Here is a 71882-nt window from a genome sequence, read left to right on the forward strand (position 1 = left end):
TAGGGGTTTCGGTAATTACCGATGAAACCTACGGTAATTTTTCCAGCAAGTATAAATTGATTACCGTAAGTTTCATCGGTAATTACTAAAGGCCTACAGTAATCAAATTGTTTTGCCAATTTGAGAACTTTTGGGGTTTTTCTCCTTAGGATCATTTAAGAATCCATATTTTGCATGTTTTTGCATTTAACACATATTAGGGGACTTATGGGGGCCATAAAATTGGTAAAATATGATTACCACAAGGGTTTTGGTAATTACCGATGAAACCTAATGTTTGAAGCAAAAACAAATTGAATGTTTTCACTTATATAATGTCATTTTTTCTCTTACTTTGTCAGCAGTTATCATTAATAATGGTACATTTAGCATGTTCTTGGTTGAAACACACATGATTGAAGTTGTCGGGTGGAATTGTGGTGATTCTTTTACGACGGTGTACAAATGTCAATTACCGACGATGCATCAGTCATTACCAGTGGGCAATAATATCATCCGTGCAACAGTAAGAAACCTACAAAAAACTGAACCAGAAAATTGAACATAGAATGATATGCTATCAACACAATACAACAGATGACTTTGCCAACAAAAGAACACATAAAACCAACATCTATTATGCCAAAACACATGTTACGCGGTTGAGCTACTAATTGCATTCCTTACTACATTGCATAACACACGCATACTGCATAACATGCCCCTATTATCTTAATATAGCGTAGAGCGATTTATGGTCCTTCGGTTGAATGGTGCTGTTGGTTGGTAGTGCTATCAAGTGGTACGGCGGCCGAGCATGATCGGCTGCTGTGACCAATCTGTTTTCACCTCCTGCATCTATATTGATGATGATGCTCTCCTTGAGATTGAATCCTCTTCTTTCTTGGTCTTCCTGACTATTTCTAATCTTAGGTGGAAGTACAAACTGGTTTATGATATTATCTGGAGCATGCCACTGACATTTATCTCCAAGTGGATATATGGTTTCCAAATATGCGTCACGGAGTGAGTCAACTAAGTAATGCGCCGAGCAAAGGATATATGGAGAAATATGTCAATGCTTACATGCTGCAATTGCATGGACATAAGGAAATCCATCAATGTCAAATTTCTTGCATGAGCACGTCTTATTTTCTAAGTTGACTACTCCAATGAACACGCCATGGCCAACAACTTGAAACTCATATAAGTTCAATGGAATAACACGTAAGCCTCTGCCATTATTTGAACGCTCATGCATGATATTTTTCAACCAATTAGTAACAGGAGTTTGTATTGTAGCTGCGTTAGTTCGACGTTTATACCACCACTTTTACAAGACATAACGAATGTGATTTAGTAATGGCAAAACAAGTTTATCCCTAGCATCAAAAAGCACAGAGTTCATTCTCTCTGCGATGTTAGTGGTCATTATGTTGTATCTATTGTCCGGAAAATATGATTTAGCCCATTTTGCAGGATTTGTATCCTTGAGATATTGTACAACTTCAATACTAACCCCTTCTAAAAGCTGCATGGCCTTATCAAAATCCTCAACAATATATGCTCTAGCTGCATCATTAAAAGTTGATATAATCGCATTGACATTACCTTTAAACTTCTTAGCATGCAAATTTATACCAAGATGAAATGTACAGTGGCCATGGTGATTATTAGGGAAAACTGTACGTATCGCTTTTGCAATGCTCTTATGTCTATCTGATATAAAAGCTATATTCGGATCATCCCCAAACGCTTCTTTAAATCTCTCAAAAACCACATGTAAGCCGCATCCATCTCCCCAAGGCCTATTCCATAAGCAAGTGGATAAATTTGATTGTTCCCTTCCAAACATGATGCAATATATAACAAACCTCTATATCTATTCTTCAGCGTAGTCCCATCGACAACTACAACTCTCCGCATATGCTGAAACCCTCTGATGCTAGCTCCAAGTGCCATGAAAACAATATAAAAATCTGTTTTGATCATAAGTTTCAATTCGAGTAAATGTGCTTGGATTTTTGCTCTTCAAAACGTGATTCCATAAAGGAAGTTTTGCATATGACTCTTCCAGCGTGCCCCACAAACCTGATAGTGCAACTTCCTTGGCGGCCCATGCTTTATTGTAGCTTATGTTTACTCCGTAATTAGAGTGAATGTCATGCATGATATATCGAGGTTTGTATTGCCATGAAATCCCATCAAACGTTGGCTGGATGATGTTTCCGATAACTGAACTTGTTGCTTGATGATAATCCCTTTTCATGATATTTAAAGAGCAAATATGCTCATCCTTGAAGGCCCTAATCATGAAGGCCTCTGTATTATCACCATGTAGCTTGGTAGCATGCAATCACCACATGCAATTGTCGTTTATATATACAACCTCATATCGGACCCTATCTAACTTCTTGACCTTGAATTCAAAATTTCTCCTTAGTGCATAAAGACTAAGCTTCTTCTGTAGCGCATTCTTACTCGAAAAGAGTTGGTTCATTTAAATGATTTCATGGACATTGACAGATGAGAAGCGGCTATGTTCAGCCATGGATGCGGTAGAATCCTATCCAATGTCCAAATGGTTTTCGGTATAAGGAGAAGCAAGCACATCATTATTCACATTACCAATTGGACTATTACCATAAGGTGAATCACCATGTCGACTATCACTAGCTGAAAGTCCCGAATGTTGGGTCCAACAAATGTCACGTAACCCATTTTCACTACGATCAGTGTTGACCTCAACCTCAAATTGTTCATCTTTATCATAATTATGTCCATGATATTCATTCATATCATTAATGTCGAAGCACTCATTATCATAATCATGTTCCACAGATTGCACATCGTTTTCACAAATTTAATTTTCAGAGAATCCAGGTTGAGTTTTTGGCACATGAAGTTCGATTGTTGGGGACTGCATGTCAGCATCAGAGGTACATATAGCTATCTCTGGAACTGCAGATAGTGGGGAAACAGTCATAAATCCTGAACTTGTAGGTATGCTATTCACAACACATCCAGCAGTATTAATACTCTGTGGAACCCTGGATAACACATCAACAATAAATGGAGATCTGTCTTGAGGTCTGTGTGAACTATGCTCTTCTATAAAACTTTGTAGGTCTTCCTCATTTTCCACAACCTACAGCTTACATGACAAACATACATAGTATATAAACTTGAAGATTAATCGATGTTGTGTAGAATCTAAGTTGAGAATGTTGTAGACAACATCTTCAAGTTCTGCCAACGTACAATTCCTTTTGATACGTATAATCTTTGTTCTTTGATATTGGTATCTCCAAGTACCTTTAGAACATAAACTCCATGTTCCATCATAGAACAGTAGAATTGAAATTTGTGACATTGAGCACAAAGGGTTTACCAATTCAAAACATAATAAGTATCTCCTTGTCACAAGTTTGTGGTAATTCTTGAGGTCGTATGACTAAAAATTATTGCAATCGTAGAATCTTTGCTGGAAGGTTTAACTATAGTCCTGAAGCAAAAGTAATGAAAAAGTACAAATGCATTTTCAGAAAATGAGTATAGAAAATAAGCCAAACAATTATGTTTAAATGTTGCATATTAACGCCTAGTAGAATAGCTACTCCTAACAGACATAGTAGATCAAGTAGAATAAGATGTCAAGTTTGTGGCACATGTGCTAAATCATAACATAACGTTAGCTTGAATGAATGCAATGTTGACATTGTGGTGTTTTGTGGATTATTTTGTTCACGATCATAAATATAGTTACATTTAGCATGTCATTCATATACAATAACATTATCAAAGTGGACAAATTCAATTGAGGTGGTTTACTTTCAGAAAATGGAAAAAATTAAATATACCGATGGAACCGTCATTCAATTTTCCAACAAGCAAGTGTTTCGTAATTACCGATGGACCGTATGTAATGATCAAACGTTGTAATTTTCAAATGGAAATTTCTGAACCATTTATGGATTGTTTTACATAAAATCAAACTGACATAGAACTTGCACTTATATATCATGTCAAAACGTGACAAACAATGAATCCAATATAAGGGAAAAATATATACATATATGTACATATATATATATATATATATATACACATACCAAAAAATCTTTAACTCTGATCCATACAAACGTACACTTTAATTACACCCTTTTAAAGTCTATGGGCTCCACAATGAAGATTTTCAGTCTTATTGTTATCACAAAAGGTTGGGGGTATGCAAGGAGACTAAACTGAACTGAAGGTGGTATTGTGTTTTCTTCAATGGTTGGTCAGTGCGAAGAAAGGCTGAAAGGTACGTAACCAACAAAAGAGAAAGAGAGAGGGAGACACACAGGATTCATTGAATGTGGTAGCAGGGAGAGTAAGAGAGAGGGATATAAGTTAATGAGGGTAGATGAGAAATGGGAGATGGTAAAAAAATTTGTTTAAATATTTTCCACTTTATTCGACAATTAATGAGAAATGAGGGTAGATGAGAAATGGGAGATGGTAAAAAAATTTGTTTAAATATTTTCCACTTTATTCGACAGTTAATGAGAAATGAGGGTAGATGAGAAATGGGAGACTGTTCCATTTATTCTACACTTTCATATCCATTTATTTAAATATTTTCCATAAGTGCACAATTAATTCCCTCCTGACAACTCTCATTTGGACATACTACCATGGAGCCGCATTTTAAAAGAGATTGGAAGAAGCTTTCAAGTTGGGAATAGTCTACAATCTAAAACTAACTACATTTTAATGCATACCATTCAAACAAGTTCAAATGGTTAAAAACTAGAGAACCAATATTTGAGAACTCAATTACCATCTATTTAAATTCTCATCCTTTTTATTTATTGCTTTTCCACATCTCAAATAATATGGAGAATTTAATAATGAAATTGGTCCTTACACTTCATCTTGACATGAGAATCATGTACAAAAACTAAAAACTAAATATGAATTAGCAAGAGAAAAATGTACAAGTGTTTTATGAATAAAAACTAGAGAATATTACAGCTCCTACAAAAGGCTCTGTTGGTATCAATCCCAGTTTGACCCAAAGTTCCCCATCAATGTCAAAATCTTGAACACCAACTGGCATCACAATTGGTATAACGCCAAACTTTAGTGACAGCATTAAAAGCATATGGGCACCTCCACTAAAACGGAGACCGATTTTATACCTAGATGAATTTGATATCTAGATGAAATCAAACGAAATATCTGCAGTTAGTTACAATATTTAGCATACAAGTTTCAAAGAAAATAATTAAATACCTAGAGTATCCATAAAGAAGTATAAAGGTTCAAATCTAACAATTGAGGCAATAGCTCATACCCAGTAATATCCCTTGCTCTCTATGAATTGTATAGAATCAAAATCCAATCTCATAGACTGACTTGCTAAAGGATACCCAAATCTCTAAAACAGCAAAAAAACACCAATTTCAATCAATACATTGAGTAGATGGCCAACCTTCAACAAATATTAATCCAGACTGCTAGAAAAATATAAATATGAAAAAAGGACACTCAAGTCATTTTTAATTTTTTTCAAAGATAAAATAGGTATAAGAGAGTAGATAAAAAAAATTTGAAAGGGAGAAGGTATATTTCATTAACATATACATATCAATACAAAGGGGGGTATTTTTCATTAAAGCTTTCAAAATAGGGGCATTCACCCAAATTCGTTTCAAAAAATAATATCTAATTTCATACATTTTCAGGAACTAAAAGAGTCAGAAAAATATGCTAAAAGAATGTCCACAGACACATTCTATGAATTTCTTAAAGGCAAGACAAATAACATAAGATATAATTAAAAGTAACACAGGAAACATTTCCATGTCAAGTAACACATTCAAACTTATAAACATGTCAAATTCAAATAACAGTGCAAAAATTCCATCAATGGCATGGAAAATGCTATAAATGTTGGAAGCTATCTACGAATAAGTATAATGAAAGAAAAAACACTCACAAATAAAATACACACTTACCATGAAATAAAGGAATGGAAACAGAGATGCTATTGGCAGCACTGCAAACAAATTGAGAAAGACAGTCAGTCATAAACAATTAATATGCTGAGAAAATCATATAGATCATAGATCATACAAGTGGTCCCGGACATGTGTGATTCAAGCAAGAAATGAAGAAGAGATCATTTCTTAAACAAATTATATAAAAACATGGTATAAATAATATTGATCTAAGTAAAAAGTACCAAATGACAAAAAAAATCATTGTGATGCACAACTAAATTCTATTTGGAAGGGAAAACAAAAGGCAACAATAAATGTCTAATCTATTTACAGATAAAATAAAATAACTTGAAAAAAAAAAAAGGATGAAGAAGAAGAAGAAGAAACAAGGCTATACGTCGGACTTCAAAAAGGTTAACAAAACTGAATTAAAGTTAAAGATGTTTGTTGGATCTTCATTCAATCATACTTCAAAGCATGTCTATCAAAAACAGAGTGTCAAGAAGAAGGAAGAATGTGAAAATGTTTTCCATCAAATTCTTTTGCTACTTCCTTGTCAACCTCTGCCAACCTTCCAAAGTGCAGCATCAAAGTCAACCACCAATAATCTAACAAGTACAAAACATGTAGCAAAGAACAAAATACACATCATAGATGCAACAAATCAAACAAAACATCAACATGATCAACATTTAACAATGCTTTGGAATGCCAAAAACCAAAAATTAATAAAAATAAATAAATAACAAACAGTAGAAGAATAAGAAAAAGCATACCATTACACAACACAACAATCCAAATAAAAAGAAGGTCTCGAATTGGTAAACCACGTTGTATCTCTTTATACAGTTCCACCTTACAACCTAGGCAATTCTCATAGTAAACCACATTCTTCAATAGCCTCTCTCTACTCTCTTCCACCAACTTTTTTTTTTTTTAACTTACTTATTGGATTTTCAATACTCTTACAGATTTCTCGTTTATATTGAGAGATTGAGATGAATGAAACTCTATTATTACTTCACCATTAAATGGATTTTAGTAAAGCACCGACTAAGCATAGCTAATGAAGCATGGAAGACAAACACAGAGACACCTTGCTCGTCCTTTATTAAGTTCCAACTTATCTAGTGAAACTATAACAAATAACATGTGGTTCTAACTCCTAACAATGTATATAAACATATTTGTCTTTTTTTTTTTGTTTTTTTTTTTTCTCCCATCTTTGTCTATTCTAGAAAGTCATATCTAGTAAGAAAAAATTATATATATATATATATATATATCAATAATAATAATACATATTAAACACATTTTTCATTTCCTTTTTAAATATCATCATTCAATGCGTCAGCCAATCATAATTTATACAGAACCGGTGGCAGATAAGCAATGGCACCAGGCAACTAAGTAAAGCAAAGACATACATTAAATAAGTATCACATGCAACTACGTAAAGCAATAAATTAAATAAGTATCACATGCAAAACCATGACCAATGAACAGTCGAAGTTTTACCCTTATTTTGCAAGAGGTCATTTGTTCTATTTATGGAGAAACCATAAACATTACTTAAATTTAATAGCATCTAGCTACCATTTTTAGAGCTGTCAAGGAAGAACATTCATACAAATCTAAAAGACCCAAGTATCCATGCAAAACAATGTACACCTGAATGCATATAAAAATTGACACTACAGTATGCATCATATTTGCAATACCAAATGCAAATTATCAAACATGCAGGAACCTTAAGGGCAACAGATTTTGCATCATAATTAGATGCATAACCATAAGCAACTAACCATCATTACTTAATCAATTTTTCATACCAACCATAAATTTCCAATAATGGACAAAATTATTCTAAATTCCATAAAATGTTTTAGAACCTTTAGCATATATGTTGAAACATTCCTTACATAATTGCCAATGAAGAGTTCACGTTAATATTCAATTTCATTTCTACATTGTTGTTTTCCAAATAGACCTTTCGACAAAATACCAAACAAATTTTGGGTTCTTATTCAACACATATTCTGCTCATTAGCCTAAAACCACTTAAAAAAATGATTAGATAACTTCCTGGACCTTAATGTCAATGGAATAGGGTAAGCCGTAAGTCTCAATAGCTCCAGAATTGTCCATGACCCTCCAAATAGAAGTTTGAAACATCCATCTTTCAAACTAACTATTCAAAGGGCAATCTTTTCTTTTTTGGAGTGGAGGAACCGTATTACTATTACAAACCCCCAACTTTAACCAGTTCAGCAATCAAGCTCAATAGGAAAAAAACAAACTCTTGTCCTAATAAAGTTAAAATTACTTTTACATATATATATATATATATATATATATATTAATGAACAACAGACAACAAACAACAAAAACCAAATGCAACCCCTAAATCACCATAAAAGACGCTTTTGATGAGTGAGAAATAAGAGATACGAGAATCTAAACCTTTTGGTTGATGTCTTCTCTCCTGAGATAGAAGAAGAACTCCGTGTAAAGTGAACAACAGACCCAATTCCAAAAACTCCAACAGTTTCATTCACATAAAGCGATTTACAATCAGGATTTTATGTTTCCTTGGACATAAAAACAGAGGGAAAACCTCGGAAGACTCTGATTGACAAGCAAACCAATCCAAAGCTTTCGCACTGGACCGCACAACGACCTGTAGAAATCCTCACAGAATCACATATAAAATGAAAACCAAACAAAACGACATAGTATCAAAACAGCTAAATCTTATGGAATTTTTCAGTACCTAAAACCGAAAGAACCCACTGGAGGTAGAAGGAGGATTCAGCTTCAACTTCCCCACAGCATATTTGATACTCTCTAATCCCTTCTTAAGCATCAATGCCGGGGGTAGAGTACTTGTAATGCAAGTCTCCACCACAAAATCCCTGTCCTCCTTTCCTGAATCCTTGCCGATTTCCATTATCGGACCGTCAAATCGCACACTGAACACTACCTAAAACAAAAATTACAAAAGCATAAGGAAAAAAAATTATAGAAATAGCAAAAACAAAACATAACCCTAATTTTGATTCCAACTTCTCCCAAAATTAATCAGAAAAAGAAAAACACCCCACAAATGTTTTAAAAAAACCATAGAAACCACTCAAATAGAAAAGTCAAAGGAAAAATGAAGCAAACAGACCAGGCATTTTCTCAGAGAGGCCAAGTGAAACAGTAAGCTTAGGCATCTGCTTCTACCATGCAGCACCACCCTTGAGCTTCGTATACAAATCCACGTCCTCCTTCTTCACAACACCCTAATTTCGAATTCCAAGCCATCAATTTCTTTGTATGGAATTTTGATGACTAGAGAGACGAAACGGAGCTGTTTGACAAAAGGGCAACTAAGTGAAGAAAGCTTGATGAATGAGAAAAGATGAGCCAGCTTTGGGGAAAGATAATGAAAGAGAAGAGAACAATCGGGTGAAAAAAAGAAAAAAATAACATAAAAAAAAATAAAAATATTTAATTTGGATATAAGGATATTTTGAAATTATTAAAAATTGAAAGGTTAGAAAATAAAAAGATATTAAATAAAAAGATAAAAATCGTAAAATTTATCCCTTTAAGGGCATTAGGCCAAATTCCCTTTTAGGAAAATGCTTAAAGGAGAAGAAAACGCAAATGGGCTGAGCCTAAGTTAAGCTACTGGCCTTTTAATACATGGGCCTCAAAGTCCAATCATCATACAACCATGTTGCGACGCGTTAACTCCGACTTTCATTGGGCTAGGAGTTAAGTAGTGCAGTGGACAAGCCAGGTGGTTCTAGGCCTTTTTATTCAGCCTCGGCTTTGTGCATTTGGGCCTAGTTCCTGGGGCGAGCCGCAAGTGCTACGTTCGAGCTAGCAACCTCTAAATTCCAAATAGTTCTCTCTTTTTTTTCTTAGGAAAAAAAAAAAAAGATTTAATTATTATTTGCTCAATTATGGTTTGCAAAAAATTATTTGCTGCATTATTAATTTTAATTTTCAAATACTATTGTTTTTTCAAAAATTATATAATTTTTTAAAATATTATATATCATCTTAATGATGATCACTAATGAAATTCATAACTATTTAACAATTTAAATAAATCTCAAAAGGTTTATTTTTTTCAAATTAAATTTTTTAAAATAAAAAATTAATATAAAATTAAACACAAAGAATGGGTAATAGCCATGTTAGCTTTACCAAAAAAGCAAAAAAACATATATCAAATATTAACAATAGTTTTATTGGTGACTATTACCAAAGTTTTCAACAGCACAAATTTTTTTTTATAGAATATTGGCTTGATCCTTTAACGTTATTTTTTTATATATTTTAATTCACAAACTTCATTTTGTGATACAATAGTGTTTTTTAAACTATTTTGAATACAATTTTTGAAAGTTTTGAAACATGTAAATTATTATAACACCAAAAAAACGAACTTACAATGTTACACAACTCCACAAGACGTTCTTCTTCTTCCTTTTTTTTTTTGGGCTGCATATCAAGACTTGTTTGTCAAGACAACTTTATAAAGACTTCTGGCAAAAAAAAAAATGACAACTTGCATCAAATACACTGCATATTTCATAAATACATTTGATTTTACAATTCGGCCTTTAAAACTATTTTTAATATAATTTGTGACTGTTTTGAGATATAAAAATTATTATAACATGAAAATAACATATTTACGATATAGACAACTTTACCCGACTTCTGACAGGAATAACTTACATTAAATAAAAATAAAATAAAAAAACAGATTATTAAACCAAAAAAAAAAAAAAAGATAGTTCAAGTATTAAAAGTGCAAAAAAACTAAAATTCAATGACGAAAGTGCTAAAAAGAAAAATTCAAAAACCAAAATACGATTATAAATAGTTGAGAAACTACAAGAATTGATAGCTCCAATAATAAAAAACACTATTCTTTTTTTGGACAGAACAAATAATAATATTCTAACATAGAGTCTGCTGTACGTATAATTTCTTTTGGGGTATAATATAAGTGTAGAAATATTATGGGTAAGAAATAGCATACTTTGTTATTTCAGCTAAAAAAAAGTAGCAGCATACTTTGTTGTCACAGTTTTTCCACAAACGTTGAATGCACGAAACCGCGTTTTTTAAACCCTCCACACCCAAAATAATTATTTCTCATTGTGCTCAAACTCATAGAAAAAGGAGATTTGAATTTAAAGCAGAGAAAAATATAATGTGTCACAAGGACCATCCCTCACTTTGATTTTTCTAATTACCTTTTCTGGGTCCAAAAGTATCTTCCAAAACTACAAAAACTCTTCCATTTCCAAGTCCAGTTTCATCTTTCAGTAACAGACCGTGAAACCAAACTCCTCTTTTGCTTCATCCAATATGCATTAAAATAAAGGTAACAATTTTTAATCCAACACCATCAGCTTTCCATTTTTTGCATGTGCTTTTTTGATTTTTTGATGTTCCATCAAAAAATATGTCTCTGATTCATGAAGCTCAGAGCTTTTATGAAACTGAATTTAACATTATTTTCTGTAATATATGATCCTGAAAGACTAATAACTATATATATATATATATATATATATCCTATACTCCAATGTTCATGAGCTTAATACCGAATTGGGAAAGCTTGAATTATGTGTAAAATAGGTGAAAATTGTCTAAATTCTTAGCGTTTAGATCCAAAATTAAAAAGATACCCCCCCCCCCCCCAAAAAAAAAAAAAAAAGAAAAAAAAGTTTGAGTAAAAAATGATAAAAACCCAGGTTGAGTCGTAGTTTTAAAATATATGGAGAATAATGATGCAGTCGACAAAAGAATGTGACTGAATCGATTAGATGACTTCGCCATAAACAATCTTTAGAAATAAAATTAAATAAAAATAAAAAAGTATATCCGAAGCTAAATAGCAGAGGACAACGACATGGTAATTGGGTGAGGCAAAAGGGTCATCTCAATTCTCAAAGGTCAAAGTGTCTATCTGCCTACATGTATGGTTTTTTTGACCCACTCGAACTTTGCTTGGACTTACAAATTTGGAAAATCTTATTCCTTTGAATATTGAGATTAACCAATACATAGATATGTGACATATGTTCCTTTAAATATTAGTTAAGGGTAAAGTTCATTGCTTTCTCCTACAGAAGTTTGGAGTTAAAATTTTTAAAAACATCATAGATATACAGATAATAAATATTAAATAATATACATCATTACTCCAATCTTGACTATTGTGTTTGGAAAGTGGGTGAATACTTTCTGCCTATTTTCTGGATGAATACATGGCCAACAACTCATGACTTTTGTTATCAAGATGGACTAATTAAATTAGTTCATGGAAACCGCAATATAACTTGTTTGTATTGCACCGAATTCCAAATATCATATATTTTAATGTAAATATTTATATAAAATTATCTTCTTTCTTTTTTTTTTCTTTTCTTTTTTTTTTTTTGGTTATATTGGAGATAAAGAAATACAAATTCAGATCATTATCCAAAAAAAAAATAGTTATCCAATTATATGTTATTTTATTTTCGTTATTAGAGTGATTTCTTGAGTTATACATGCATAAAAACAAATTCCAAAAGAGAATTGCAATTTTGGTTTATACATGTTAAAATCTTTATCCTACCTCTGTTCTTTCAGATTTTAAGAGGCCATGTCTCATGTCCTTCAAAAACAATTCTATCTAACAATAAGTTTGAAATATGAGGGGAAAATAAATTCCAATCCATAATAATTATTTTGACTCCAATAATATAACTACTTATTGCACTTAAAAGTCAAAAGTTATCCTGGCTCCGTACCTTTTTTTTTTTTTTCACAGTAGACCAACCAAAGACAGCTTATCATGAAATGAAAAAAACAAAATAAAAATCTTTCTTGAATTATGTTTTTTAAATTACAAATAAAACATTTTTCTTTTGTCGCTTGCATGTATGATTACAAGTAATTCTAGGTTTATAACAAACTGTATGTACATATATATACGTATAACTTTTTGGGAGGTATAATATAAGTGTAAAAATATTATTAGAAAGAAATAGCAAACTTTGTTATGACAGTTCTCCACAAACGTTGAATGCAAGAAACCGCGTTTTGTTTCACACCCCCACCCCCACCCCCACCCCCAATAATTAATTTTCACTGAACTCTAGACTCGAAAAGGAGCTTTGAATTTAAAGCAGAGAAAAATATGTGTCAAAAATACCATCCAGCACTTTGACTTTTCTAATGACCTTTTTTTGTCCAAAAGTATCTTCCAAAACTATGAAAAAAAAACTCTTCCATTTCCAAGTCCAGTATCATCTTTCAGTAACAGACAGCGAAGCCAGACTCCTCTTCATCCAGTGCATTAAAATAAAGGTACAATTTTTAATCCAATCCCATCAGCTTTCTATTTTTTGCATGTGCTTTACTTTTGGTTTTGATATTCCATCAAAAAAATATGTCTGATTCATGAAGCTCAGAGCTTTTATGAAACTGAATTTAACATTGTTTTCTATAATATATTATCCTAAAGGATTAATGACAACATATAAATATATATATATATATATATATATATTCTATAATCCAATGTTCTTGAGATCATAATAGTACTGAATAGGGAAAGCTTGAATTATGTGTAAAATATGTGAAAATTGATTGTTTGTTTGATGGGTAGGAGCTGTATTGGGTTTTTGGTCACAAACAGTTTGTCAAATTTTATTCCCTCTCTGCCCTTAATGAAAAGAGGACAAAGAAATATGGATCAAAGAACCATGTTCAGAAGCTTAGAGAATGTTTTATCTTGATTTCAGTTGTCGGAGGGAAGCATGAATATCCATGGTGGTGGTGATGGATGATGGTGGTCCGGGCTACAAGGCTTGTCTGGCGGCCATGGTGGGTGAGGTAGGGGCCGTAGGGCCTAAATCTCTTTGAATAGCAATTAAGTGCGGTTTGGGGATGTGCCAAGGCATTCATGATTCAAAATACCGACAATGTTTTCTCTAGAAAGGTTTTCTGTAAAATAAATAAATAAAAATACTTTTTAAATATGAAAGTTGAGGTGGGCCAGTAGGGCTCTCTCTCTCTCTCACAAGTCACAATTTAGTTGCGTTTGTCGGTGCATATCCATATCGAAAGTGCTAGAGAAAACACCTGTAATTACTACTTTTGATTACCTGAATGCGAAAGCTCATGTTTGGATCAAAGAACACATTTTGATGGTTCATTCCTATACCTAAACATGATTCAAAAATCCCAGTTGATTTTGTGTGTACGTTTGTTAACGTTGGTAGTATTCCACCTGTGGACGCCACCATATAATAATCATTTCCTCTCTCTTTCTCTGACAGACAGCAAGTGTGAATACAGAAACCCAGAAAAAAAAAAAAAAACCATATTGACAGTGCGAATCCAAGAACTGCCTTTTTGACTTGTGAATGCAGAGAAATGAACCAATCTTTTCTTCCTAAAACTTAGAAAGACGGTTCCTGAATATGAATGCTATTACCTGTTTTTTTTTTATGCGTTCGGTGTTTCACACTGTTTGTCGTATTCAGGATCAGCCTTTTTATTACCCAAACCCCTTTTTGGTATATTTCTTGAACTCAGAGTTTGAAAGCTCTTGATCCGGATTATCATCACCATTCATAGGACTAAATCCATGAGAAAAATATCCATTTACTGAAAACTTTGATATGTTTGTTTGGTTAACTTGTAGGTTGCCTCTTTTTTTATCTTTCCCACAAGTTGTATTCCTTGTTCTAATTTTTTACACTATAATTCACATCCTTTGCTGAATGATTTGTTTTATTTTTTGTTGAACAGCCAAGTAATCAAATCCCAGAGATAGAGGTTAGCTAGTGTATAATCTGAATTTTTCCCTTCCCCCCACACAAAAAAAAAAAAAAAAAAAATAAAAAAAATGAAGATATGCAAGCCATTAGTCCTTTCTCACTATTTACTTCTCCTCAAGATTCTACTATTGCTAGAAACAGCAATTGGAAATCCAAGATCACACACAGTACAAATTACGTGTGGTCATCAGCTTGAGCACAACACAAGCATCTTCGTTCAAAACTTTGTTGCTACCATGGAAAACATTAGCGAACAGATGCGAACTTCTGGTTTCGGAATGGTAGCAATAGGTGAAGGACCTGACACCAGCTACGGTTTGGCACAGTGCTATGGCGATCTTTCTCCACTAGACTGTGTGTTATGCTATGCCGAGGCACGTACAGTTCTTCCTCAATGCTTCCCTTTCAACGGTGGTCTAATTCACTTGGATGGTTGCTTCATGAGAGCTGAAAACTATAGCTTTTATGACGAGTATGAGGGACCCGGTGACAGGGCAATGTGTGGGAACACAACCCAGAAGAGCTCGAGGTTCCAAGAAGCTGCTAGGCAAGCTGTGAACCGCGCAGTCGGTGCTGCACCAAGCAATAAAGGCTATGCCAGGGCTCAAGTGGGTGTGACGGGGACAAGTAATGAATCGGTTTATGTTCTGGCTGATTGTTGGAGGAATTTGAATCAAAGCTCTTGCAGAGCTTGTTTGCAGAATGCTTCTGCATCGATATTGGGATGCTTGCCTTGGTCGGAAGGACGGGCTTTAAACACCGGTTGCTTCATGATGTACTCAGATAAAGACTTTCTCAACAAGAAACCGGGAAATGGAAATTCACGAGGTGAGACAACATGTATTTTTCTTCTAGTCTTGCTGCATTGTTATGGTTTAGGGATAAAATAATAGCTATAATTTAAGCTTGGTCTGATCGTGCATTGATGTTTCATATTTTCCACAGCTATAAAAATTGTGATTGCAGTCTCAGTTGTGAGTTCCGTGATTGTTCTGGTAGTTGGGGCGGCTATTGGACGCCATGTGTGGAAGAACAGATATATACAAAAGAAGCGAAGAGGTAAAAGGCTCATACTAGTCTTTGGAGTTTCTTGGATGTAGTTGCTTCGTGAAGCCTCTCTATGTGGCAGCCTGAAGCTTGTAGAGGATGGGAACAGACAGAATTTAAACACCAAATATCTAGTGTTGAATTTTCGCTTATGTTACTCTGGCTTTGCAGGTTCAAATGATGCAGAAAAGTTGTCCAAAACCCTGAATGACAGTAGCTTGAATTTCAAGTACTCTACTATCGAGAAGGCAACCGGAGCTTTTGACAGTTCCAACAAGCTTGGTCAAGGAGGATTTGGTACTGTTTACAAGGTAATCTGTCTCTGCATTTTGCTTTATTTGTTTCAGAACAACCATTTTCATGTAAGAATATATAGCCTTATCTTTGTGTGTGTGTGTGTGTGTGTGTGTGTGTGAGTGATGAAATGATTATATTTTCCAGAAATTGATTAGTTTCCTCCATTGCAGGGTGTTCTTCCCGATGGAAGAGAAATTGCTGTGAAGAGGCTTTTCTTTAACAATAGGCATAGAGCGGCAGATTTCTACAATGAAGTCAACATGATAAGCAGTGTGCAGCACAAAAACTTGGCCAGGTTGCTTGGTTGCAGTTGTTCAGGACCTGAAAGCCTTCTTGTCTATGAATTCCTGCCAAACAAGAGTCTCGATCGTTTCATCTTCGGTAATTACTAAAAGTCTGCTTTAAAAATGAGTTATGAGATTCTTCTTCAAGCCATACTACAGATTATAATTTTGGTAACAATTTCTCATTTCCTTCAACACAAATGGCAGATCAAACAAGAGGTAAAGCACTAAACTGGGGAAAGAGATACGATATAATCATTGGAACTGCAGAAGGTTTAGTTTATCTTCATGAAAACTCGAATATCAGGATTATCCACAGAGACATAAAGGCCAGCAATATCCTATTAGATTCAAAGTTTCGTGCCAAAATTGCAGATTTTGGATTGGCCAGATCTTTCCAGGAAGATAAGAGTCACATCAGCACAGCCATTGCAGGAACACTGTAAGTTTAATCTTAAAGTATTTTTCTTTTTCTTTTTCTTTTTTTATTTAAAAAAAAAAAAAAAAAAAAAAAAAAACTGTTTTAAGAAACATAAGAAAATGGGATTTCAGCAAAATATTAGCCAGATCAAAACATGATTTTTGCTTATTAGATTACTTATTATATCAATGATGATGTGACTATTAAACTAAGCAACTATTCTTTTTGATGAATCTGTAGGGGATACATGGCTCCGGAGTACCTAGCTCATGGCCAATTAACGGAAAAAGCTGATGTCTATAGTTTTGGTGTGCTCGTATTAGAGATAGTAACCGGAAGACAGAACAACAGGAGCAAAGCTTTGGAGTACTCAGAGAGCCTAGTCACAACTGTAAGTTCTAAAAGAAACTCTAGTTTTAGTTTCCCATAATTTAAGCTTCATTCTGAAATAATCTTCTTTTCAGAAGAACATAGAATGTAGCATCTTCTTTTTTTTTCTTTTTTTTTTAATTTTAATTTTTTTTTTTTTCTTCTCCTTTCTTTACTTATCTTCTCTCTTTGCCCTTTTTCCTATGTTCTCTGTTCCAAAACAGACATGGAAGCATTTTCAATCAAGGACTGTGGAAGAACTGTTCGATCCAAACCTAATGTTGCAGAACCAGAGAGATAATTACATAAAGAACGAAATATTGAGAGTGGTGCATATAGGACTTCTGTGCACCCAAGAAATTCCCTCATTGCGACCAACAATGTCAAAGGCACTCCAGATGCTAACAAAGAAGGAAGAGACCCTTCCTGCACCAACCAGCCCACCTTTCATAGATGAAAGGACCATGGAACTCAATGACACATGCGAGGATCCATGTTACCCCCTCAATGGAGATACTTTTGCTTCCATTGCCAATGTCACTCACAGTTCTTTCTATCCCAGATGATCACAAGAGGGGAAAAAACAGAGAAAACGAAAAGTTTTCTAGAAAATCCGGTGCTGGTATGCAGTTTGGTTTTCTGGCAAATGAGCATACTCATCGTTCCACAACCTTGCTTCGGCTATTGCAGGTGTTTCACAGCCATTTTATGACGGGTGTTTTGAAGTTTTGAAGAGCTAAGAATAAGTCAGAAAGGCATGTGGGGATTTGTAGATATGCTTCTGAGGGCAGTCGAGTCAATGTCTGAGCTTCTATGGCATAGAGGAAAAGCATTAACCCACGCCATTTCATGTCTTCAAATCGTTGGCTAGTCTCTGAATATTTTTATTGTCTAGTATGGCAGTTTTTTAATGTGCTTCAATCTTCATAAGTTCAATACATGTTTCTCAGGGCGGTCGAGCCAATGTCTAAGCTTCTATGGTATCAAAGCAAAAGCATAAACACCATGGCATTTCATTTCTTAAAATTGTTGGCTAGTCTCTGTAAATATTTTTATTTTCTAGTATGACAGTTTTTTTATGTGCATCAATCTTCATAAGTTCAATATATTTATTAATTTAATTACTAATCTACAAGTGGGATGCCAATGTGTATTTATTAAAGAAGAGAAAACAGGGGAGAGGATATAGGCTGTTGATTATATCAGTCCTTCATATCTCTAGAACATTCTTCTTACTCCACTAAAAAAATTTGAAATTTGCAAGGAAAGTAATAAGCGGAATTTTAGCGTGTGGCTACTAGGTTTCCCATGAAGCCACCACTAATCTCATAATGTCTGGCTTTAGAGAAACCTACTTCCAAAGTGAGCCTCTCCAGTTCCTTACCTGTACAGAAATAACATTTGTGATCGCCAACTCAAAAAAGACAGAAAAAGAAAGAAAAGTCTTGGGCTGCATTGCATACTGCTTCTTCCTTATTCCAAAACCAGTCCTTTAATACTGGTTCCATCCTTCCATCTAACAAATGTTTTAAAATTAATCTGAATCATAATCCATTAAAAAGACTAACATAAAAATGGTGAAGCTTTTCCAGAATATTCTTTGGCTTCCATTTGTAAGACATAGTCTACATACAACGAGAATTCACCTATGGAAACCTAACATTTAAAAGAAAGTCCTTTTATTCTTTATAGTGCGAAAGCAATAACCACATAGAACATGCACTCGCAATTCTCAACAAGATAGATTAAAATCGATTTCCTGATTGTTTATTCTAGAATTTTATGCTCAATCAATCCACTGAGAAAGGCATGAACCAATATAGGTTAATTTAGGAGAACAAACCTGTTAAAAATTCATTGATTGAGCTTTTCAAATATCTGTACTCGTCTGCAAGGCCATAATTAGTAGCCACCGGGACAACAACATTGTCAATCGTCCATTCCAAGTGAAAGAGGAGACTGTCAAAACTTTTAAATTCTCATGTTTGCAACAGATATAAAGCAATTTTAGAGATGATGTCATACAGTTGTGAGATAAGACATCAACTAATATTGTTGGACTGGTATTCAATTAAATAAAGGATAAGATCAGCACTTAAATTTCAAGTGCTAATGAAAACCAAGAGAAGAATATTGGTAACCTGTGAAATAACAATTTCATGGTTTTTTTTATCCCTTCCCCTCAGGACCACCTCTAGAAAACTAGATTTTCTTTAAACATAACAAGCTCTAAGTACTAAGAGAAGTATTTATTATAAAAAATAAAAATAAAAATAAAAAGGTCCAAAACTTATTAGAAGTCAAAATATCACCTAGTACCTGAATTAAGGCAGTAATTGGTACATTGCTTTTATTAAAGTCAAGTATAGATACTCTAGAACCTGAATAGTCCAAGAAATACAGGAAACTATAAGCAAAATACATTTACAATAACATAAAACCTCACAGTTATTAAGATAGACAGATCAAGTAACCTTCTTTCAGAACTCTAAAGATTTCCTGCATGGCTCTACGCTTATCTACTACATTTCGCAGTCCATAACCCATAGTGATGCCATCGAAGTAGCCATCAGAAAATGGCAAATCAAGTGCATCACCTTCAACCCACCTTCAATGCAATACAATTGAGCCATTGCCATTAAAATATTGGTAATAACTAGCTTCCCAGGATACCAAGAAGTATATGATAAACCAATCAACAAAATGCATGGTGAAAATTTTAAGGAGCCATTCCAGAATAAACGACAAGAGAAACATTTTCATCAACAATTGGAGTATTAAAATACATAGTAAATTAACCACTAAATTTGCCAATGCTCACTCAATATTCTCGTAGCACGGTTTAGAGAGCAATTTTTGTCGCGATGAAGCAACCGACAACAGCTCCTTTGAGAAATCTAGACCAATCACCTGCAGATAGTGACCAAAAAATTGAATAAATAAAACACCACCAAATTTCCTTCTTAAAACAAATAGAAACATCATGACAGTTCGTTAGTATGCTACAGTTTAATACACACTGAAAAATTATTTCGTTGGAGAACCAAACTAACAAACTAGCATGGTTCCTTAATGGTTAAAAATATCATACTTCAAGTCCAAATTGTTGTATGAGTAAATGAGTAACGTTAAGTCCATAATTATAGTCTAATGCATTCACCAATTTTACCAATACTCCACTAAACGCGTAAAAATCCAAAAAAAAAAAAAAGACAACAATTAGACGACATAGTATATAGTTATAAGAGAAACATAGAACAAACCTTGCCCTGAGACCCAACTTTCTCAGACAAAAGAAACGCTAAGTCCCCACTTCCACAACACAAATCCAGTACAGAATCTTCCATTTTTGCTCTGCTCCACAGTTTAAAACATCAAATATGAGTGGCGCATTCATCCCCAAGAAAAATAAAAAATTAAAAAAAAAAAAAAAAACCAAAAATTCAGAAATTTCAAGGATAAGAAAAAAAATAATAAATAAATAGAAGCAGCTGACATATCCACTCCATGACACTGCCATTCTTTTCCATATCGGTGCTGACCCAAGCTTAACAGATCATTTAACTTTAATACCCACAAAAAAGAAAATGTAAAATTAAGATTCAGCTCAGTTTAAAGTGGAGACTAAAAATTCAAATGTGGAAAAAAAAAATTATAAATTATTAAAATTATTATAAATTTTTTTTTAAAAAAAAAAAAAAAAAAAAAAAAAAGGAAGAGGGAGGGGAGGCAGACATAATCGTAAACAGGAGCAATGCGGTTAAAGAGGTCCCGGCGCTGGGTAGAACTTTGAACGGGCCGGTGTATGAACCGGTAAGTTGGTCGACGTGGGCGCGTATGATAATGCAAGGTGGACAAAATACAATCCAATCAGTTCAATCCGTCTAATTCAATTTATTTTTAACGGTTTGAATTGGATTAGATTCAAAATATTATAAATTGTGTAGATTGGATTGATTATGAATTGAAAATATAAATCCAATCCAATTCAAATAATATATTATATAACTAAAACATTATATATTTTTTATTTTTTTTATTTTTATATATTAATTTTAGTTTTTTTTTTATTTTTATATATTAATTTTTATTTTTTTTATTTTTATATATTAATTTTTAATATATATATATATATATATATATATATATATATATATATGTTTTCCTTTTACATCCGTATATTCCAAATTTCAAATCAAATTATAAGTTGTAACCTTAAATTAAACATTTGTCTTTGTTGCCGTCCACCATCAGTCCATCACCATCATCATAATATATATATATATATATATATAAATGTTTAAATATAATTTATTGCTAATTTTATTGTTTTGATCTTCGTAGAACTTACAGAATCAATTAAAATTAGTGAACTTGTCAACGTTGATTGACTTATGATTTACCAAAGTTTTAAGGTTAAAAAAAAAAATTATGCATTGATTCTTGAGTGAATGAATTTTGACGAATGTATTATTTTACATTATTTATTCTAACAATTTTAATTTAATTTTATAGAAGTGAGATGATGACATTAATGTTTGCTATTTAATAAGTGCATGATGTGTATCATTTGCTATATTTTCTTCTTTATTTTCCATTGTAGACTATGTTGTATTATTCTAATTGTATTTTATGTTTGGATAATTATAATTTATTATTTATATTTTATATTTGCAAAATTTTTTATTTGTATTATATATTTATAAATTAGTAAGTTTCAAACCGATCAACCAATCCAAACCAAATTGATCATAAATGGTTTGGTTTGATTTGGATTTAATGCTTTAATGGTTTGGTTTGGATTGTAAATTAAAAAAACCGATATGTATGGATTGGGTTGTATTTCGGTCCAAAACCGAACCAACCCAACCCATGCCCACCCCTAATTGAAGCCATTCAGGTCTTTGTCTCCAATTTATCCCGCTACCTCCTGATGACTGTTACAAACTGAACTCCACGATACCACTTTGTATAAAGAGCCTTTTTAGGCACTGGCCCAAAATATCCAAATAAATATTATTAAACCGGATGGAGTCTGATCCAATAAGATTTATGTCTAGGGGAATTTGGCCCTATTCCCTTATTGGAAAGCCCTTAATGAAATCTACCCACCTCCTCTTAAATTTTTTCATTTTACTTTTTTAATTTTTAATATTTCCAAGTTGCCCTTTTAAAATAGAAAAGCTATTTCATTTTTTCCCTTTAACAGGGCATGAAGAATAGAGGAATAGAAAGTGAGAGAGAATGATGAGGTAGCTACCGGAGAGTCCTTTCAGCTCTGCTACATTCTTTTGGGTCTTGGCCTTGGACTCACTGCCTTAACATTCTACTTGGTCGGCGAGCAGATCTACAACAAAACCCTTGGTCCTTCCTCCTTTTCTTCTTCTGGGTCTACTTTTGTTTTGTTTTTATTAGCTGTTGGGGAATAATTGGATGGGGGTTTGGGATTTTGGCACCAGGGGATGGGTCAAGGAGATAGGGTGAGTTAACCAGGTGCGAAGGAGTGGATGCTTTGAGATGCAGAGTTTCTTTGTTCATTATATTATAAGCACCTCAAAACTGAATAGACCACAACTGGATGGTTAAACAACCATGGAAGTCAATAACATCACAGATATTAATAGCATCATAAAACATCATTTCAAGACCCACCTTTCAGGTATTGCAATATTGGAAGAAGAAAAAGGTAATTGTTAATTTTCATCTTATTCATTATAATTTTTTATGGTCTTTAAAAGCTATCTGAAAAATGTGAAAGATATGTTATATTTTTGGAGATATAATTTATAGTCTCAATGCCTTATATCAAGGTGGAGACATTGAATGAAAAATGAATGAGGCTTAAGAACAAAGGGCTGTTTGATAAGAAATATCATTTTTATTTTGTGATCTTTGTGGAAAAAGTAAAATATAGTTTTGGAAATTATTTTAGAGTATCAGTCTTATTTTATGATCTTTGTGGAAAAAGTAAAACATAGTTTTGGGAATTTTTTAGAGGGGAAGCAATGGTTCTTATATGATCATAATGAGATTGTTGAATCTAGTCATAATTTTTCTATTAGCTTTTTAAGATCTTCAAAATTAAAACAAATTTAGATTTGAATAAGATTCTAAATTTAGTTTCAACGATTATTTGTTTGTACAAGAATATTGACTATGATGAATATAAATAAATAAATAAATATATATATATAATGAAGAAGATATAATTTTGAGGCAGACTATTATGATTAGCAAGATTTTCACATATATGTACTTTCAACAGTTTTCAATCTTAGTTTGACTCTCTTTCATTTCCTCTCTACCTCAAATCTTACTTCTTCAAATCTATCTATGAAACAATTCCAACATCTAAGGCCAATGGCTTTCTAAATCCATTGCCTCAACTCCAAACATGCATCAAGGTACTTGATTGTAAACTATATATATATTTTTTAATATGAATTATGAATTCTTAGGTAATTTCAATATGTTTTATGATCAACCGGAGATTAACCACTTTTTTTTTTATCTAGTTGGAGATGTTGATTGAAAATAATGGGATGTTGGGTTCTTGAAATGTACCATTGGAAACAGGGGAAGAATGACTTTTAATTTTTATGTGAAATTTCTATTTTATGTGTTGGTATTTTTGGAAAAATAAATGGACTTTTTAATAGTTGAAAGCAAATGGTTCTAACATTTATGGATAGGATTGCCTAAAGGAGATATATAAATCCATTCTTTCATCTTCTATTTTAATTAGTGAAAAAGTAAATTTACGCCCCTATTTTTTATTTCTTTTATGCACAAACTATTATATATATATATATATATATATATTACACGCATTGGTAACAATGGGTTATAATGTTTTTTTCAAAGGATAACTCATGGGCTTGATTTATCTTAGGATTGCATTTTTCATCTTGCCAAGACATAATAAGTTATTGTGGAGATTGGTGGCTCAAAAAAGGAGGTATAATATTAAACCAAAAGTATATTTAAATGAACTTTACACAACTTTATTATCAATGAAAGACATAAATATTTGGAATATATTTCTATTTCATTTACCTTTACAAAGTTTTTAGTCATGATTCATTCAAGAAAAAAAAGTATATATTAAATCATAATTTTAGTTCTTAGGTTGCTGCAAATACATATCGATGGCAGAATGTGATGATCACATATTAGAAAATTTTAAGGCCTATTCCATTTTTCTATATTAAGCCCACTCAGACTATCCCACTTGCAAATTTTGATGATCCAATTGGAAATTTCTCCAATAATCATCAAGAAGATTATATATATTGGAGTTAATATTCTTTGCCTTGTGATATTGGATAAGAGTCAGACATTATATTTCATTTGTTGCTCAAATTAATATTCATATGTTTTCTACATTGAAAAACATTTAATTTTTGTGGTTAGGTTGAGATACTAGTTTTGTACATTTGAAATTTGACTCCTAACAAATTCTGCATTATGGTTGCACCTCAGTTGAAGAGTTTTGAAGATCTTCTATCAACTACAGTAAACTCTATGAGTTGATTATTTGAATTCTACATAGAGCAGGTTAGTTTCAATTCAAAGCTATGTTATATTCCGAGCTCTATGAATGTCCTTAAAATTTATCCTCATAAGTTTTACTTTGGACAGCCCAAAACTCAGGAGGTTAAGAAGGAACTCACAGACAGGGACGTTTAGGAGGGTTTTGACATTACTCTTACAAAACATAAGGGGCAGGTGTATTTTCTTTGTCCTTGATGTTACATTTATATAATGAATATTGTGTTCTATTATTTCTTGAGAGTTCGATCTATTTTATTAGTTCAAATCTTGTAAAATTTCTTTCCTTTTTTTTTTTTCTTTTTTTAAGTAAGTTGTACCATGAAAGTCCAAGGCTTATATGCGTACTATATACAGCTCCAACATATGGTCCATGTAGGACTTTGAAGCCAATTCTTAGTAAGGTATGCAAATAAAAAAATGTTTCACTTTTGCATGACGTTCAATCTCAATGCCACTATCAACTCTTACAATGATTGATGTCTAATGTGATTTGGAGGTGGCCAGAAATATTTGGGATGACATGATGAAAAACCAATTTTATGTGGTAACATCTCATTGTGTGAAGAAACACATGCTTTACTGTATCTGTCTATTTTAGTGTTGATGCCTCATATAGAATGCAGTAACCTCTTTTTAATAACTTTCTTTTATGGTAGGTGATTGACAAGTTTGATCAAAATGTACATTTTGTTGAAACTGATATTGAGGACAATCCGCAAATAGCAGAAGCAGCTGGTATTATGGGTACCCCATGTGTTCAATTTTTCAAAAACAAGGAAAATTTGAGGTTGTTTTTCTTCTATACTCCTGGTGCTTGTCCAACTGTCAAATCTGGTTCAAAGGGAAAGCGCCATCGTTTGATACTGACTAAAACCCTTGAGTGGACCTTAAATTGGTGCATACTACAGAGCATGTTTGATAGGTATGTTAAACTTGACCATGCATTTCTTGTCATGGATTTCTGTTCATATTTAAGATACATATTTTGATTGGCGCGTACAGTTGGACATATGTCAAGATGTAATATGTAAAATGTCCATTTCATATATCTTAGACAATATGTAGAAGACAAGAAGTTATTTTTAAATTTGGTAGTTCTTACAAGTTTATTCTTTTCAAAGGATGGTTACTTCTTATCCTAGATGCTTTATTGAACTTTATACCTTGCCTTTTAAAAGACAAGGTGGTAATGCAAAATAGAGATAGCCCTCAAATAGTCAGACAACCCTTTATAATGAGGAAATTTGAAATGTTTAAAAACTTGATATAATTAAACCTATGATTTTATCCAAGGATTTGACTTTTGTTCATTTTCCAGTAAAAACATGTCACGTTTAATTTTTTGTTTGCAATTTGATATCTTAGAATGAATAAATTTTTTGCAATCAATTTATTTGGTTTGAATTCTGATTTTTCCTTATTTTATTTACAACCGATAATTTAAAAACTTAGAACCCCGGTGGAGTTGGAAGGTTTGAGAAAAGCAAACATTCGAGATGGCGTTGCAGTGGTGCAATATCTTGTCTGGTTGGATAAGCAGGTAGTTCGTGAAACTTGTGCATCTATTTATTTCTTGGACAAGTAGTCAATATACCAATTTTGGAGGAAAAGCTTTTTATGAAAGCAATAAAACTAAAAAATAAATAAATAAATAAAAAGATGTCTAAGCTTTTAGTGCATATACAGATGCAGGAGATATATGGGGTTTCTGGTTACTTCTTGGAGGGAGACGAAGTGACTAAGAAAAAACAATTGTAAGTTCATTTTTTGTTTTTTTGTTTTTTTTTTTTTTTTTTAGGTTGATATGCAACATCTAACATTTGATTGAAATACTAGTTGAGATGTATTGTAGCCTAAATATTGCCTGAAAGAGGAATGTAAAAGGACATAAACCGTATCAGACAACTTGTTAGTACACAACTTGTGTATATTTCTATGTGTCTGCATGCAATGCTCTGCTTGTACAGTTTCAATACACACTAATTAAATAATGATGCAATGATTGCAGGCAAACTTATAGAGGTGACTGCAAGCGATAAGCTGGAGAGTATCGGCATGGTACAGGCCACGAAATTGGGTCTTACCTTAATGTTCATGAAGGCAAGTGTGTTTTACTACTTTTCTCTACTATTACTGGGTATGAGCTATTGCCTCAATTGTTAGATTTGAACATTTATACTTCTTTATGGATACTCTAGGTCTTTAACTATTTTCTTTAAAACTTGTATGCTAAATATTGTAACTAACCGCAGATATTTCGTTTGATTTCATCCAGGTATTAAATCGGTCTCCGTTATAGTGTAGGTGGCCCGTATGTTTTTAATGCTGTCACTAAAGTTTGGCATTATACCAATTGTGGTGCCAGTTGCTGTTCAAGATTTTGACATTGATGGGGAACTTTGGGTCAAATTAGGATTGATACCAACAGATCCTTTTGTAGGAGTTGTAATATTCTCTAAATTTTATTCATAAAACACTTGTACATTTTTTTCTTGCTAATTCAGATTTAGTTTTTAGTTTTTCGACATGATTCTCATGTCAAGATGAAGTATACGGATCCAATTTCATTATTAAATTCTCCATATTGTTTGAGATGTAGAAAAGCAAGAAATAAGAAGGATGAGAATTTAAATGGATGGCAATTGAGTTCTTGCTTTGGGACCATTTGAACTTATTTGAATGGTATGCATTGAAATTTAGTTAGTTTTAAATTGGAGGCTATTCGCAGCTTGAAAGTTTCTTCCAACCTCTTTTAAAATGCGGCTCCATGGTAGTATGTCCAAAAGAGAGTAGTCAGGAGGAAATTAATTGTGCAGTTGAGAGTAGTCAGGAGGAAATTAATTGTGCAGTTGTGGAAAATATTTAGATAAATGGATATGAAAGTGTTGAATAAATGGAACCATCTTCCATTTCTCATCTACCCTTATTTCTCATTAACTGTCGAATAAAGTGGAAAACATTTTGCATATTGTTGCCTTTAACACATATTAGGGGACTTGTGGGGGCTAGAAAATTGGTAAAATGTGATAACCATAGGGATTTCGGTAATTACCGATGAAACCTACAGTAATTTTTCCAGCAACTACAAATTGATTACCATCGGTTTCATTGGTAATTACCGAAGACCCTATAGTAATCAAATTTTTGTGCCAATTTGAGAACTTTTTCAGAACTTTTGAGGTTTTTTTCTTTAGGATCATTGAAAAATGTATATTTTGCATGTTGTTGCATTTAACACACATTAGGGGACTTGTGGGGGCCAAAAAATTGGTAAAATGTAATTGTCATAGGGGTTTCGGTAATTACTGATAAACCTACAGTAATTTGTCAAGCAAGGACAAATTGATTACCGTAGGTTTCATCGGTAATTACCAAAGGCCCTATGGTAATCAAATTTTTGTGCCAATTTGAGAACTTTTTCATAACTTTTGGGGTTTTTTCTCCTTAGGATCATTGAAGAAAGTATATTTTGCATGTTGTTGCATTTAACACACATTAGGGGACTTGTCGAGGCAAAAAAATTGATAAAATGTGATAACCATATGGGTTTCGGGAATTATCAATGAAATCTACGGTAATTTTTCCAATAATTACAAATTGATTATCGTAGGTTTCATTGGTAATTACCAAAGGCCCTACGATAATCAAATTTTTGTGCCCATTTGAGAACTTTTTCAGAACTTTTTGGGTTTTTTCTCTTTAGGATCATTAAAGAAAGTATATTTTAAATGTTGTTGCATTTAACACACATGTGGGCGCCAAAAAATTGGTAAAATGTGATTACCACAGGGGTTTCGATAATTACAGATGAAATATACGGTAATTTTTCCAGCAAGAACAAATTGATTACTGTAAGTTGCATCGGTAATTACCGAAAACCCTATGGTAATAAATTGTTTTTGGCAATTTGAGAACTTTTTCAGAATTTTTGGGATTTTTTCTCCTTAGGATCATTGAAGAATGTTTATTTTGTATGTTGTTGCATTTAATATACATTAGGGAACTTGTGGAGGCAACAAAATTGATAAAATGTTATTACCACAGAGGTTTCGGTAATTACCGATGAAACCTACGGTAATGTTTCCAGCAAAGACAAATTGATTACTGTAGGTTTCATCGGTAATTACCGAAGGCCCTACAATAATCAAATTTTTGTGCCCATTTGAAAACTTTTTCAGAACTTTTGGGGTTTTTTCTTTTTAGTATCATTGAAGAAAGTATATTTTGCATGTTGTTGCATACAACACACATTAGGGGACTTGTGGGCGCTAAAAAATTGGTAAAATGTGATTACCACAGGAGTTTCAGTAATTACCAATGAAACCTACGGTAATATTTTCAGCAAGGACAAATTGATTATCGTAGGTTGCATCGGTAATTACCGAAGACCCTACGGCAATAAATTTTTTTTGGCAATTTGAGAACTTTTTCTGAAATTTTGGAATTTTTTCTCTTTAGGATCATTGAAGAATGTATATTTTGCATATTGTTGCATTTAACACACATTAGGGGACTTGTGAAGGCAACAAAATTGATAAAATGTTATTACCGAAGGCCCTACAATAATCAAATTTTTTTGCCAATTTGATAACGTTTTTCAGAATTTTTGGTGATTCTATTCACGGCTTCTCCGGCCTCCTTGACGCTGATTTTTCAAAAGAAACCTTGACGAGCAACATTAGAAACTTAAAAACACCCACAAATCCTAATAGAACCAGAACAAAACCACCATTTGCTAAAGACCCAGATTCTTTCGATCCACCATTCAAATATTTCTGAAGTAGCAGAGAAGAAACAACCACAAGTGAGAAGGTAAAAGTATTCCGATATTTGTAGAAATAAAGGTGGGATTGAAGATGGGCATCATTGAGCATTAGCCTGAAGATCTAAGCATTGCTTTCTTCGAACTCAAACTTGTTGTCTTTAGATTTGGTCCTCTTTTTAATCTTAGCATTGATTTTTTATGTGAACCCAGAAGCCAAATCGAAGGAGCCACAAAAGGTTTTCTTATATTAAATCTAAAATAAAGGATATACAGGTCTTTTAAAAAATTTTTAAAAATATAATGGATATTAAAAGGCAAAAAAAAAAAACTGACCGATAAAAAGGTATATATCATCGTAGCCCTTCTAAAAAGGACATTGGGCCAAATTTTCCTTTATCTCTACGACCCAAATCAAAACCCATGGGCCTTTTTAGCTTTCGGCTCTTTCGTTCCTATTCACATTCCAATGATTAATTTTCCACACATAAATATAGATATAATAAATATTCCAGCACTTTTAAATATCTTCAAAGAGTCTGCGATTGGAGGATGAAACTGTACGTGGAAACAATGATTTTGGTGGGAATCTGACTGTTTGGAAAGCGAATGTTATGGAATTGGTGAGGAATTTGAGCTTGCTAGCTCTGAAGGATGATGGGTTTTCTGTTGGGTTTGGTTAATCGGAGAAATGTTAGTGTTTTTGAATTAGTAATTATAGGAATATATTTAAGCACTTTTAAATTTAAATATCTTCAAAGAAATTAAATTATGTTATAAAGCCTAAGAATAAAAAACAAGAGTTTCAATTATTTTGGTTTATAATACAATGGTAATTTTTTTTTTTTAAAAAAACTTCAATAATAGAAATCTATTGTGATTAGTTTTATTATTGTAAATTAATTTTTGTGTTCCAATGTGCAAAATATAGTGTGCACAATAAAAATTTAACACATTTGGGTCTTGTCACTACTTCTACCCAATATTTCATCATGCTCTTTCTATATTTTTATTTCCTCATTAAGTATATATATTTTTTTATATAATTACTATTACAATTGATGCATCAGAAATATAACAATATAGAGAATTAAACTCCATTATTCTCACCATTCATTCCCGTAGTAACTAGTGACTAGAAATGATGTACGATAATATTCAACTGGTCAAAAAAGACGAAAAAAAAAACAACAACAACAACAGCAGCAGCAACAACATGTCTATTTACCAATCAAAGCGTGGCGCAGCCACAAGAAAAAACCATGTAAAGCTAATTTATGTGCGTAGAATTGACGGATTGAGATATAACTAATTGACAGATTAATTTACAACCACGCGTCTCCAAAGCTATTTAACCAATAAATAAATAAGAGACGTCTCCGAAGCTGCTTAACATTATTTATTATCTCGGATGATCCCATCGCGCGGCCACAAGAAAAAACCATGTAAAGCTAATTTATGTGCGTAGAATTGACGGAGTGAGATTCAACTAATTGACGGACTAATTTACAACCACGCGTCTCCAAAGCTATTTAACCAATAAATAAATAAATAAATAAATAAGAGAAGTCTCCAAAGCTACCTAACATTATTTATTATTTCAGATGATCCCATACCAAACTCCATGATATAAAACTGTAGCATAAGTAATGATACTTATGATACTACATAAGGTATCTTTTTTCTTTGAGCCAAAAAAACATTAATTAAGTGATTTGGTCCGACAGAGACTACGAATAAAGAAGATACACGTCATATAACAAAATTACATATGTAAAAAGGCTTAAATAATTCGTTATGAATTATACAATGGTCAAATTCCAGGATATACACGAAGCATAATGCAAAAATACAATTATTTCCCCTACATTTGTTACGGGGAAAGAAGCATCTTAATTCAAAATGTCAGTAAAAAAAGAAAAAAAAAAAGCTAAATTATGAATTTTCGGAATATACAAAGGAAGCAGCGAGCTTAGCGCAAATTAAGCATTTTTAATAATTAACTTTCAACGATGAGAATGAGAGGAACATTGAAGAATGTACATGCACCTCAATGATCGTTTGTGAAAAATTGTCCCGAAATACCATCCATCACATCGAACTGCATGTTCTCTGATGGTTTCCAATGGCGCTTTCTTTGATTGATAAACCAATTGTTTATTTGCTTCTGATCTAGCCCTGTTGTCTCTGCCAGTGCTATCTTATCAGATTCCTGGGCCATTCAATAACAAACAAGCAAAACAAACACATACATTTTGATTATTAGTCAATTAACTTTTTCAAACTGTTTTGAACTAGATGATAATTTTATGATTAAGTTGTTAAGTGAAATATATAAAATACCGTAGGGTAAGGCCATTTGTAATGAACATTCCACCAATCAAGGAGTGTTTGCCTAGCTTCCTTGGGGAGCTTTCCTTTCTTTTTCTTCTTGGAGAACTCCAGCTTTAAGGTGCTAATATGACTACCAAACCTACGTAAAAGCCTATCTTTAAGATCTCTGTCTTCCCCTCTCAACTGTGATTCTTGTACGTCCACCTCTCCTCCACTAAATTCCTCATCTGACGATGCACCACCACCTTCGTCTGTACGTAAATTCCAAGATTCATTTGGTTGCAATCAATTAGCCATTATCCCAACCACAAAACACAATAAAGAAAAAAGAAGAATAAAGCAACTAAGTCAGCTTTCATGCAACCAAAATTCATTAGCAAAATTGATTGAAACCCATTACGAATTTGGTCCCTTAAATCATTAATTAGGAATTTTAATTAATCATTCAAATTAGTTCAAAAAAGGGTAAATTAGCGAGGTGAGGAAGAACGCAAGGGTGTGAGTAAGCGAGCTGGAATAGATCATCAACACTCAGGGAAGGGGGACCCACATAAAAATACAAACTTTTCAGCAATTGAGAGTGAGACGACGAGGAATTTGACCACGAGACAAGGGGGGTTTGGCTTGGGGCTGGGCTGGCTAAAGAAAGACGAGGGAGGGAAGGGAAAGGAAGGGAAGGCGGGTATTGGTATTCTCTCTCCAGTGTCTGGTTGCGTCGTTTGTCAAGTCAGAGTGGACAGGACAGTATGGCCTCCAATCAAATCACACCTTCACATTGAAACCCACAAACCACCCCCCACCCCCCAATCCCACATCAGGACCCCTGTGACCCCTCGCAGCCCCACTACCCACCACTTTACCATAAAACCAGTCCACCCCCCATTCCAAGCCTTTTTATATTTTTGGGAATATTTTGGTTATATTGTTGTTCAATCAACTTAAACGATCTTATAGGTACACAACCAGAAGGTCCATAACCAAATAGTTTCCTTTTTCCTTTGTTTCTCTTTTATTAGAGGTTCACATGTAAATATCTACCAGGTAAATCGCACCCTCAATTTCGTAATAAATTTGATGGGCCGCAGGTCCATAGAGAGATAGCAAACACAAACCCAACTCCAAAAAAAACAAAAAAAAAAGACGCCCATATCCAAACAGTATACCCCAAAAACATCTTACTAAGTTTCATTTTTTCACCGTTTTGGGTTTTTAATATACATACATATTTATATATCTATATATATATATATATATTAGGATCAGCGAGAAACAAGAGGGTTCGGTTTTTTTATTTTAGGTAAATAACAAGAGGGTTGGTTTGGGTAGGAAAAGGACAGGAATTGCATTAAAAGGGACCCACTGCAAACCTAAAAACTCCAATGGACACGTGTCAAGCAATGATGAAGAAGGAAGACCCACAGCAGAAACCGATGGACCGTGGACATGACAAGCACTAACTTAGCAGTAACAGCAGCAAAATTTTAAATTAAAAAAAAATAATAATACTAACACAGAGAGAGCGAGTGCGTGAAGATATGATATGAGAGAAAGAAAAGAGTCCAAGAGAGACACACAACTAAAAGCTGGCTGCTTCACAGCGTGAACTGCGGGAGTCCATGTGAAGATGTGTGAAGAATAGCAGCTCGACCACCCGCTCAACCCGGAGCTCTTTTCCATAAAGTTCAAAATAAAATCTTATTACTCATATTAGACCTTTTACATACACAAAATTCATTTTTCCCTCCCACCGCCCCCACAATACCCCACTCGTTTGTTCCCGTACTGTCATATTTCAAACTTCTTGTTCTAACGAGTTAACTCTAAACACCCACTCTCTCTCTCTCTTTTCCTTAAGATAAATAACACGAGGCTGCGTCTTCATAAATGAGTCAATGCTCTGAAAAAAAAAGACAAAACTTATTTTCTTTTTCCCAAAAAAATTTAAAAAAATAAAATAAAAAATAAAAACCCTATTAAAATATACCTCTAATGGGTTAATGACCCAACAACCATCGTATTCCAAATGGGTCCTTAATGAAAGACAAACACTACCTACCCTCCCCAAACCTATGAGAGAGCCAGCTAGCTAGTTAGACGTATATTAGTGTATTACGCAAGCTATAACCATTAATTTCTAATACAGTAGCATAGAGTAGAAAGCAAAGATATCGGACAAACAAGAAAAAAAGAAAAAAAAAAAAAAAAAAAAAAAAAGTACATCCAATCCCAGCTTACTGTTTTCCTCCTCATGATTTTATCTCCGTACGCAAAACAGAAAATTACTTCAGTGAAAGAAATGTATAAAAACATCATTTAATACTACTATACGTAAATGATGAAAAACATGTTTTTAAGGATGTGCATGTATGCTCCACCATTTCTAGAAATTTTACGCATCGACTTTTTGAAATTTTGGTTGCATTAAATCTTGATGCACTCAAAGACAAACACATGTCCATGGCAGTGCAAAAAGATTAATTAATTAAATATGATGTAACGACGACGTATATATACTGCTGTCTTGTTTAGTATTTATAATTAATCATAACAGTACCTGGACTTATAATAAATATGTTTTTACTGCATATCCATAAACGGCATAGGCACAAAATAAGAATGATTTTATCATATGTCCCGAGGTTCCATAATAACTTTATCATGGATGTTAGAGCCAAAGACTGCTGAAAAAATAATTCTAATATATTATATAATTTGGCAAGTTTCAAGATACGCAATATCATATGGGGAATATATTTAACAACTTTTTCCAGTTAGAACAACAATTACTTTCATGATATAAATGGAAGTGGAGGGAGAAAAGACATTAACTAGAATATAAATACTATAATTAAACAGACAACGATTATTTAATTAGTTTAATTAATTATTTTTTTAATTAAAGAAAGGACTAAGAATACAGCAACTTGACAATACGCATAAAATAAACTATTAAACAAAACTCCTAAGCAAAAACGCTAATAGTCCTCGAACAGAAGGAAAGTTATAAGAAGCAAAGAGTTTGGCCAAATAGGCAGGCTTAACACAAACCAAGCATGTGAATATATACCAATCTTGACGTCCAAGTGGACGTCTGATACGGTCGCAGGTAAAAGAATGTTGCTTTGCTTAAATTGAAAGAATCTTTTAGTTCTAAAAATAAAAATAAAAAAATAAAAATTAAAGAAGAACCCACTGAAAAACAAACACAAAGAAAGCCATTTAAAATATGAATCAACATCACTGAAAAGGTATTTTGTACTTTCAAAACAAAAATAATACTACTTGGTAACCATAAACAACTAGATTACACACAGCAATAATATACAAAAACTAACATTTTTTCTAATCAAATCTCTCTCTCTCTTTCTCTCTCTCTCCAGGTTTTTTTCCTTTGAACCTCTAAAGCTGCCATACCCATTTCCTAATGCACAAACACCACTCCTGTGCATATGGAAACAACTGCAGCTTTTCTCTGATGGATATGCCTAAAATATTAACTCAAGATATATCTATGCTGCACATACATATCAATAGAGATATAAACCACTAAAGCAAATGTACGAACATATGAACAACAAATTCGATTTGTAACAAGCCAGATGCATCTTCTTCTTCACTATTAAACTATTTGATAGAAAAAGCTATACACGATAAGAATTAAGCAAAGCAAATAGGGATACCAAAAAGCTACTAGATATTGAAGCGGCAAAAGAGCAAGGACATAATCAAAGCCTAAACATGAGCTCTTTTAGAAAGCTAATTAATGTGATATATCCCTCACGTGATTACTAAGATTCGAACAACTAACTCTTATTTGGCCGATGATGATCATGGCTAATGGAAAAATGATATGCATCTAACAAAGATTCTAGTTTTTATTTTAAAAGTTTTGCCTAGAGAGGTCAGGACAACTTTGAAGATATTGCTAGCTGTATCATTAGTTTAGCTACAAACAACACACTTATCCATTAGACAAGTCCCAATGTACCCCATCTTTCCCTATCCACACCATCTATCATATGTATATAGGACCCATGCTTCATTGGAACTTGAGACTATATAAAGTAACCGACCAGACATCACTACGTGCCATTGCCAAAACAAATATTAGGATCACAACTCATACAGAATTGATATGCAATCTATTAAAAAATCTATAATTAATTACTAGATATTACTATATATTTTTGTGCAAATATCAATATTAAATTACCATTATAGGCTTTCAAATGATATTATATGAAAGACGTCCATCTAATCATGTACCAACATTCATATTAACATTTATAAAAAAATAAATTAAAAAAATGACGGATGAAAAAACTATGAATCTGAGTGTTTTAAGAATAATTTCATATAATGTTTTGGAGGATAATTTCCTTCCTCATTAATCATTTACTCTTCTTTCAAAACAAAATAACTTATTAAATGCAACCAACATGCCATCATATATAACTAAGTATCAAATTCTAACAAAATAAAAATAAAAGGACAAAATTTCTCTTTCCATTTCACTTCATTTCATGTAATGAAGGAAGAGTCCACATATATTTCTTACCTCTTTCTGAATTAAGTTCTAATCTTTTTGCCAGGCAAAATTAAGAACACTTTTAACAACATGGTGCTTAATCTGCCGCACAACCACTTGGAAACTTTTGCGCCAGTACAACAAGTTTTAGAACGAAATATACACACTCCTCCAAACTTTATTCAATAAACTGCACTCTTAAATTTATGGAATAAATCAAATCCATACAACAAAAGGCTTACATTAAATGCCAAATCAGGTTACGTGGATTAAATATATATCACTCCTAAATGTGTTTTAATTTTGGTTTTTTAATTATTTTGGGTGAGGGGAGGAGTTATGCTAGGAAATTTTCACGAAATCAGATTATCTCAAAGTCAAGTGTCAGACCCAACATACTAACATAAAGCTACTAAGAAAATGTCATAAGATTGAAATGAAAGCATTACAGAAGCTTTGATTACTGTAACTAAAGCAGTGAGGTTATGCACCACTTTATGTCATCCACAACATTAATATAAATTAGACGAACATTCAAGCATAAGAGTAAAGAATTAGAAAATAACAAAAAAAAAAAAAATGAAATAACAATCATTTGCTCTCCATGATTGGAGAGGATAAAGATCATTAAAGGCATTTGAAGAGCACCGAAGGAGGACCTATACAACAAGCAGCTATAACTAGGATTCTCGGAAAGAAAAATAAAACACCACTGTGTTTCAACACACGCATTACTATTTGAGATGTCATCGCAGATCTTGATACGTCAATATCAGAATCTTAACGCCAAAAAAAAGGGGGAAAAAAAAAGTTTTTTACTTCAAACCTCCCTTCACTCTTTGGGGCGTTTGGGTAAAAATAAAAAATAAAAATAAAAAAACCAAAAAACAAAATAATAATTACAAAACTAAAAAAGAAAAAGTCCAGAGGAAAAAGATAAGACAAACACAAGAAACAAGAGAAGCATGAAAATGCAGTATTTGCACACGAGTCTCGTATAAAACCAGTAACCCAAAAAAAAAAAAAAAAAAGTTGAACACTGTCATAAAGGTCCATCACTGCGCAACACTAAGGAAAAAAGAGAAGGCATGCAATGGCAAACATTGACGACCATATAAAGATTACAAATGCAAGAGGAAAAAAAAAATGGTCATGACCAATTCATGTATGAATCCAAGCGAGTGTCCCTTTCGGTTTTTAGGGTTTTAGTTTGAGTAAACATTGACATATATCTGAAGCAAGCAAGCTTTGGGTTATTATTATTCCACTGAGCATCGTTTGGTATTTTCAACAAACGGGTTATCTAAAAGGGTAAGTTAGTGTGATGGCTAAGAAAAAAAACAAACAAAACAAAAAAAAAAAAAGAAAAGAGCCTTTGGTCGTTTCCTTCTGTTCATGAAACGACATTCAAAGCTAACTTGCGCCATAAAGGAACACCAGAAATGACCACCAGTCTCTCAGTCTCTCAGAGAAAAGGCAAAAACGCCAAAGGCTTATAGAAGGGATCGGAGTTTTCTATGAAAGCGGGACAATAATCAAAGCGATAGAGAGAGAAAGAGGGACTGACCTGAAAGGGTAGTTCGAATGGAAACACCATTGCAGAGATTGCTGAGCTGCATTTCAATCTTGTTCAAGAAAGTGGTAGCTTCATCAAAAGGCCTAGCGAGATCTGATTTATACTTCACAAGCATGTCATAGTAGGTTTCCTAGATATAGATAGCCAAAAGAGAAAACAAATCCAAAATTTCATTTAAAAAATAAAAATTTGGTTTACATATATATATATATAGAGAGAGAGAGAGAGAGAGAGAGAAGAGAAAGAAAAGAAAGGAGGAGGGAAGGGGGGGGACCATGAATTCATCCAACTCGGGATCGGCTCCTAAGCACGTGGAAATTGAGTCTCTCTTATTAGAAAGGTCGTTTTCTCGCCGGATTTCTAACAAACTCGCAACCTCCGGAGGAGCACCTACCTATTTATCAACACAAATTTAATTACCATTTGTCAGTTCTTTCAATTTCCCTAAACCCAAAACAAAAAAGAAATATATATTCCACAAATTTCTCTTCCAAAACCGAAATTTTCTTCGCACAACTTACTTTCATTTCACGCTTTTTTTTTGTTTTCTATGAAATCAAAACAAGAAAATCATATAATTATAGACCATAATTTCATGCGGTTTCAAGCTCGAAACTCACAGCAAATACAATAATCAAAGTTATAGAACATAGTGTTTAACTTCTCCGACAATCTAAAGCCCCTAAAAAAATCCGCCGAAATTTCGTGTTGTTCACCATGAAAACAAAGAAACGAAGAAGGAAGAAGAAGAAGAAGGAGGAGGAAAAAGGAAGCTGAAAACAAACAAACAAGAATTTCATGATATTAGGGCGGAGTTTATCTGCACCAAAAAGAAAAAAATTGAATATATATTCACCTTCTGGCAATCAATATAAGCTTCGAGGAGCTTAGGATAGCTAGGATGAGAAGCAATTTTGGCTTTGATGATGCTAGACACATCTTCTTCTCTTTGAAATTCCGGAGCTATAGAAGCCGCTTCGGATATCACGGATGCCGCCGAGAGCAACTCGTCGGATCCGAACATCGGAACCCGATCGCGAAACGCCGCCGAAGACAGCAAGCTCTGGTATTCCGAAGGTAAGATCATCAGATTCTCGGGCGACATCAACGCCTTATCTGCATACTCCGCCGTTGATTGAAATCCGTACATTTCATCCATGGAGGCTTTTTTTATCTTCTAGAAGAATAAGAACAAGCCAGAACAAATAATAATAATATTTGTTATAATAATCACACACAAAACAGCAACAACTCGTAGATGATGAATGATTGGTAACAAATTTTAAAGACTAAGAAGAAGAAGAAGAAGAAGAAGAAGAAAGAAGTAAATTAGCTCGTATTTCGTGTCTTTGATTTTTTTTTTTTTTAATTCGTAATTAAATAAATACTTTTATATTTGTGTTTTGTAGAAGCATAGAGATTGAATTTGCAGGAATCGGAGTAGCAGAGGGTAACTGGTAGTGTTCTTGGGGAGTGTGATTTTTTGGCGAACAAACAAAGAAAAAAAAAAAAAAAAAAAAAAGAAAAGATGCTTAATATGAGTTGAAGAGCTAGGCTCGTGAAGCTCCAAAGTGTGGAAGCCCTTTCTTTCCGTTTAGTTTTTCTTTCTTTCTTTTTTTTATTTTTCTAATCAAAATTCTTCCTCTCTGTCTCTCTTTTAATTTTTTTAAGATTTTTAATTTATTTTAATTATTTAGTTACAGTAGTGCCACTGAATGAATTCTAAAAGACATAAAAATAAGAAAGAAAACCCCAAGATCCATTGGCTCTATGCTAAGTCATATATATATATATATATATATATATACCGCACGAGCAGCTTTTTAATGCCAATGTTGACCTCCTCTCTTCTGGGACATTTTGAAAATTTTATTCATTTATTGTCTATTACTATTATTAATTGTCATATTGGGATTTTACCATGTACATGATGACCAGAGATCACAAAGGCAATAATGTCAATAATTTCCTCTCAAAAAAATATCAGTAATAAATTTTAAGATAATATTAAAGGTAAGTTTATTACTCGAGCTAATTTTTATCTTCATACCTAATTCACAGCTGGGTTATAAAGTAATGGTAAGGATTTTTTTTCTTTCTTTCTTTCTTTCTTTTTCTTTTTATTTTTTGGGTAGAAATAATGGAAATTAAATATAATTATACAATGTAGCAAACCTTTGAATATTTTGATGAAGGAGAAGAGCTTCCACTCCAATGAGAACAGAGGAGGAGTTTATTCCTCGTGTGATGCTTGATCAAGATTCGAATAATGATTGTACAGCAAATGGAGAAACTAATAAATCTTGGTTAGATTTCACAAGTAAATTAATGTTCTTATAAATTAATATCAAAATTATTAGATCTCGAATTTGCTACAAGTACAAAGGGTAAACCAAAAATATTAAATGTTGAATAATAAGCTCCAATTTAGATCATCTAGTTTCAAAATTTTATATCATGGTACCTTTAATTTAAGCTTCGCATTAATAACTATTTGATAAAATTATGATTACACCAACATGCAACCCAAATTATAAAGTATTAAGTTGCAATTAAAACTTGTCCAAAATGTCTGTTTTCTTGAACAGGTATACTATTTCGAAATTCTTTAATTTTATATTAAAAAAATAAAGTGTCGAAAACAAACATAATTATTATATAAAAATAATAAACTTCTAAACAGTAAAAGTCACATAACTATTATTGCCATAAACGTACAGCATTTTGATTTATTAACAACTGTATGAATTTTTTTCCTAATAATAAGAACCACTGTGTATTATCCAATAGCTACTTATTTGTCTTTTAATATATATTTAGCGAATAAAATAATCATTAATGGATTGATAAAATTCTGGAACCCCCCTACGTAATTTTAAAAAGTTAAGACAAACCAGCATGATTTGAAATGGAAAATGTAATGTCAGATATAAGAAAACAAAGTACTGTATTTGTAATTCACCAGAAAGAAAAGAAATAAAAAAAAAAAGAAAAAAAAAAGTACGACTGCAAGAAAACATGATATTGATAAATCTAAAATAATTTGAATTTATAATTTCTCTCGGGATGGAAGTAATCATGGAAACCAGTGAGAAAAATGACTCTTTCTACCAAAATATATATATATATATATATTTTCCTAGTTGCTTTTATTGGAATTTGTAATATTAGAGTTTTTTATTGTTTATTAAAGGCATGAAAAGGGCATAATATTAGAGTTGAATACATAAATTCTCCCTTCATTTAAAATTAAAGCATATATGCATTTTTTGACTTAAAATTAAAGCATATATGAAAACGATACCTTATATGTCATTTAATAAATGAGTTGGTTTTTCATTTTTATTTTATAATTTTTTTGCTAAATCGTGTGTAATTAGGTATCTAAGCTAGCTATTGAGTTAAAATAAAAAAATACACACACACATAAGTTAGGACAACTTAAAGTTATGTTAGTTTTTAATTTTGATTGTTTCATTCAATTTTATACTTGTTTAAGATATTTAACAAATTATAACTACCATTAGCTAACATTTATATAAGCAAATTATACACAACTAGTAGGGAAAATAAAAAACTAAAATTAAAAATCAATCATATTATCAAATGACACCTTAATTTTCTATTTCTAACTTCTTCTGTTTTACTTATACCTTTTTTGTTTTTTTTAATAAATTGATTTCGAAGATAAATTTTACTTTAGTTGTTCGTAATTAATTTATGATTTAAATGATAGATAAGTTTCTCACATAGTTATAAAAACTAGGAGTTCAACTTTTGACGTCAATGAAATCTCTCTTTCACGATTATTATGAGCTGAAATATTGACAAACAAAGAAAAAGAAAAAAACATATGAGCCGTAATATTGACCACCACAAAAAAAAAAAAAAAAAAAAAATCTCACATACCTACAGGCTTAAAAAAAAAAATTATATTTTAATAATTTTTTTATGTTACTATAAATGGTTATTGCATTTTTTTTTCCGGTGGATAAAAATGGTTATTATAATAGTTAATTATTATTTATGTTCATGTATTCTTAATCTCTAGAATAATTAGAAAAGAAATACATGAAACTCAAAATATAAATATTACCAAGAACGAGAATAATAAAACTCTTTAATTTTTCAATTTATCACTTTTTTACCAATGTCTTAATCTATAATATATATATATATATATGTGAAAGATTTTATTAGTGTATTTTGGGGCCTGTGGATCCGAAATGGTTGCCAGCCTCTTTTTTGTTGGCTTGATTCAGGAGTGTGTACTTATGGAAACATCCTGAATTTATAGACTCCTGTTGTAGTCTCACTTTTTTTGTTTCAATAAATCCCAATTTCAAAATAAATAAATAAATAAATATTAAAAAAAATTGACATACCTATCATTTAAAAATACACGCTTATAAATTTTTTATATGCCTATCATTTTAAAAATATATATGTAAATAAGTAAACACATATATATTATATATAGTGTAGCATAAGTAATATATGTGAAATGATTACCCTTTTATTTCAGCCTAATCTATGCATAAGTTCATCTTGTAATTTGAGCTAAAAGAGGAATAAAAAAAAGGCTCAACTTGTAGTTTAAGTTATTCCCTTTATCAGGCTAGGCGAACATGGTTTGGTATATATTTTCAACTAAAAGAGCAGTAAATATAAAAAATATTTTTAGATTTGCGATTACGTTTAACAAATATATATGGCACCCACCCAGCCCGTGGGTGGAGTTTGAAAGAGCCTTTATTGGTTCCTTTTTGCCCTTTTTAGAAACAACTCAATTTCTGTCTTCTATTAAAGTTTTTCTATTTTTTTTTTTACAAATATAATAATATAAAAACTATCTAGGTATGCGTTTCTTTTGGAGTGATTTTAAAATGAGAAAAATAAAATTAAAAAATTAATAGCACTTATAGATAATCTTTGGTAGAAAAGTGGAACAGTTTTTCATTGATTTTATTGTTATAAAATTACCAATCAAGTATCGTTTGGCAATGTGCTTGGTTTTTACTATTGATTTTTAGTTTTTTTCTACATTTAACTGTATGTAATTTATTTTATTTTAAATGCTAGTTAATATTATATATTTTATTGAACATGTAACCCAGGTATGATTTTTTAGTGTGTTTAGTTTTTTTTATCCTTTTACTAAATTGAGAATAATTTGCCTATTTTAATGAACTATTAGTTTTAATTAATGATAGTTAGATATTTTAATTAACTATAAATTTAATAAAAAAAATATAAAACATCAACTAGATATAATTTAAAATTGTGTTGTTTTCTAGTTTGTTCTCCCTTTTTTCATATTTGTAATTGATTAAATTTAACAAACTTTAATTACTACTAAAAAATGTTAATGAATAATTAAAATAAGCATATTAAAAAATCCAAATATATTAACAAACAACAACTTAAAAAAAAAAAAAAAAACTTAATTTGTTGTCTTGGTTTTTGATTTTTTCCCTTTCAAATTTATCATTATTTAATATATCAACCAAACTCTAACAAATATTGATAAATATTTAAAATAAATAAATTACACACAATTAAATAGAAAAAAAATAGCAAAAAACCTATACATCACCAAAAAATTAGCAATTACATCTACTATTTGATTGTTTAAAAATCACTATATATATAAAAGAGAAACACAACTTATGAAATCATTTCCAAACCAAGTGAATTTATATTGGTGAAAATAATGGTTTTTGTTACTGGATCATCCTAAATAAAACGAATGAATCAAGTATCAAAACAACACTTTTGAAATTAAGAACTGAAATATATTGTTTAAAATAAAAAAGATAAAAAATAAAAAATAAAAAGAAGAAGAAGAAGAAGAAAGCAGCAATGAAGAAATATATTCGAAGGGTGACCAAAAATGGTAGAAAACCCAAATACCTTTTAACGGTGGCCGACACGATTCTGGCTGTCCGATAGGTCCGACACACAACTATCAAAATTAACAGATTCATTATTAATTAAACAATAAAGTAAATGATATCCTGCTCCGCACCCCCACGCGATTGATTTGTTTCTAGCTACTCCCAGAGCTCTTGATCTTTAAAAATTTAGGGCCCAACGCATCTGGCTACGCAGGTGCAATTATTGTGATAAATGCGCTGGACTGGATAGGCAACAGTTCGTCCATTTTTAGGCCGTTGACTATTTTCACTTGGTATTAACATCTGAGGGCTTAGAAATTATTCCGGTTTGAATCGTTTTAATTTTCAGTGTTTGGAGTTGGATCATTGGTGGATATTTTTACTTGTCCAAGTGGAACTGCGAGGAAGCAAATTCTGGAAGATGCCCAAACAAGAGGCTACAAAAACAGAGAGAGGGTTTTTAAAACTTCATTTTCCAGTATTTTTCTAACAGAATATCAAGTTATCCAATCTAGCTAGGGGTTTCATAACTAATTGATCCAAGTCTTATTCCACTTTATATTTTTGGCCGTCACTAATTATTTGTAGTTGAGAGGGTTCGGCTTGTACCAATAATTGAGCTTTGGTTAAAAGGGAAAAATCAATTATCATGCTACCTTTGATAACGATGGCAATTATAAATTTAATGAGAAAACACACCTTCTTTTGGCTGAAAATAAGAAAACCACCAATTATTCCATCATTGCACTTTTGAATTAATTTTGCATTTTTTTTGGAATCTCTTTTTTGGAAGTAAATATATTTTAATATTATATAGTTTGAAAAAGTTGCACTTTTCATCCTCAAATTTAGATCCTTAAATTTTTATTTACTTTATTTCATCTTGGTCTAATTGAATTTTTAACAAATAACAGTTAACAGTTAGTTAGAGCGTCTTAAAGGGTATTTTTTAAAAATAAATAGAATTTAAATTGAAATAAATCAAAACTAAATGATTTAAATTACAACTGTATTTCGTTAAATATTGGTTAAACATAATAGAATCATTAATACCATTAATTAAAAATTTAATTAGATTAAAATATCAAAATTAAAATTAAAATATTTTAAATTTGAAAATCCGAAGTTTAATTTTCCTTAACTTAAAGATGCCAAAGTATTATAGTCCAAAATATATTTAAATCCTCTATTTTAAAAGGTTGTAATTGTATTTATAATCTGTTGCAATTTTATCCAAATTGAATTTTGGTTGATGAAAGGGCTATTGATCGACCATTAATCTATGTAAATCTCAAGTGAACCAAACTAAATGCATTTTAATTATTAACAATTATGCATTTTAGCTCCTCTAATATCGAATACTTGCAATTTTAATAGTGGCTTTCTGTATTTCATGCCGATCGTGTCAAACCAAATTGCAACAGACAATAAAAGCGGATTTAATGTAACGACAGCTATAAAGTTGAAAAGCTTGTAAAGCTATAGAGTTTTAAATTAAAGGAACTAAAACTTTGACTAAACCTGAAACTTTTGTTTTCATATTTAGTATTTATCATTGATTTATGTGATAATATAATTTTAAGTAAATCACCTTGACAAAACCAAACTAAACTTTTTGGACACTGTACACAAATATATACGTCTCTCTCTATATAGGTCCGAAATAAATCAAAGTAGAAGTATAAATAATTTTTTCGGGGTCTAGATATATAAATAATTAAATATGTAGATTAAGTAGATCCAAAGCAGAAGAACAACCATATATTAATTATTAATTTGATTAAAAAAAATTGCAAAAATAAAAAACTATGCAAGAGCATGATAGAATTAATTAACAGAGTTGGAAAGTCAAGTTATATGGTCCACAGCAGTCTCAATAAAACAGTTATTAGTCAACCAAATCCCAATTAAACATCCGGACCCCATTTTATGGTATTTTTATGAATCTGGTGCTTATATAACATAAACATTCAAAATTAATGCATATGCCGTTCCGTCAACACCTTATCTTCCACTCAATACAAAAATAACAAGCATATAAAAATAAGCTAACAAAAATAATAAGCATATAAAAAAAGACTAATAAAGTTGGAAAACTAAGAATATACTTGGTCAATTGATTTTAAAATAATTTTCTATTTAATAAAGAAAAACTATTTTTAAAACAAAATAAATCTGTTTGCACATCAATTTTTAAAAAATAAATTAAAAATATAATTTATATTTTTTATTTTTTTTAATTTAAAAAATATTTTCAAATACCACTAACCAATCATTTTTTATTTAAATGAAACAAATAAAAATAATTATTTTTATTTTTAAAATAATATTTTTAAAAATAAAAATAAAATAGATGGTTAAATAAGTTTAAATATATAAAAATAAAATTTAGTAGCATTTATATTTAAAAATTTAACAGAGTTTAATAAAAAGTTACAAATTTAATATATTCTCGCGAGAAAACGAAAAGTTTGAAATTTCTCGCGGGTTCTAATTTCTTATATTTTGTATATGTAAAAGCACGTAATCGACTGTTTGGTTCTTATCGGTGTTTTTGATTGATTGATTGATCAAATCGGTGAAAAACTGACAAAAGCTACTCCACACGCCTCACTGCGCCAAAGTAAAATAAAATAAAAAATTTTAAAAAAAATTGGGACTTTTTTTTTTTCTTTTTTTTTTTTTACTCTGTCACGGTAAAAGCAAAGAAAACTCTACTGTCTTCAATATAGACCGTTTGATCTTTCTCGAAGTGCACAGCTAACGTTTTTCAAGGGTCTTTCAACGGTTGATATTTATCTCGAGGTTAAAACTATTTCACAGTAGTTTTTTTTTTTTTTTTTTTTAACACCCCTTTCGGGTAAAATAGAAGCAACCGAATAAAATTAAACGCATTTATTTGAGCTTAAACAAACACATTCAAATTAAAACAGAGAAAGAGCAAAACTATAAGCGTACCTGCTCGGAGCTGAAGAATTTAATTAGTTCGTTCGTCCAACTCGGGTCTGACTGAGAAGAAGCTGGACTTTGATATAGAGGTCTGTATCAATGGGTAATGAAATTGAAAAAGTTGTTTCTTTTACCAGATTAATTTTTCTATTTCCAAACCATAGCCTAGATACAAAAAGTTTGAGAAAATTTATCAAAATGATCATTAAGTTTGAAGAAACAGATATATTTACATCTATGTATAAAATAATATGGGTATTGTGAAAGAAGAAGTTCTGGCCAAATTTCGTTCTCGAAGTTCCTTTATATAGATTTTCTCAGTACCCAAGCACTCTGTGTTTGGAAATATTTTCCAGAAACAAATGGTAAACGCTCTGCTTTTGAGTGGGGGCAAATTGCAACAATTAAGAAACTGGGTGGTACATAAGAAATTTCTCATATTAAATATGTTATCTTGGACTTTGAGAGAATCCTCATATTGATGTTTTGCATAATATTAATTTTTCAATAAAAAGCAATATCATGTGTATAAATGATTAACATATCTTCGTACACATATTTTGGACCGTCCTAGTTTAAAAAATGAATGTAGAAGCTAGAAGCATCAGTTATTTCTTTTTTGTTTTTTTCATATATTAAAGTTATATATATATAACCATGATCAAATAAGATGAATAATATGAGATTTTTTTTTGTAAAACATATAGAAAATTATATTTATTAATTATCAGAATTATTATAGTTTATTTTATATAAATAAAAATTTAATAAACCATTAAATATGTATTTGATGATTTTTAAAATTTTAAATTTCAAGATAAATTCAATAATCATTAAAATAAATATTATTTTATTAATCTTACTTTATTAAAGTAAAATAAATCTTAATTAAATTTAACTGGATATGTATATAAATATATATATATGCATGTATGATGAAGACCGAAGAGAGAATAACTGTGCATGCATATGGAAGGGTTATGGTTGGCTGAAAACAGACTCTGTTATGTCAACATTTGATATCTATCATACACCAGCACACACACAATAAAGAAATCCACACATGTATATGGCTCACGCGTGCTTTTTTTTTGTACGAAATCATTAATAATGTATAGGAAAACTTAGCTACGTCGTATTAAGTGTGCACGTGTGTTTGTTCTCCTTAAGTCCCACCTGTATCTTTCTCAACTTCAGTTCTGGAAAAAGATGTGTCATATAATAGTATGGTCCAATGGTCCATAAATTGGCTTCTCCTTAGGCAAATTTTCAAAATTCATTGTCTTCTACATGGTAATATAAATACCATGCGCAACAAAACATTTTGTGGCCCAATCTAATGGATCATCGCTTTTGCTGCTTTACTTTTGATTTGAAAACACAATTAGGAACTGAGGCTTTCAACCCCACCATCATTTCCATTTTCCATCTACATGTATATATATGTATATATATGTTATGGTTGGAGAAATTATCCATTATATAGGATGACTGTCATTTATAATTGGTGCAAATCTAATTGTTATCACGGCCTATATACATAGTATACATCTATACACATCGTGTGAGCTTTGAACGATTAAGAGTTTTAAAATTAATAAAGGTTAATTTGTTGTATAACTTTTAAATTTGCTTCTTAAAGATAAAGACCCAGCTAAATAATTAACTGAATGCAAAGACCTCGAAAATAAATTTCTATTTGACAACGTTCATGTCGTTAAACTTATTATATAAATATATAAAAATACAACTATTTGCATACCAGGTTGATACATATATATATATATATATATGAAGGTTTTACAATTAAATTGTAGATTTTAAAAATGTATTAGTGATTATATGTATACGATATACCATGGCATATATGATTTTTAATATAATTCATTGAATTCATATAAACTATGGATTTTTAAATCTCAATAAAAAAAGTATTAATAAAAAAAATTCTAAGGTTTAACCATCAAATAAATAAATTAATTAATTAATGCCCAATTCAATTAATAGTTTTTCCATAAATTTCAATGGGTGTGTTTCGGTACAAGGTATTTGTTTGGTAGAGTTTTTTTTTTTTTTTTTGATGTTTTTTACCAAAAACTCTATTCGAAGGCCAAAATTTTTTTTTTAAAAAAATAAAAATATGTTAAAAATCAACAAATACTTGTTGATAAAAAAAAAAAAAAAACTGTTTTAATGAATTTCAAATTTTATATATATTTTTTAAAAAAACTTATATAAAAATTTAATGAACATTTAATATAGCGTTTTTAGCTTGTATGAAAATTTATTGAGTATTTAATATAATTTTTTTTATTTATAACCAAATACTTATTAGTTTTTTTATTAAAATTTTTTTATCTAAAATATCTATTATACAAAATTTTACAGATTAAAACTATACATTTATCAGTTATATCCAATAGAACTAAGCAATTCAAAAAAAACTTTACTTATTAGTTTTTTTTTTAATTAGTTTTTTTTTTAATATCTAAAATATCTATTGTACAAAATTTTACAGATTAAAACTATATTTTTATCGGCTATATCCAACAAATTTAAATAATTCGAAAAAAACTTTTATGCACTATTCCATTAAGAAGAATCATTTGGATCCGAGACTTTATCTAACAAATTCTATTATTAAACAATTATCATATCGATAATTAAAGTTTGACAGTCGTATCAATTAAATAATTTTGCCATCTAGCGTTGAAAAAGGTCTAGAGATATGGTTTTTTTTTGGGTGGAAAGTCAAGAGATATGGTTGTTTTTTCCTTAATTATTCCATGTTATACTCATGCTGATTTTATAAGATATTTGTAGTTAAAAGAGTCAACGAGACGGTGAAAAAAACAAGGACACGTGTTTGTAAGAAAGCCATAATTAGTGAAAGAGGTTCCACAATAAGGATCTTTTAATCGTCACTTGTGGAAATAAGGCATTGAGTTCCAAATTTAATTATTGTTTAGTCAGCCATAAAAAAGAGAGATTCAAAAAAACAACACAACCTTAAATGGTGCATTTGAAGAAAGTTAGGGCAATCATCTTCTTTCTTCAATAATATATCGCAAAGGTCAAAAGAACGGGGCAATTACCTTTTGATGAACTTAAATTCGATTTTTGCCAGAGTCATTTTCAATGGATACCCTTTGATTGTTATGGAGCAAAGAGCCTTTTGGTTAATTAGAGTCCACCAAATTCAAAGTTAAAGTTTTGTTAATCATATAGTATAAATTTTTAGAATTAAATAATTTTAGTTGAAAGCATAAAACGCGATTAACCAGAAGCCACGTCCAAAAAAATAGCAAAGTTAATCGACCAAAATGGGGGACATCTTATCAGGATTAACGATCCAAAGAAGCCGACCAAATGTTTGTTCTTTGAATTTTTACTTGGTTGAACACTTAGCATGTTTTGTAGTGATTGGCTTGGCTAGGCTGCGTAAAAAAAGAAAAAAAGAAAAAATTAATGCTTTCATTATTATCTATATATCTTCGACCAACCTTCTTAATCATGGCCTAAAAATGAGATATTTTCTGCTAAGAATTATGCAAATTCCAGACAGAAGAAGATGGTGGAATTAGAAGAAATGATTGCTAAGTGCCTCCTTTTATGCAATTGGTTTTTTGAGAATTTGGCCATATAAAGCATGGAATTGTGGAATTAAAGGCTAATATATATTATTTTTTGCGCAGGTTCGTTTGCTTTTTTGGCTTTTGTTTTTTTCGCATGTCTTTTGAGTTTTTGGGCAGTCAAAAAAGCTTGTTCGTTGTTGGTGGGTGAGAGAGGGACGCAAAGGGCATGACCTGGGTTGACAAGGATCTATATTTAGTCAAAAGGAAAAAAGGATATATAATTAAGCATAGGCTAGCTAGCATCATCTTGTTCAATAAAAGACTTGGCTTTCTTTCTTTTTCTGTCTTTGATAGTTTATGCATTCCTTACTGTCTATCTCTTGCGTCAAATCATATATCTTTAATTACTTTCGGTTGTTTTATTTGGAGTTAATTGTAATTTATATTTAGTTTAAAAGAATTGCACTTTACACTTTCGAATTTAAACTGATGTTTTTAAATTTTAATTTATTTAATTTTTATCTAATTATAAATTTTAGCATAAAACGGTGGTTCATAAGCGACCTAAACTAGAATGAACTAAACTGCATATTTATAAAACTAAATTGTTTACATTTTAACAAATTCAATCAGTTGCGTATTATAAAGTGAGATAAAACATTAAGCAGTATTTAATTAAAAATAAAATTGAATCAAATTGTAACAAATTAATATTTACAAATGTAAATTAAAATATTTTAAATTTAATAGTTCAAAGTATAATTATTTCAAATTAGAGGATACTAAATTATAATTAATTATTTTTAAATCAAAATATAAAAATTTAAATTCAAAATTATTGTTAAAAAAAAAAAAGTACCTTTGCTATTAGTTTTTTAATAATGATACCTTCCATTTTTATTTTAAAGCATCTATATTTAACTATTTTCATATTCTTTCAAATTTTCTTAATGATAATATCTTCCATTTTCATTTTAAAGCATCTGTATTTAACTATTTTCATCTTCCTAGACATGATCTTGTACTAAGGAATTGAGTTATGTTTCATGTATCCGTTTAAACTTGTTTCCAACAAGCCCATATTTTATAAGAACAATTCAAATAACAAAAATGATATCGTTGTATGATCCTCTAACCAGTACATGTAAGCTTAAAAATCACTTACCGTGAAAAAAAAAAAAAATGGTTCTTACTTATATAAGCTTTATTTTCCTCGATAGATATTTGAAAACTTTTGGGACATTGAACTTTTGAATTAAAAACAAAAGTTTTATAATACTATCAGTTTTATTTTTGATATAGAAAACAGAACAAACATATTTTATCATAAAAATAAAATCAATTTTTATATATTAAAATATTTCAAATTTTGGTTAAAAGATTGGACATTCATAAGAAAATTGAGTATTCTCAAATAGCATCTTCAAGGATTATTCATCTATTATATCTTTTTTATTTTGAAAAATCAATTTTTAAAACAAATTTTTTATTAAATATTTTTTATTTTGAAAAGTCAATCTTTAAAATAAGTTCTAACTTATTCTGTATTTTGATTTTTTAAAATATAGAATGCATTTGACTCATCAAATTTAAAAAATCAAAAATACTATTTATTTTTAATATTATGTTAATATTATTTAATACTTATCAAATTTTAAAAAATTATATTATATTAATATATTTTAAAAATATTTATCATTAAAAATAAAAAAACAAAAATAAAATAAAATAAAAATAAAAATAAATATTTATTGAAAAAAATTTAAAAAAATAATATAAAAAATATTGTTAAAGAAATTTTAAAAATTTTATTTTTTATGTTTAAAAATATTTTTTATTATATAAAAAATATTTTTTATACTTAAAAAGTATTTAGGAATGCTACAAAGGAGTGGAAAGTTGGTAGGCTTGCATATTAAAAGAGGCAAAAAAATTGTTAAACAAATTAATCGTGTGGTCTCGTTGCCATTGCCGGTGAAAATGGTTCTTATCCAAAAATACTATTATAAAAATAAATAAATAACACACACACATTATAAAAATAAATAAATAACACACACACACACACACACACACACACACACACAGAGACACACACACACACAGAGACACACAGAGACACGCACGCACGCACGCACACGCACATGCACACTATTATATATGCTAATGACTCGTTATTAGAAATAAAATATCCGAGGGCACAGTGAAATCTCTGCAATTTGCTGTTGTCGCAGCCATTGCAATGGTTTGGAAATCACCAATCCCAAAGCGCCACCACACTATAATTCTATGGCTAAATATATGCCGCTACGTTTAAGTTACAGAGACAAAATAGATGTAAAAAGTAGACAGTACTGGCCAATGAATGTCTATTTTTGTTGAAATGCAGTTGTAGAGAGAGCGTTCCTGGTCAAAAGGACTCAAAAGGATTCTCTTGTAGCCATTTTGGGCTAAAGTAATCTTTTTATAATCCAATCCAATAAAAAAACAAGGCATTGTAATGAAATTAAATATTGTACATCTTAATATTTTAATCACCAAGATTAACAAGGAATTGTAATGAAATTAAATATTGTACATCTTAATATTTTAATCACCAAGATTAGGAACATAAATTCGCTGTTATCTTTTTGACCTAACCCTATAGTCACTTAGTTATCTTCATTGGCTTTTTATTTTTATTTTTTTGGGGTGGTATCCTTGGACAAGTCAAATTCTTAATTAATTAAGAAAAGAGTTGAGGCATCTTTGCTCTCTTGTAAACTAGGATTTTATTTCACAACAAAATTGTAATTTATATTTTTTTATTCCGATTTTCCAATTGTATCAAAATCTGTAATGGGCCTGATATTAATGGACTTTAAAAAAACTTGGGTTGATCAAAAGGTCCATTTTAAGTTGGACGTATTCTTTAACTTTGCAAGTAGGACCGATTTATCATGGTCCATTGGAGTTAGTTAGCCCTTGTTCCATCAGAATTTAATCAATTCATTTATTTATTTTGATTACTTAATTAATTTATCAAGAGCCAAGATTTTATGCCTTTCATTATTGATCTGTATTTCAATAATGTTAGGGCTGTCAAATTTTTATCAAATAACTTGATTCTATTGCCATATCTTGTAGCCTTGTGGTCAAGCAACCTAAAAAGGTGTTATTGGTTCTAGGCTCAAGTGTGTGCATTTACCATACAAATATTATCCTTATATTTAATTAATTTATATTGAATTTTACTTTTTCATATTTATATTTTGTTTATTTGGATTTTTTTATATTTGATGTATAATTTGGTATCTCTACCATGATGGCAGAACTTTTTATTATTTTTTTATTTTTGTGAATATGGTGGTGGTGGGAGTTTCTACACAAATAGTTTATATATTTATATGATATATATATATTTTTGTTTCCTCTCTACGCTTCCTTTTCATTGGATTATAAGACATCAATCTACTTTTGATTCTTGAGAAGAAACTATTCAGTTGAGGAATAGCAGATCCTACTAAAATGTTAGATTCTTATTGACTGTAATTTATAGCAGATAAGTTATATAATTTTAGAGGATTGTTGTCGAATAATCAATAGTCTTTTTCTAGGCCAAATGGGTTCTCACGAAACCTCAATTCGGAGAAACAGCTAGATCCAAAATATCAAAAACTGATCCAATCCAAACCCACTACAAAAAATCAAATCAGGAGTCTTTTGTAGTCTGTAGCTACCTATCCGACTTATTCCTCAAAAAGCTGCCTCTCCGACTAACCTGTCCACGCAGTGTAAGAGGCTAACCTGTCCACGCAGTGTCTAGTCGAAAACTTAAGTAGAAGGGAAAACATTTTAGACCCCTACATGTGTCATGACCATAAAAAGAAAAAAAGCAGAATTTGAAAAGCTACAGAAGCTTTTCCAATACAAACCCAGAAGTTGGATCTCACTTTCAAAGTTCCGGTCTAGTTGACCCCAGATTATAGATGTGGTATTTGTCCAATTATCACAGCCAAAACTTCTTTAAACCTTTTTTTTTTTTTTTAATTTTTTATTTCATTTTTTTGGAATCCTTTTCACACAATTAAACTTCATTCGTTTCTGGGAGGCTCGAAAGCTAGTGCCCCATAAATATAATTGTCTATGTAAAATATAACCCTTTTCCAGTACTAGAAATTATGATCTATTCACCAAAATAAAATTATGATCTTTTTAAAGGATGGAGTTTAAGACACGCTAGACATATATATTATTCCTAATACTTTATACAAATCAAGTTTATAGGAGGTGGATAGAGAATGATTAAGAGTGTTTATAATAGATTATGATCGTGATCTTCACCCAATCTTTTATTCCAAATGCAAAAATTAGCTATTAGCGTGTGAGTTTTAACCCAATTTTACATATAATACATGCTAAATGCTCCTTATCATGGAGTCTTTGATAAAAGAGAAAGTTTTAAAGAAGTGTTAAAAGAAAATTGATTTTCGATAATCAGCTTTTTAGAATTTAATTTTTAAAAAATATATTTTTTTAAAATTTTTTTATAATATTTGTTTAATTATAGAAGAAGATATGATTAATGAGTAATTAAATAAATTTATATATTAAAATTAAAAGATAAAATTATATTTAAAAAAATATAAAATTAAATTTTAAAATTTTTTTAAAATAATATCTTTTTGGAAAAATTTACTTTCTTTTTCATTTTTCCATTATAAAATTTATTTTTTCTAAAATTCATAAAATTTTCATTTTAAAAACTATTCAAATAAAAAAAAAATTTCACTTTTCTATAAAAAAATTTTAGCTTCCCATTAATTTTATAATTATCAAAACATTCTATTATAATTAGGTATTTGCTATAATTTCTCACACTAGTATTTAAGATTCTGGATATCGAAGAGATTCGAATTCTGAATCTATAACAAAGAAAGTAATGGTTTTGCGACCAATCTAGCGGTTTCCATGGAAACAGTATAATAGAGGTGGGAGGGTCATTTTGATTGGTCAATGGAGATCGATCTAATTCTCGACACGTATCTTTTCTTTTATCCGCCAACTTCATCTGTTTGCAAATGATGGCATATCAAAAATAGTCCTAGAAACTGGTAAATATTTCTTTTACTTAAAATTCTTGCCACTAGCAACATGGGCCCAAGGGAGGTTCTTATATTCAACATTGTCAATAAGGTCGATCGGATACCCCAAAGATTTCTTTTAAATATTGCCCCCATTTTTTTATTTTTTTATTTTTTAAATCCCTGTTTTCACATAGGCAATTCATTCTCAATGTCCTTAATCATAGAGATATATAGAGCTGGTGCTGAACTATATGCAATAGATACAATAAAGATACCATTTGAGCAGAAGATGACGAAAAATGAGGACCCAGTTGCATAAATCACTCAATTCTTGATAACCCATTTGAATATTTTTTTCCATGTCCAATTTTCATAAAATTCACACTACTATATATCTATACAAGTTATTACAAAGATCTGTAGTGAACGACAACTGAGGTCATGTAGATAATATTACACATATACAATTCGCCAAACTAAAACAATCATGGTGTTGAAATTTCCATAAAGCCCAAAGCTATATTATTGGAGATTTTTTTATATATATATTTTTGGGGCGGTAAGAATGGCTATGTTTGATATTATTTTCTTTTTTCTTTGGATTGCTTTTGAGAATCAGACAAATCTTCAAAGGAAATTATATGTACGAAGGGACCCAGAAACTTGATTCAGTATTGGAATAAAAATTGGTGGAGGCTATCATCTATGTTAAAGGGTTTTGTGAGCAGTAGGAAGTGGATGGCTATGATAATGATAACAATGATGACAAACTACTAGGGAAAATTATTTGGAGTTGAACTTCTAAAGATTAAACTAAGTCTATAAATTAATTAAGCTGGCTTTCCAAAAACTAGAGCCACTAACCAATAAGACCAATATTATTTTTTTCTCTGTTTCATCATTTCATGGGATTGAGTTAAATTTCTTGTCAAATCCTACTTTCTACCTTACCAAAATTAGATTACTTCTTCAACATTACTAATGCCAATAAAATCATTGCCATAAAAAATAAAAAATAAAAAATAAAACTCTTTTGATTACGATATATCCTCATTAATATCGTGATGTTATAAACAACAACTAAAAAATTAAAAAGGCAAACAAAAGAAAATAAACAAATGAGCAAAGGGATTTCAAGCCAAAAAAAAAAAAAAAAAAAAAAAAAAAAAAAAGAGCAAAGTGAGATTCTCAAAAATAACATAAAGTGATAGCTTATTTGTTTGTTTCCGTAAAGAACAGGCAAAGAAAAAGCATGAGTGGATAGTCTAACTGTAGGGAAAATCAGGTGCTCTTCTGAGAAGGAGATCACTTTGTGTTTAACAATAACAAGAAAGACCCATCACTCGTCATGGGAATATATATGTGTAAAATTTTGCAAATGAAAACTATTGAAAATTCTTCCAAAAAAAGAAAAGAAAAAAAAAGAAAACTACTTGAAAATGTAGTCAAATATTAAGTTTTCAAACACATGAACTGCCACTTTCCACTTTAAATTAGATAGCCATAAAGCTAATGACACGCTTTCATTGCTTGTCCACAATGAAAGAAATGTGGAAATCCCTCAAAGAGATACACAAAAAGGTTTTAAAATGAAGCTTCAAAACCAGGAGGAATCGGCCTGATGTTTGAGTCTGGGCCATTGGGTCTTTGCCACGTAGTGTTAGTTATTTATTAGAGGGTCTTATATATAAATAATATTTGGTGCGACTCAACGAGCCGTCCTCTCAATGGTCTGAAAACAGAAAGTTGGCTCGGTTGCCAAAAAACTAAGAGGGATTAGTGGAGAATTAAATCGATTTTGAGTTGGAAAAAGGAGTAGATGAGCATGAGCTAGCTAGTGGATCCACTGATGATCCATAAAAGTAACAAAACTCCAATAATCAAAAGTGTAATGCACCAACGAAAAAAAAGCAAGTTTAGGTTTCTTTGCTTTCTAATTGACATTAATATCCCTTCTTCTATGATATCAAATTTTCAGTTAACTCCTTTCTCATTTTTGGCTCCCCAAATCTAGTAGAAATACCTTTTCTATTGAATGAATCATTTAGGCTTAGTAGAAATAGTTTATTAAGGTCCATAGTTTACTGCGTCTGGGATTAACCAAAGTTCCCAAAACAAAGTATTTTTCAAGTTCATATGGTTAAAATTTTTTTTTAGAAACTAAGAGAATCAGGTGAAGGGCAAGATGGTCAAATGAAGGAAGCAAGTTTCAAGTGCATATAGAGGAATTTTTTTAATTTTTTTAATTTTTTTTTAATAATTTTTTTCCCCTCCTTCTTGCAACTTTTGGTGGTGATAAATTAAATAAAAAAAGTGATGAGGGTGTTTTAGATAATGAATAATTTTGATGGGTTTTAGCAAAGTTTTTCTTTTTTTCTAGAAAAGCATGAGATTCACAAAGTCATCGGCTATATAAAGAGCATAAGGCAGAGTGTAAATACTCCCACTTGACTGTTTTAAGAGCCTCATTGGGTGTCACACATAGACCAAAAGCCTATCAGTTTTCTTGAATCTGATAGGAAAATGGAAGTCAATTTAGAAGAATACATCCAAGGGCCTTAAAATATGGGCATGGGAAAAATGGATAGAGGGAAAGGAAACTTTTCTCACCCTCTCTCCAAATTCCAAACAGTTTGTCTGAGTTTTTTAGCCATTGATCTGCACCAATTCCGTGAAGCAGAATCCTCCAAATGCTGCGGAGTTTTTGGCTAAATGCTTAGGCATACCGGCAAGTCACAGAACGGCAACGGACTCAGTGATGAGTCTTTAAGGCTATCCTTTTTTTTTCTTTGTAATATTGTAAATGTAGTTTTTGTTTGATGAAATGTAATAAAAGTTCACCAGAAGAGCCTTTAGACAGGCTTTGCAAAGGAATGCATTTGTGATTTTGTGATGCTTTAGTTTGTAGACGAATTGGGAAAATTTCAATAGTTTATTCTTAGTTTCTGCAAAATTCAGTGAATAATGACTCTGCATCTTCATCTCTCTCTTCTCTGTGTCTCTCTCTCCATCTATTTCAATGTGTCCCTCCCTCTTTTATCTATTTCAAACAGAGACATGTTAATATGTTAGTTCCTTGGTGATTTGGGTTCTGAATCTTTAATCCAAAAGGCTCGACTATGAATGCTTTGGAATTAACCAATAATGGAGTATCAAAGTTGACCATGATTTTTCTTAAGCCCAGGTACTGAAAATAGCTGGAAATGCTTAACATTCTCAATTATTATCCTCAGAATGAGGCAGAAAAAGGGTATACATAACAGGGTAATCGGCCATTGTTAAATATTCAGTGGTGTTACTGTCTACCTTCCACTTCAAAATTGGTTACATCACTTAATTTGTGGACTTATATTCTAAATCCCAGATGTGATTTTTTTTTTATTTAATTTTTTTTTTCCTTTTTATCTTTTTACCCTCTTTTCGAGCATGAAAACACACCTCTCTTTTTGTAGTGCTTGCTGAGTTAAAGCAGCAGCCGCCAAGCAACAAACACGTTTTATTTTACACGACAATCATAACATAACCTAAAAAAGCTCTTAGTTAACACCAAAGCATATTATATATATATATATATATATATATATATATATTTGTATTTTGGATACTTTTATTTTGTACAAGTCAAAACCAGTCTTCATTAGTCTCCGGCAGTTGTCTAAAAAGCTCTTGTGGAAAAATCACCTTGAACTTTGCTTTTCAGCATAACCTAATCCACAACGTAAAAATCAAAAAAGTTTCAAAGAATTTTATTGTCCACACCTTTGAACCGTGAAAATATACATATTGCTTGTGGCTTGGAAATCTAACATTTGTCAATCTAGATCAACATACAATAAACACAACCTAAGAAATCAATTAATCTAAAGAATGCTAAAAATTTTACGTTTAACATGTGGTTTGTAACTTTGTATACAAACGCTTTCTTCATTTTATCCAAGATCCTCTTCTGGCATTTAAAAAAGAAGCATACAGCAATTCATTCCAAGTATCTGGAACTCCAGGCAAGCACCAATGGCTGCAGTCCTGAGATCGCTCGGCGGCAATCTGCTCTTCTACTGTTTTATATTTCATTCTGTAAATCGAAGGGTGTCCATCTTTCCTGCAATCTGTAAGCCTACTTATGTTCAGATAGACCACTGGAGTTCTCATTTCTTGAAGCACATGATCTAAAGCTCTCATTTTTGATGGGTACTTTGAAAGAAAACTTTCATTAAAGATAGGTTCTGTTTCTTTGTGGCATTGACCACCTGAGTTCCATTGGCCTCCTCTGCATATTACATCAAAGAGTTCAGGAACTTAGTAATCATTTATTTAGTACATCAAAGGGTAAGAGACTGAAGAAGAGAATTCTTCTTTTTAACTTGACAAATACAGGTCTATAATATATAAAAGGTAAAACAAAAGAGGGCAGGAATTTTATTGACACTTTTTCCCACAGATTGGTGGACAAAAATAGCCCCGCATAAATCTGATTATAAAAACATCAACATATAAATTGTAATTTGCATCTAAAGATTACTAAAAGTGACTATTTTTACAAAATAAAAGATTACGTTGCATCCTAATCGATTAAGAAATGTTAGCAAAGATGAAAATAAGACTTGGAATTTCCAAACTTGATTGGAAATTTGGAAATGAGGCAGCAGAAATTTATGCTATACCTGAAATGAGTAACGGAATATCCTCTAAACAAAACCAGAGTACGGTTGGCATCGATGTTCTTATCAACCCATCTGGCCCAAGTGGTCAGGGCTCTCTGGTATGCTTTGAGAACCTTGAGTCTAGGGTGCACATAGTTGCCTTCTTGGTAGTAGTCTTCTCTGTTAAGACCATCATGGGCAATAATATCACACATTAGATACAAGTAATTCCATTTATGTCTGGTAACACAATCTAATGCAAATTTTTTTATTATTAAAATCAAATTTTCTAGTTTCATTTCTTTCCAAATCATGGTATCTCCAATTCAAAAGGGGTATTGAGAATATTCAGTACCACATAGGTGTAAATGATATTGAAGCAAGCAATATTTAGCAAAGAGAATAAAAACAGACCCCTTAGATGTTTTCTCATGTGTCCACCAGTGGCCGGTGTTGAAGACTATGATATCGGCATCATGATACATTGAAGTTGTCTGATCCATCAAATCTAATCTTAGTGTCTCAAATGTTCCGTTCCTACCCGTGAATGTAGATTCCCTAACGAGGAATGGAGAAGCAACAAAATCTACAGAACAATTGTAGTCCTACAAGAATTGCAAATGCATGGTACAATTAGAGATATACATTAAAAACCAATAATTTATCACAAAATAACAGACACACTTGAAGACTTGCCTCAAATCTGAACGCATAAATACCCTTCTTCTTGAATTCGCTCTTCCCGGAGATCTCATAAACTCTTTTCTTATATCTAAGACTATGACGGAGGATACACACCAGAGACTCCCACATGTTCCTATTCAGTGAGTCCCCCACAAAAACCAACTTCTTTCCCCTTAGTTTCTCAAGAAAATCAGTCGCATTCAGTCTGCAGATAACAGCAGTAATCAATCAACATTACATCTACAAAATAAAATATGAAACGTAGTTTCAAAAATTTGAAAAGGGATCATTCATCCAAAAAAAGTTGAACAAGAAACGAGCTCGAAAAGTTTGATAAAAATGTTGCATTATGGGACAATCCGGTGGAACTCATTTACAATATTCTCTCCTGCTTAAACTATAGATGTATGAATATGATAAATTGATTTTGGAATCCTGTATTTTAGTCATACACATTTACTAAAACTCAATACCAATTAACCATGCATGTTGCATAATGGCCATTAGTTTGTTCAACAGAAACCAAACAGTTAAGTTATTATCACCAACCAGCAACCAGAATTGGATGCTCAGCAACAAATCTATTACTCTACTTTTTTACTACATTTACTTTATTGACAAATATGTAACCTAAATTATAGTAATAATTAGCACTTTTTTCTCTAATTCATAAAATCACCAAAAACATTAAATATGGATATTACCTTGGGATATCACACCCATTTGGTTGCCATCTCCATTTGAGATATCCATCATCTGGTCTCCCATTTAGGTGACAATCAAAATCCTTATCAATGTACGGGCAAGATCCTTGTGGATAATATGGCTTAGAATCATCTCTAACCCATTTACCATCGAAGATATCACATTCCTCATAAGAACCACTCTGCATTTTCTTAAACTGAGAACTATAATTAGAAATGTTAGTTTTATCATTCTGGATCGAATTTCCTCCACGATTGGTTTCCGATTCGTTTTTCCCTTCAAGTAAAGGAGTACCAACTTCTGCATTATACAAAATATTGCTCACATTGTTGTTTTCTCTGACCTCCTTATCAGCTTCTGTTCCAGGATTTTTCAAAGAAGCACCGGAAATAATTTGCCCTTCATCCAAATTTTCTTTGCCGGAAAAGCTTACGTTCCCAACTACCGATCCATTTACTTGATGGGTTTGCTCTTGAACTCCATATCTTTCAACGGTAAAGCTTCCATTTTTAACCTGCTCTGTGAAATTCTCAGAATGGGTTTTCTCAGAAACCAATATTTCTCCAACCACCGCCTCGAATTTTTCAGTGACAGGAATCTGAGACACATTTTCTACATGGGTTTTATCCATAACCTTTCCATCTCCAAATTTCTTCACCAAATCCCCAGACTTTTGCAATTCTGAAGTTGACACAGAATTAATGCCAGAAAACGAAGAAGAATTAGAAGCAACAGACTTTGCTCTAAAACTCTGAAACCCTTGTAATATAGGTTCAACAGGAGCCCTCAAAGAGCTGTTGAACATAAGCAGAGCCAGAACGAAGACAGTAACTACAACGCCCAAACCAAAACCAGAAAGTACCTTTCTTGGCCATAGAAACTGCTCTGGAAAAGCTTGTTTCTTAAAGTTCATGGTTGAAGAAAATGCATTAAACAACCACTTGGGAAGAGAAAACCAAGGCTAATAAAAGTGGAAAAACCCAAAACAAAAAATGATAAGGAGAATGTGAAAATATGAGGCCGAGATCTAGTAAAAGAGAAGGTATGAAGAGGTGGAGACAGCGAAGAATTTAGAGAGATCATTTAGATGAAGCGTGGGATTGCATTGTTTTTTTTTTTTGTTTTTGTTTTTTTTTTTTTTTGTCTGTTGCTTGGATATTAAAAAGAAAAAAGAAAAAAAAAAAGTTAAAAAATGGAAAAGCAATTGAGCGGCAAGACAGACAAGAAAGACAGTGATGGAAATTAAAAGGCTTTTCGAGTTGTACTGGGAAAGAATGCGAACCTGGTACAGGAGGGAATAGCTAAGCTTTTGAAAATACCATCTTGTCCTCCACCGCTATTTTCAAATATGCTTAGGGTGTCCTTTATCTTTCTTCTAGTTATCTGAATTGTCCCAACCTAAAAAATACAACAATTTTTAGTCATTAATTATTATTATTATTTTTTTTTGGTGGATAAGATAGAGTCATTAATCATAATCTGATAAAACAAAGAAAAGAAAGTAAATTTTATTTGCCTTGGTTTTTTTTATTAACACGAACATATTCTAGTGTAATAATTTAATGCTTAAATTTTCTATGCTAAAAAAAAAAAAATTAATGCTAAAATTAAAGAAGGAAAGGGTAAAATTTTATAAAGATATTTCTTTTTATGTAATTTTCACTAAAATATACAATTTTTTTTTTTCTAGAATTCATTTTTCATATACAAATAATTTTAGAAAACTCCTAGTTGGCACTATCAATAACAATTACTAATAGGATTACAATTAAGTGGTTTTTAAAAAAAGTTTGTTTTTAAAATTTAGGATTTAAAATCATTCCATAATTAAATTAAATGCTCCTAAACAGTAACTATCATGTCAACAATGTTCTTACTCGTGATCATTACCACTTTTCTACCAAAACTCTTAATTTTGTTAGCAAATAATATTGAATCGTTTAACAGGATTTCAAATTTTCAATTTATTAGATTTTATTTAGATCATAACAAATTTTTAGTAGCACTTCACATATATGAAATTTTTTTTTATCATAAAATGGAGCCTAAGGCTCTTACAAATTTTTATGAATCAATTTGAAGGCAAAACTCCCTATATTATCATACATCAAAAGTTGTTTAATTCATATGTGGGATATCAAATACATGCAACCCCCAAATTATAAGTGTGACTAAATATGGCAAGAGAATCTGTAATAGAATTGTACTTTCTAAACACATGGTTAAAAATAACTGTTGACATTTACTTCATAATTCTCCATTATTTCCAGACATTGATGATAAATATCCATATCATTGTCATCCAATAAATAATTAGAGTAAAATCAGATTCAATCTAGAGATTATAAAACAAGCCCCATAACTTTATATATGTATTATTCAAAATGATAAATCACAAATAATCAAATTATTATAATTATTTTCTTTTGGAATGTAATTGCAATGCAAGTGTGACAAGAACCCACACTTCAACCCAAGAAACAATTAGAGCATAGATAGATTCAATCTGAAAATTATTCTTTCAAATTTAAAGTAATACTGAATTCATAGAATAAATCTTACAACTTTATATATGTAATATTCATAACCATAAATCATAGTATTTAGAAAAATATCACAAACAATCAAGTAGAAATATAAATTATTTTGCTTTCTTTTTGGATACAAGTTCATATTTCTATGTTTATTTAATTATTCATAATGTTTTTCATTTTTTTTCCCTAACTGACAATCCTTTTTATGTATTTAAATTCCAATGGTAGTAATTATAATTGCATTTATGGGTTGAGGGCAATCATTTTTCATACGAGGGCATCGTGGTAATTGAGCGAGTCATAAATGTAGCAAAGCCAAAGGGCAGTTTTGTCACGTTGCAAAAAATTGTTTTCTCCATTAACTGCCACAGAACAGCACAGTTCGAAGTTCACTTCCCGCCGACTGACTTTTGCCACGTGGCCATCAACAAAATAAAAAAAAATCAAAATCAAAAAATAAATAAATACCAAACTTCGGCGGTAACGGTCCCCAAGTGCGTGAGGCACGTGCTCTAGTCTCCTCAGCTTAGCGTGCACCGAAATCTTCATCAATTCAGAATCTGCCACGTCATCGAATATCTGCAGAAACAAACATCTGTCGCGACCGTGATCATTTCAGAGTGGCACGAGCACCATACTCTCACAACACTGAAATTTTCTGCCCCCTGTTATCCTTCATTGGTTTGTTCGACTCCAGCACTTGAAAACGCCATCGTATTGGCACATTTTGTGATAAAAATATTTTATTATAGATTTGTTTTTTTTTTGGGAATAATATTGTATTAATAATGAAGATAATTAACCAGATTTTTCAATCATTTAAAATTTGAAAATCTGTGTGTACCGTGTGCGTTAATGTTTTTGTTTAATTCTTTCATTTATTGAAAATTATTATGATAACTGATAATATTTTTTTCATGATAAAAGGAGTTTGTGATAATATTTTTCTTCAATGCAAGATGTTGTGGAGAATATCTACACAATGATAAGATAATAAAAGATGAATTTGAATTCAGATAAGTGTCGTATGGGGCGTAGACTAATATTTGAAATTTTGAATAATTATCCAAACTTTTTTTATCAATTAAATGAAATAGAGGATCAATTATATATAGTACAAATTCTAAACATAAGAAAAAAAAAAAAAAAAAAGACAATGCCATAATAATCACCATAATTGATTTTTTTAGTGATTATCATAAAAGAAAAAGAAAAAAAAAACTGATTATTTATGGTCTTTGCAATTACAGGTAACTTAGGTCTCTTACTCATAATCTGGTCAAAGTATTAGGTGATGCAGTTAATGGTAGAAAAAGAAAAAGTGACAAATTAATTAATTGGGCCTTGAATTCTAGAATAGCAAAGTGGCATAAAGTCTTAAAAAAAAACAGAAAAAAAGAAGAAAAAAAAGCAAAAAAAAAAAAGAGGCTGTAAGAATTTATTGGCAAAATGGCCATTTGCTTTGATTCAGATAGGGACCCTTGGAGCACAAGTCATCCATCTTCTTGACTCTCGAGCCTTTGTTCAACCACATCGCTGAACCAGTGAACTACCAAACAATTTTCCATGCAGATTTCCCTTTTTTTTTTTCTTTTTTTTTTTGGGTTTTCTCTCTTTCATTTTAGAGTCCAAAAACATAAAAGTAATCACATAATTTTTGGCTCCTTATAAGACAATGTCCTTTATGCAGTCTTTCTTTCCTGACTATTGCAATACTGTGTAAAGGAGGTTGATTCTGGTAGATCAGGTTTGAGTAGTATACAATCAGATATCAGCAGAAGTTTTTTACCAGCATATGTATATGCGTGTATATAATATAGTATTATAAACTTTGAATGCAGAAAAATATTTATAATATTTTTCATGATGGGGTAGAGAATTTTCCATATTGGCATCCTTCTTATTAGATCAGATTGATCAGCAACAACCAACTATAAGAACAATGTGAATATAATATATATATATATATATATTAACCACGTACAAATTTCTAAAACTCTCCAAAATTTTTGTTCTAACCGTGAAGCTCAATCAAGTCAATTGATTGATTAACCCAAATAGAAAAAAGCAGCTTATACATAATTTTTTTTTTCTTCCCTTTTTTCATATTTTTCTTTTTTACAGATGAATTACAAAGCATTCAACAGCTATCAACACCACCAATAACATAATTCTCATTTTTCAAACTTTTTCTGCAACTTTTAATGATGTAAGAGGCAGGTATATAAGGAAAAAGGAAAAATGGTTGTCACCTAGGGCCTGAGAGCTCCATTGCTTCTACCACAAGTGAAGATTCCTCTATATAATCCGAATATCTTTGTGGAGGGTTTTCACATGAACGAAATCTGGGTGTTTCAACTTTCTGAGATGCCTCCCATTTCTCCGCTAGACCATCGCCTTCTAACATCTTAAGAACTTCGGACATTTTTGGCCGGTGAGATGGATTAAATTGAGTGCATAACAAGGCAACCTGAACCATTTCTTCCAACTCAACCCGGTCATATTTTCCCTTGAGATCCTTATCCACCATCAGATTTAGCTTTCCTTCCTGATGGAGTTTCTTTACCTATAAATAGTGGAAATGCAGAACAACACAAATAAATATGCTTGTGTTTTGTTGAATAAAAGAGGTTTCCAATGAAAACCATTTTTATGCGTTTTTGTTGCAGTTCTAAGGAACTGCAAAATGTATCAATGAGACAAGCAGGAAGATAATTTATATGTCAGATCATGGTTGTAATTATAAATTTAAAGCACCAAATCATCACCAGGAATCTCATTTTCCAAAATATATCATTTCAGGCATTGTCATCTTCTTTATTATTTTGTACATCATGATTAGAGGATTAAAAGCAATTCATATTATTGAGTGTTTGAGAGAGGGTACCCAATCAAGCATTACGCCTTTTTGGTTTGCTTGCCGTCCAAAATCCAAAGCCTTCTGACCAGTGATTAGCTCCAGGAGTAAGATCCCAAATCCAAACACATCAGTCTTCTCAGATGACTGACCTGTGGATAGGTATTCTGGAGCAATGTGGCCAACAGTGCCACGAACAGCTGTGGTCACATGTGAATCTCTATGATCTAAAAGTTTTGCCAACCCAAAATCTCCAACCACTGCCTCAAAGTCTTCATCCAGCAAAATATTGGCTGCCTTGACATCACGGTGGATAATTTTGGGGTCGCACTGCTCATGCAAATAAACTAGCCCCCTTGCTGTACCTAAAGCTATCCTCTTGCGTCTTGCCCAGTCTAGAGCTGGCCGACCATGAATGTGATCTGATGAGAAAACCAAAACCAAAGAAGTTATTGATTGAAGTCATCAAATATGTTACAAATATGATTGCAATGTTGAGTGTAAAAATCCAAAACCGGGTAGCTCCCAGCTTTATTTACAAATATGATTACAATGTAGAGTGACAATTACAACCACATATAAATCGCAGACTTCAGAATTCCATTCCTAACATATATTAATTTCCACATGGTTGTGTACGAAAAGTAGTAGTGGAGGCAAGAATCACTGTGGTCCCAGAGGGAGTATGGAGCTGATAGCAGAACAGAGATGATGAGTTTATGGCAGGCTAGGCAGCATCATTGTTGTTGTGGGGAGATGGTGATGCAGGTAGTAAATAGAATGCAAGAAAGATCTAGTGGTCACAGCACCAAAGGATAGCGACACATATCCATGGTTGTCACATGACAGACTGCAGGCAGCTAACAGTGGTATTGCTGCTGTACCAAGTATTGAGCCATTTTCAAATTGATAGTGATGATTCATTGACTGCACTGACTACAGACTAACACCATTACAACAATCGAGGACATGGAGTTGAGGTGGGTTTATTCATATTGATAAGTTTACCACAGATTAGGCTCCTTTAATTACTTAAATTAGATTGCTAAAATAAAGAATAAAAGAATTTAGATGTTGATCCAAGAGAGAAAATAAGAAGCAAACCTCTTAAACGAGAGCCAACACTTCCATTAGGCATATAGGGGTAAACAAGGAGCCGCTCATTCTCAGTTGAGCAAAATCCACAAAGCCTTAGAAGATTCCTATGAACAGCCAAACTTATCATCTCAACTTCTGTCTGAAATTGGATTTCACCACCGGCAGTGTTATAGTCCTTTAGCCTTTTAACTGCCACCAGAGTCCCATCATTCAAGCATCCCCTGTACACAATTCCAAAGCCACCTCTCCCAAGAATATTCTTTGAGTTAAAATGGTCAGTTGCAGCCCGTAGCTCCTTAAATGTATACCTTCTCAAATGGCCTAAGCATACCTCTGGATCATATTGATCTGCCATGTAAAGCAACTTAATGGATTTAGAATTCGGAATTTCTTACAGAGCGTAGAAAGAGGAGCACTGCTCATATAGATAGCAAATGCAATTAGATACAAAATTTAATAAAAGAGAACCAACATAAGGGACGAATAAAAATGAAGAAAAACAAATGTTAAATGAAGATGTCTAGGAGTATAAAAGAGTAATTATCAAAAGACAAATATTAATTTTTTCTAGTGTTACGCAATGAATTTATACATGGAATCGTTATAATAAAATTAAACTTAACTTCTGAAACAAAAAGCAGCATCATAGAAGTGCCAATTAAAGCTCTAAGAGTCCCAAGTATAATAAGCATCTAGAAGTTTCTACAACCTGAGATACTTACAAAGAATACAACATAATTAAGAAATACATTTAATTCATGTTTTATCTTGCATTATGCACAGTAACCATATAATTTTACAAGAATCACCACAAAACATGATCTTATTATATGTATGACAGTTATATTCACGTCAAAAAGATTTCATTACATGATAATGGCAGAAAGGTCCCAGAAGCCTCTTGATTTGGATATTCACGAGTTATTCACTTGTAACAAGCAATCACAACCTACCACATCCTAAAATATCATTTCAAAAGAATCATACATGCTTGGGCATTCATACTTTCCCCCGTAATTATAACTTATATTGTGATATGGTGCAGCATGCAAGAGTTAGAAATCTAGGATCCCCAACTTTCCAGGCAATTACTTTTAGGTTCGTCAGAAATTTAACTCATTAGCCAGAAGCAAGCTTTTGAATATTTTAAACAATCTGAAGAACTGACATGGGAACTACATAAATGAGAAAACAAAATGTATGCAGAACTAACCATTGACATCAAAGAAAATCTGCTGGTTGTGTCTATATCGCCACCAGACTAATAATGAAATAAATAATATGACGATAAAAGCAGCACCAAGACTAGCACCAACTACAATAGCCACTCTATGGCGTTTTGTCCCTGAGTCTGATTGAGCTGTAAAAAACATAAATTCAGAAAGAAAGTATGTGTTATCTTGCCACTGAAGTTCCAAATTGACAAACAACAGAAAATACTATGTGAAAGAAGAAACCTTTTAGCGCATCAGGTGGGAAGGACAGTGGCTCTGGAAGGACAGCAGAACAGTTGTTCCCAGCCTTCGGGCCACAAATTAAAGGGTTGCCTACAATTCTGCAAGTGAAAAAACAAAAACAAAAACAAAAGAGTATTTCATAATTAATAAATCACCAACAAATTTAGAAGATTATGCATTACCAGATCAAAGAAATAAACGCACTTGAAAGTTCTTGCAGATATTTTTGGCAAGGAACCACTCAAATTGTTAAATGACAGGTCCCTGCACCGATGTTCAACATACAATCATTAATTTATACAAATTACCAAAAGAAAATGCTCTACCTGTAGGTCTCAGTCAGTTAAAAAAAGGTGAAGATACATACACAAGTGTAAGACCTTCAACCGTGGACAGAGACTGAGGGCAGGGTCCTGAAAGGCTATTGTTGTTTAATCGCCTGACTTGCTCAAAAAGCAAGAAACGGTGAAAGAATTAGGATCAATTATGAGAAAAAACGCACTAAAGGATGCATCAAATTTCATAACGTTTAAAATAGCTGCAAGTTTTTGAAACTCACAAATAATTCAGGTTCTTCAGGTCTCCAAAAGAATCAGGTATTTCACCGCTGAGTATGTTGTTCGAGAGATCAAGTGTCTGTAGCTTCTCTAGTTTTCCAATTGCAGCAGGAATTGGGCCCGAAATGTCATTATTTTGAAGCAACCTACAGATGTTAGCAATCGAATTTAGACTCAACAATAATGATTTTGCAGCATGTAACATAACCATCGTACTTCAAATCTGATATAACAAAGAAGGAAATAAGTTGAGCACGCACATAAAAAAAAATAAAAAAAATCTTACTGCTTACAACGAACAGAGAAAAATATTAGTAATCAATGCAAAGGAGACTTACAGATATTCCAAGTTAGTGAGGTTTCCAATCCCTGGAGATAAAGTACCGGCCAAGCTCTGGCTAGGCAATCCCCTATTAGAATATATATATATATATATATATATATTTCAATTGAGAAGTTAGAATCAAGTTTAAATAGAAAGGAGATGGATGTTTGTATTCCGAGTATCAAGAACTCTTACAAGGTATAGGCAAATTGAAAAGAAATAAAACAACTTACAAAGCAGATACATAGCCATCTGATGAGCACGTCACCATCCTCCAGCTGCAAGGATCCACAGAACTACCATCCCAATTCTCCAGAACATTATGGGGGTCAATAAGACTGTTTTTAATGGCCATCAAAGCTACCACTGTTCGGATTTCCAGAAGAAAAACACATGGTAACTGTTAATATCTTTGTGAACCATTTCTGTCCTACTGAGCAAAAACTAGCAAGTAGAAACAAAAGCGAAACAGAGAGCAAAGACAGCTTAGAAGATAATCGAGATTCAAACTAAGTAGATAAACTGTTCATATATTCTTTCGAAAGAACAGAACATTATCCATAAGAGTCGAATCTGCTCCACTCCGGAAACCCAAAAAAATCCAAATAACGCATACCCCTAAGAAGCATAAGCTTGACCAATTCCTACATGCTCCCTTCTCCGACTAGCGTTTTCACCATTCCAAAAAACTAATAATGATAATAATTTTTAAAAATCCGTGCTGCAATTCTAATAAAAAATTCATTTTCCTTTTTCCAAGTCTAATTGAAGAAAACTAAAAAGAAAACAGCAGGATCCCAAAAGAAACTGACCTTCATAATTTATGCCATTTGGAGAAAGAGTTGCAGAAGAGGCTTCAACTAATGCCAAAACCAGTATACCCACTTTCCACAATACGAAACCATTTGTTTCCATAGTCTTTCTCTCTGCTCAGTAATTTTTTTCACCTTACTATCTTTGCTACTACCAGCAGTACCCACTGATCAAAACCACCATACCCAACAAGCACAACTGGCCATTCTCGAAACAAATTACCTCCATATTGACTTATCCGAACAAAAAGGCTGTGTCCGAATCAGAATCCCATAAAGCAGCCCCACCATTACCATAACAGCAAAAGCTTCGTTTTTCCTCTTTTTTTTTTTTTTTTTTCCTACTTCAAACAGATAAAGTTTTGCACTTTCTCAATAAACTTCACCATACAAAGAGACCCGGATGCTAAAACCAGTATCCCACAAGATATTCAGCTATGAAACAGATAATTGAATTAGAACTGAGTTAATGGGAACCATATGAGCTGAGACAAAGAGCCAAAGAGAAGAGAATTTTCTCAAGAAACAAGCAAAACAAACCAAGCCTGAAATTCTGAGATCCTAGAGATCTGAGAATGCGTGTGTTATTTCTATATGTTTTGGGCGATCCCCACAAAATTCCATGTGGGTATGTTGTTGGTTTCCAACCCAGCTCTGTTCGTCCCTCTCTCTTTTCCCTGTGATTCCCCCCAACTTCACATTATCTTCTTTTTCTTTCAGAGAGAGACACACACAC

General features: G+C 31.7%; 6 protein-coding genes across 13 annotated transcripts in view; 2 read left to right on the forward strand and 4 right to left on the reverse strand.

Annotated features, from left to right (window-relative positions):
• Positions 1 to 13158: 13158 nt before the first annotated feature.
• LOC125418098 (cysteine-rich receptor-like protein kinase 2) lies at positions 13159 to 18325 on the forward strand. 6 transcript variants are annotated; one of them, XM_060813405.1, is made up of 10 exons: positions 13159 to 13340; positions 13778 to 14554; positions 14790 to 14816; positions 14938 to 15646; positions 15764 to 15877; positions 16037 to 16176; positions 16333 to 16543; positions 16654 to 16888; positions 17108 to 17258; positions 17461 to 18325. In XM_060813405.1, exons 2-10 carry the CDS (start codon positions 14459 to 14461, stop codon positions 17800 to 17802), a joined length of 2025 nt encoding a protein of 674 aa, XP_060669388.1. In that variant the 5' UTR covers positions 13159 to 13340; positions 13778 to 14458; the 3' UTR covers positions 17803 to 18325. The 6 variants fall into 6 exon arrangements, with proteins under 6 accessions (XP_060669388.1, XP_048322525.2, XP_060669389.1 ...); XM_048466568.2 differs by having other exon boundaries at positions 13778 to 13868; XM_060813406.1 differs by having other exon boundaries at positions 13778 to 13859.
• A 158-nt stretch (positions 18326 to 18483) lies between these two features.
• Positions 18484 to 21080, reverse strand: LOC125420330 (2-phytyl-1,4-beta-naphthoquinone methyltransferase, chloroplastic). 3 transcript variants are annotated; one of them, XM_048466916.2, is made up of 8 exons: positions 20972 to 21080; positions 20733 to 20800; positions 20500 to 20590; positions 20058 to 20146; positions 19711 to 19844; positions 19556 to 19617; positions 19080 to 19195; positions 18484 to 18620 (listed from the first exon to the last, which is right to left on the reverse strand). In XM_048466916.2, the coding sequence occupies exons 3-7, from the start codon at positions 20581 to 20583 to the stop codon at positions 19166 to 19168; spliced, it is 399 nt and encodes a 132-aa protein (XP_048322873.1). In that variant the 5' UTR covers positions 20584 to 20590; positions 20733 to 20800; positions 20972 to 21080; the 3' UTR covers positions 18484 to 18620; positions 19080 to 19165. The 3 variants fall into 3 exon arrangements, with proteins under 3 accessions (XP_048322873.1, XP_060669392.1, XP_060669391.1); XM_060813408.1 differs by having other exon boundaries at positions 18616 to 18752; XM_060813409.1 differs by lacking the exon at positions 20733 to 20800.
• Positions 21081 to 24870: 3790 nt separating this feature from the next.
• On the forward strand, positions 24871 to 26745 carry LOC112493248 (probable Xaa-Pro aminopeptidase P). The gene is made up of 5 exons (XM_048466556.2): positions 24871 to 24964; positions 25098 to 25191; positions 25447 to 25712; positions 26243 to 26330; positions 26477 to 26745. Exons 3-5 carry the CDS (start codon positions 25531 to 25533, stop codon positions 26546 to 26548), a joined length of 342 nt encoding a protein of 113 aa, XP_048322513.2. The 5' UTR covers positions 24871 to 24964; positions 25098 to 25191; positions 25447 to 25530; the 3' UTR covers positions 26549 to 26745.
• A 4564-nt stretch (positions 26746 to 31309) lies between these two features.
• LOC125419991 (homeobox protein knotted-1-like 6) lies at positions 31310 to 39730 on the reverse strand. The gene is made up of 5 exons (XM_016039204.4): positions 38847 to 39730; positions 38265 to 38384; positions 37982 to 38120; positions 31896 to 32137; positions 31310 to 31764 (listed from the first exon to the last, which is right to left on the reverse strand). Exons 1-5 carry the CDS (start codon positions 39147 to 39149, stop codon positions 31603 to 31605), a joined length of 966 nt encoding a protein of 321 aa, XP_015894690.3. The 5' UTR covers positions 39150 to 39730; the 3' UTR covers positions 31310 to 31602.
• A 19466-nt stretch (positions 39731 to 59196) lies between these two features.
• On the reverse strand, positions 59197 to 62666 carry LOC107428688 (protein trichome birefringence-like 2). Its single transcript, XM_016039255.4, has 5 exons — positions 61506 to 62666; positions 60814 to 61006; positions 60532 to 60722; positions 60139 to 60297; positions 59197 to 59744 (listed from the first exon to the last, which is right to left on the reverse strand). The coding sequence occupies exons 1-5, from the start codon at positions 62417 to 62419 to the stop codon at positions 59402 to 59404; spliced, it is 1800 nt and encodes a 599-aa protein (XP_015894741.2). The 5' UTR covers positions 62420 to 62666; the 3' UTR covers positions 59197 to 59401.
• A 3308-nt stretch (positions 62667 to 65974) lies between these two features.
• LOC107428687 (protein NSP-INTERACTING KINASE 3) overlaps positions 65975 to 71882 on the reverse strand; it is a 6224-nt gene continuing 316 nt past the window's right edge. The window contains exons 1-11 of the mRNA XM_016039254.4: positions 71147 to 71882; positions 70568 to 70700; positions 70348 to 70419; positions 70012 to 70155; positions 69820 to 69891; positions 69657 to 69716; positions 69453 to 69550; positions 69209 to 69355; positions 68002 to 68343; positions 66928 to 67319; positions 65975 to 66606 (exon numbers count right to left, since the gene is read on the reverse strand). The exon at positions 71147 to 71882 is cut by the window's right edge and continues 316 nt beyond it. Coding sequence (XP_015894740.1) covers positions 66289 to 66606; positions 66928 to 67319; positions 68002 to 68343; positions 69209 to 69355; positions 69453 to 69550; positions 69657 to 69716; positions 69820 to 69891; positions 70012 to 70155; positions 70348 to 70419; positions 70568 to 70700; positions 71147 to 71249 — 1881 coding nt within the window. The 5' untranslated portion in view covers positions 71250 to 71882 and the 3' untranslated portion in view covers positions 65975 to 66288. The remainder of the gene's footprint in view (positions 66607 to 66927; positions 67320 to 68001; positions 68344 to 69208; positions 69356 to 69452; positions 69551 to 69656; positions 69717 to 69819; positions 69892 to 70011; positions 70156 to 70347; positions 70420 to 70567; positions 70701 to 71146) is intronic.

The sequence above is a fragment of the Ziziphus jujuba genome, chromosome 12 (genome assembly GCF_031755915.1).
Source record: "Ziziphus jujuba cultivar Dongzao chromosome 12, ASM3175591v1".
Classification (NCBI taxonomy): Eukaryota; Viridiplantae; Streptophyta; class Magnoliopsida; order Rosales; family Rhamnaceae; genus Ziziphus; species Ziziphus jujuba.

Excerpts from the sequence above, each read along its gene's own strand:
- LOC112493248 (XM_048466556.2), top strand. The coding sequence starts at position 25,531 with ATGGGTACCCCATGTGTTCAATTTTTCAAAAACAAGGAAAATTTGAGG. Across the intron at positions 25,713-26,242 it reads CTACAGAGCATGTTTGATAG|AACCCCGGTGGAGTTGGAAG; the intron begins GTATGTTAAACT and ends TTAAAAACTTAG. Across the intron at positions 26,331-26,476 it reads TTGTCTGGTTGGATAAGCAG|ATGCAGGAGATATATGGGGT; the intron begins GTAGTTCGTGAA and ends GTGCATATACAG.
- LOC125418098 (XM_048466567.2), top strand. The coding sequence starts at position 13,209 with ATGACCTTTTTTTGTCCAAAAGTATCTTCCAAAACTATGAAAAAAAAA. Across the intron at positions 14,817-14,937 it reads ATCAAATCCCAGAGATAGAG|ATTCTACTATTGCTAGAAAC; the intron begins GTTAGCTAGTGT and ends CTTCTCCTCAAG. Across the intron at positions 16,889-17,107 it reads ACAGCCATTGCAGGAACACT|GGGATACATGGCTCCGGAGT; the intron begins GTAAGTTTAATC and ends ATGAATCTGTAG.
- LOC125419991 (XM_016039204.4), bottom strand. The coding sequence starts at position 39,149 with ATGGATGAAATGTACGGATTTCAATCAACGGCGGAGTATGCAGATAAG. Across the intron at positions 38,385-38,846 it reads CTTATATTGATTGCCAGAAG|GTAGGTGCTCCTCCGGAGGT; the intron begins GTGAATATATAT and ends GTTGATAAATAG. Across the intron at positions 31,765-31,895 it reads ACAAATGGCCTTACCCTACG|GAATCTGATAAGATAGCACT; the intron begins GTATTTTATATA and ends TGAATGGCCCAG.
- LOC125420330 (XM_060813409.1), bottom strand. The coding sequence starts at position 20,583 with ATGGAAGATTCTGTACTGGATTTGTGTTGTGGAAGTGGGGACTTAGCG. Across the intron at positions 20,147-20,499 it reads AAGTTGGGTCTCAGGGCAAG|GTGATTGGTCTAGATTTCTC; the intron begins GTTTGTTCTATG and ends CACTATCTGCAG. Across the intron at positions 19,845-20,057 it reads CCGTGCTACGAGAATATTGA|GTGGGTTGAAGGTGATGCAC; the intron begins GTGAGCATTGGC and ends ATTGCATTGAAG.
- LOC107428688 (XM_016039255.4), bottom strand. The coding sequence starts at position 62,419 with ATGAACTTTAAGAAACAAGCTTTTCCAGAGCAGTTTCTATGGCCAAGA. Across the intron at positions 60,723-60,813 it reads TTTATGCGTTCAGATTTGAG|GACTACAATTGTTCTGTAGA; the intron begins GCAAGTCTTCAA and ends CAATTCTTGTAG. Across the intron at positions 59,745-60,138 it reads TATTCCGTTACTCATTTCAG|AGGAGGCCAATGGAACTCAG; the intron begins GTATAGCATAAA and ends TGTAATATGCAG.